General features: G+C 43.4%; 1 long non-coding RNA gene across 2 annotated transcripts; it reads left to right on the plus strand.

Moving 5' to 3' along the window:
• The first annotated feature begins 20,626 nt into the window (after positions 1–20,626).
• On the plus strand, positions 20,627–54,890 carry LOC119014102. Of its 2 annotated transcripts, XR_005072881.1 has the most exons (4): positions 20,627–21,169; positions 52,605–53,163; positions 54,296–54,367; positions 54,749–54,890. It is a non-coding gene; the product is annotated as an uncharacterized LOC119014102 (long non-coding RNA). The 2 variants fall into 2 exon arrangements; XR_005072880.1 differs by having other exon boundaries at positions 20,629–21,169; positions 54,296–54,777.
• The last annotated feature ends 17,199 nt before the right edge of the window (positions 54,891–72,089 follow it).

Genomic DNA, 72,089 nt, shown 5'->3' on the forward strand with positions numbered 1-72,089 from the left:
CCTCCATAGTTGCGTATACCCAAAAATGCAGCTCAGTGCATGGTATGCCAAAATACTGAAGTAAGAGTAGGCTGGGCCGTTGGTTCTCAAACTGCATGTCGTTGGGGCAAACCTGGGGCCAGATGCATAAACCCTGGTGTAGATTCACGGCTAAGACAGGAATACACATTCTTTTTGTCTGATTTATTAAGCAGCACATAGCCCTGATTCATTTCCTAACGTCATCGGGTCAGTTGTACCAGGTCCTGGGTCATGGGAGGTCCAAAAATGACCATCTAATGCTAGACATAATCTACAGTGGGACCCTCAGCTCCGGTTAGGATCTGTTGTGATGCTTTGCAAGAGCAAATGTGCGGGGTCCTCCTTGAAATTCTACCTGCCTGTAGTACAAGTTACCTGCACCTGAGATAGTTGGATGTGCGAATATCCCTACAAAACCATCACCAACACCTGCCATTTGCTTTTCCCTGGCTGACATTTGATTAATCGACAAAATGATTAGCTAGCAAATGTCATGTACCCCACAGACCGGGGTAAACAGAATGGAGGATATGTGGATTTGAAATGTGTGCATATGCGCACTCAGTGCTTTCCCCCATCCTATCAAATCCCAGATGATCGGTTATCTTATTCCTACACGTCCGGTGGGCTGATTGTACTCATGACGTCAATTTAAATATAAACTGTAGCACTCATCCACCAGCAGTTCGATGAAACTGCGGGCTGTGCGGGTAAACTAAATGGCAATCCAATCTGCACACATGTGACGAGCATTGAATTACGTGTAATATGTGAATCGACCACTGCTAATAGAGCCTGGACTGCCTGCAGCAGCACTTTTTGGATGTGTTCTTGGCCGATATTTCTTTAAGAAGAGTTTTAATTGCTGCCAAATCTGCCCATAAAAAGCATATTGCAGGTGTTTAGTAGAGCTACTTTTATCAGTCTTCTTTCATCGGTATTTTCTATTTCTACAACAACAAAGGGTGGCTAGTGTCACGCAGAAAGACTAGTGAAAGAAATACAGTACAACTGTGACTGTGAAACCTCCCTGCCCTTATTGGTGTATTGATATCACAAATACTACACCTGAGTAGGGAGAGCTTCAGAGCCTGGTGCTATAAGGGAGCAAAAGAAGATGATCATTTATATCGACTGGGTCGAAATGTGAGCGTGCTGGTCTGATGCCGCAGGGGAAATGGCGGGGCAGCTTGACTCTTCAAAGCAGAGTGGAGAGCACTTTGTAAGTAAATTACTCTAATGATTCAGCCAGTGGAGCTGTAATTGCCAGCAGGCAGGGAGGCATGGCAAGAGACAGTAACTTTTCTTTGTTACAGAAGAAAGATTTCGCTCAGGACATCCCGGCGACTCGGTGAGCGGTGCCGCATACAAGGTAATGATATTAGCGATGCGACGCCTTCAGTCCCATGGGACGTCTTTTTCACTCGCGTCCCACTGTGAGCAGGGCCAGAGGGCTGAGAAAGGGACGGAGCAGCAGGTTCAGAGCAGGTAGACTTTTCAGGCTATGTAACTGAAAGTGGTACATGTGACAAAAAGTACGTGGTATGTGTTTGTCTCAAGCTGTTTTAATTGTTTCAATTGTCAATGAAATCATACATTTTGAAGTAACTGGCACCAAATAAGCATAACATTTTTCTCAAATCTCGTCAATATAAAGCTACAACCAGCACCCAGCTAAGTTAGCCGAGCCTTTAGACTAGAAACAGGGTGACAGCTAGCCTTGCAAATTATTTCTTGACCAGGAGCAGCTGAATTGCAACCAGCATAAAAGTTAATGGTTCCCTGCCAAATGCAACTTTTTACACTAAGAGGTTCTCTAAGGATCTAAAACCCTTTTTCAAACTGGACAAAAACCCACTAAACTGACTACTTTCTTCGCTGCACGATCAAATGACTCTGCAGAAGTCATGGATATTTAAATGTTGTGGCTCCGATACGCAGTGATGGAAACATGACTTCTTGCTTAAAGTGCTAATTTATGCCCCCTTTTCCAGTGTGAAGCTATGACACACCTTGAAGTTCTGTTCCATTCGATATTTCTCCATCTGTCTCTGTTCAAGCAGCACACGAACATCGTTCAGTCAGCTTCACGTTTGGAAGAGAGACAAAGTCAAATCCGTAAGATCGTCACTGGCCTTCATGCTGCTTCTTACCATCTACCATTTTCTGGCATGTTTGTTGAAAGTGACCCACCAGGAAAAAAAAAAAACTGTAAGGAAAACTTGTGCACTGGCAAAGGAAAAGTAGTTAATTGCCTATTTTTAGTTTCATAGCGTTTAAAAAACCTGATTAGGCACTCCTGACTTAGCCGACTGCTGCTGTTAGCGTCTTGTGTTGCAAACGGACACATGACATGTGAGTGGTGTCAATCTTTTTGTCTACATCTTGGCAAATAAACATATTTCTTAAAATGTCAAACATTTCCCTTGATAATCAGTGAGACTGAAGGTTATGCACCTTTTTTGGCGGGAATCAAAAATTGCACCACAGGCTTTCAAGATCGGATGTTTTGTACCAGGCTTGAAAGACGTCCTCTGTAGTCACTGTGGCTCTCCGCAGCATTCCCCCATGTAGGAGCTATTATATGTAGATGGTCACATATTTCTTGCGCGTCCTGTATCACTGTCACTCATCACACATTGTGTTGTAAAACAACGACACCTGTCATGCCTACAATGGCTGAAGTTACAGGGGAGAATTCATCATGGTGGAACTGCAAAGCCCTTCATATAAACGCTGACGACAACTCTGACACGCTGTTTGCGCAGGAAGAATCACCCTGCCACCTCTGATGGATGAGGAGACTAATATGCCACTGTACAAGCTCCGTAACACCATCCTTTCTTTGTTACTAACCAACGCTAATGGAGACTCCGTGCCCTCAGGCTGCCTGGCGCAGGTCTTGTCTTCAGAAAGAAAGAAGTAGGGCAACGAGGGACGTGGGGGGAACGACAGCGGGGAAAATAGAAAAAGAAGAGAGAGATGAAGTCAACGCACGAAATTAAGGTGGAGGAAGAGGAGGAGGGAATGGGGGAAGAGGAAGCGGGTGCTCTCTCTGCTAAGGGAGAGCTGATCTAGTCTAAGACTAATGTGCCGAATTGATCTCTGTCTCTTCCCTCTCTGTTTCTTTCTTTCTTTCATGTCACTCCCCACTCTTTACCTCGCCACACAAGCACACACGCGCACACACTCCGCGCTGCAATTGCTATTGGCTCCCCAAATTGCCTCTCAATTTTCATTTGGCCCTTCGATTAGTCTGTGTGCCTGCTCCCCTTGTGCTCTCTCCCAAACCACTAGCAGTGTTGCTCGGAGGCAGATCAATGGCCCAGAGCCCCCCGGGAGTGGCGAGGGAGGGACCGACTGTGGGCATTTTGGCTCTGGAGTTTTCCTCCCTCTGCTGGTTTCCAACACTTCTTTATCAGGACAGATGCTGAACTTTCCATGAAATACTCTTTTTCCCTTCTGTCTCACCGTGTTCCCAGGACAGATACTGCTTGTGATGCCAACAAGTTTATGAACTGCAGTGGGTATATTCCTAATTCTACAAGTTAAATGTATTTTACAGAATTGATTAATGTCCTACAGTCCCTTACGCTGCCAACCCAACAGGTTTTGCTTATAATGCAATTTACTTATCCATGAGTTTCCGGGGGAAGGTCATTGGGGAAGTTATAGGGAATCGATTATGGGTTATTACTTCAAGTGTGGGGTGGAGCTGGCGTAACAAGGTAACACAATAATGTACACAACAGTGGAACTTTCAGGGTTTTAGAAGCATTATCCATCCATCCATCCATCCATCCATCCATCCATCCATCCATCCATCCATCACCCTAGCTGCATGTTGAAGTGTCCTTGGGCCAGCTACCGAACCCCAAACTGCACCCGACATGCTGGTCTTGCACAGCTGTAAATCGCTTTGGACAAAAAGCGTCTGCTAATTGCCCTAAAATGTGAATGTAAGCTAAACCAGATCTTCATGAATGGATGAGACTACATAGTAATCGTTCTAAATTGGTGGAATAGCCTCCTGTTAGCTCAGCTGTGATACGCCCTCCATCAGATGTGCCTCCATCATGTGCTCTAGTTCAAACTGCACGGTATCGTAACATATCTGTTATGTTTAACATGTAACAGAAAAAAAAAAAACATTAAATTGTGAGCTTGTTTGATCATTTGCTGAACTAGGGTGCAAATTTAACCCGCCTCTGAGCTACAAAGCATAAATTAAGCGTATCTACTGACTGCTGCTAATGAGCACGTTGCACTCTCTTGTGCTCCGTCTACAGCGTAGAGAACGGCAAATGGGTCTGAGCATTCATCCCACCATTTGTTCCTTCTCTCTATGCAAGTTTCTTTTGGAGATGGTACAGTATTCTCTCCCTTGAACACAAAACTGCATGTTTAGTATTCCCTTTATCTGTTTCTGTTCCCTCTGTTCCTATCTGCCCCCAGTTATCCCAATCTTCGTCTGCTCCCTCACAATTATTTCTTGTTTCCTTGACATCTTTACGTTCTTCACATTGCAAATGTTTAAAAAACCAAAAAAAAACAACTTGGTTTCAGTTTTAACAGCAGACACACCTGACAGTGTTGAGACGGCTGAGAGTGGCAGAATTTTTAGGGTTTTGATTTTCACTCTGCTGCACTGAAATGCTGGAATCTCTGTTTTGGCAGGATCCAGTGGGCTGCTTAATGATGTGACTAATCGCAGTCCATCATTCGGTGGACTTATTCACTGTGTTTACTCAGTGCCTCAATATGTGCGCCTCACTTACGGGAAGAAAGACGAAAAAAGAAATGTTGCTATGTGCGGGATGTCGTCTCTCAGGTTTGGCGGAATCTTTAGCAGTTTCAAGGCAACGTGATCAGCAAGGTGTTGTTTACTTTGACAACATCTACGGAAGCTCCGTGAGTTAATGAGAGGCAGCTCACAGGCACACAGGTGATTAGTAAAGGGAGGAAAAAAAAAAGCCTTGCAGGAGCTGGAGTTAGTTTACCTGCGCTCCTAATAATCCAACCGTAATGTGGCAGCAATTTGAGGGAGGTGGAGCCTCCTGTAAAGACTGCGCTCGTATGGTTAATAACTAAGTAAGACAGTGAATGTTTACAAGGAACAGAATCATTTTCGTCCGTCTTTAATTCTCTGCTCCATCTTGCTCTTTCAGACGCGATAAACAAACCCTAACCTTGTTGCTCTATCAAGATGTGCATAGCCTGGAGAAACTTGGGTAGCTCTGCTGAGTCCTATTCCTTTGCTACCCAACAGATGTGAGTCCAAAAAAAAATAACAAAAAACACTGAGCTGGAAGCTGCAGATGTGTTTTATTTCGGCAATTGATTCACAGTGGGGTCGGCACTAGCGACCCTCTTGTGAGCGCTAATTGGATTCAGGGTTAATTTCCGAAATATTGCATAATTGGGCTCCAACTGCCATCACCTACCTGCCCTCCACTCTCCCCTCCACCCCCGCTGTCTCTTTGGCAGAAGTCGGTCGCCGTGCAGCCAGTGGCATTTTTGAAAAAAGATCTAATCACTTCACACCTCGCTTTCCAGTTCACGTTTCTTTTTTTCCCATCCTGGGTCTCCAACCCACACCTTTTTACAAGGACACCATGCGTGTAGCCTGGGGACGCTGCTAGTTAATGTGAAGAAGTCAAGTTCAACCACACACAGTATTTGACATGAAGAGAAAGGAGTTTCTATCTGCCCTTGGAGGCCATATTCCTCTCCTCATGTAAGAGAAGGTTGTTTAGATGCTGTGCTTGGAAAAAAGAAAAGAAAAAAAAAGGCGCATATGATTTAAGACTATGGCGCACACGGGCGAAGTGACTCATTTATCACATCTGGGGCTGTACGGGGGGGAAAGCACAGAAAAAGAGTGACACAAAAGGAATATCAAGCAGAGAGAAAAGAGGTAATTTTCTTATGGTGGTTTAGACTCATCAACCTCTTTTCCCCCTCATCACCTGAGCCCCTCCAGAGGCTCCGTCCCAGCAGATGCAGCCAATTACACCGGGGCACGGATGTGTGTGTGTGTGTGTGTGTGTGTGTGTGTGTGTGTTCCCGTGTGTTTAGCTGAGAGTGTTTATATGTACGCATCTTTGGTTATTTTGAGTGTGTGTGTGTGAGTGTGTGTGTGTTTGTGGGTATAACACCTGAGAGGCACAAAAGATTGATGTACTGCCATGAACCAGCAGCCGGCGTTGAAAGAGACTGTGTGATCAAACTGCGTGTGTGAATGTGTGTGCCGGTTTGTGTCAATCCGAGTCGGTGACAGCTGTTTCGCCGGTGTGCTGTGCAATATCTCCATGGGCGAGCTATTTGAAAATGGTTGTGGGCTCAGTTTTGTGAATGTGTCCGTGTCAAAGTGCTTCCACAAGGTATGCAGCTCCGAGGTAATTTCAGACAGCTGAGCCAAATCAATGCAAGTTTAAGTACACGGAGCGCAATCAATGTCTTAATTTGTCTGTAAATAGAAGTGGGGGGGGGGTTTCTCTGCAGTGGGCAGCCACAGTCTTTCATGTATGCGTTTGGGAAAGCCTGCAGACATATCATAACCAAATCCTTTTTTTATTGATTGGTGGGACACGTATCCATGCAGTCTGACTTCCATTTTGACCCCGAGATACTGGCAGTTTTTTTCCCCTGACACACAGTTAAGTAGACATTTGTGACATAAACACAATGGCGATGACGTTTTCCAACAACAGCATCGCTACGATGACACAAGACATTTTACAAGAACAGACACTTAATATCTGCAGAGAGTATTTAGGAACCGCTAATCCAAATCGAAATACTTCCTGCTGCAGCAGCTTCGCATTAAAAGCATTCAACTGGTGAAACCTAAGTTGACTTGAAGAGGATTGGCTACAGGAAATGCAATGCGTTCTGTGACTTTATCACATCTGTCTCTATAGAAAAGCTGCAGGTGGGTGCAGGGGCGCACCTCCAATTTCTCAGTGAGGTAACCAACTCCATTTCCCTCAATAACATTACTGGGTTCCCTGTGAGCATTGGATTGAAATCTTAAATATTGCCAAAAATTTGCCTCTGCTTTTTGCTTTGACAACAAATCCTCTGCCATCACCGTGTCGGTCGACTCTCTTTCTCTCTCACAATGTGACACATGAAATGTGACTCCTGTGACTCTGCTGCTGCCAGTGCCACAGAACAAAGGCAGAGCTTGTCATTGTTACATCCGTCGTCAGACCAAGCATTGATTTTAAAAAAGCAACAAGACTGTGGAGGCAGGAAATACAATTTGTGTATGCGGAACGATGTGTAGCACTGGAAACACACACCCCTGCAAAAACTGCAAAAACTGCAGTAGATGAAGGAATTGAACCGTTCCTCTCGTAGCCCAACTCTGTTTTCCCCGCGGCTATTTCCTTTTTGTGTTTTATTCATGGTCGCTGAAGGCGCTCATTCTTGGTAACCAGTCTCTTATTTTGGCGGGGCTTTGAAGCAGCTCCCTCCTGGGATTCCCGTGGGCCCTTCTGCCATCAAGTTCCCACGACGATGATGGGTAATGCAGTCATTATGGCTGCTTTTAAATAGCTTTCTGTGTGCGCTCTCTGGAGCTTCGTGTGTATGTTTGTGTTAGTTTGGGTTCTACTACGTGTTTCCACTGAGAATTCAGCCATGTGTGTTCTTTGGGGGATTTTTTTTTTTGTTTGTTTGTCTGACGTGACCTCACAGCATGGGTGTGGACTTGTAGTGGTAGCTGCCTGCTGAACAACTCACCTCTGTCTGGATAACTGTTCTAAAATCTTCAAGCACTCTTTTTGTTGTTCAGAAACAACATGAATATCTTTGATTGTATGACACAATGCTTGTAAAAAAACATCTAATTATATGTGTAACAAATCGCCCAGGGGGACTGAAGACGCTCACGTGTTGATAAATTATTTCTTGTGGGCCATTGTCAAGCTTTTGTCATGCCCTAATGTTGACTATACTGATATCTTTTTCAAATGGGGATAAAAAAAGAACTTGAGCCAATGTAGCCAACAATACTTGCAGATTTTGCTGAGTTTATGGGATCGTAGGTGCTTCTATGCTCCGGTATGCTTGTGCACAAAAACCCGGAATCTCCCCCATCTCATGAACAAAGAAAGGGATGAAACCTGCGTCAACACAGCTGTTTCACAACCCGCCACGATGACAATATATTCTGCTCTTTTATAATTACAGCCCTGCTGTTTTGCAGTGTATTGCTCTGCTTCGTGACAGCTCAGATTACTAAATCTTTAGTATTTGAAGGGTTCTTACGTAACTAAGAAGTTGCATCAATTCAGACACTAATTTGCTCCGGGAAAGCGGCTCGGCATTGTGTTTGAAGAAACATAATGAGCACAATGCTGGATCGGCTGCTCTAACCTCTATGGATTTTCCCTGACAGTTGCTTTCATAATGCTTCCACTAGTCGAGGTGTTCTTAAGGGTGTCGAGAAGTTTAGTCAAACATTATTCTGTATTCATTTGCACCGTGTTGTGGAGCCTCTGTTGTACTTTTTTTAAAGACTGTTTACGTGGGCGGAAAATTAGTTATACATTTTTAAGGGAGGCATGAAAGTAGTGTTGGAAGTGTTGAATAAGTGCATTAAAAATCCAGGCTAAAATTTGAATCGGTTACACAGTTTGCCTTTCAACGACGCGTCAGTCATTAAATCGGGGTGTGTCTGGACACCAGTGCAAGCCTACCCTGCATTTGCACATAAGTGGTGCGTTTATGTGCTGCCAGAATAATTGGAAAGACATGTTTCCAACTTGGAAATTTTGCATGAACACCCATTTAAATTGGAGCAACAACTTAAGAGTATTTCATGGCTTACAAGATCCATTTCCTCTGCTCCGACTTGTTATTCAAAAACTGGAAACCACTGTGAAACAATGTGTTGTCCATGTTGTTCCCACATTCTGCCTTGATGCACATGAACACACTGAAGTCGGAAGAATGATTTCCAAACCTGGGAAGTGGGATCATGAATGCAGCGCAAGTCTGTATGCCTGTCTTGATATTGCACGTGCCTGTGCAGTTTAATGCTCCCTCTCGCTGTCAAGCATCTGTGGGCTTTTTTTTCTGTGAGGGGACAGGTTAATGTAGATGTCCCCTGTTCCCTCGAAAAGTCATTACGTTTACATGAAACTAGGTTATTGAGAGAAATCAGGTTAAGGCAGGAAACTGGACAGTGGGCTTGGATTGCATTGTGGCGATATGGTTCATGTAAAACGTCTGTTTTCATGCAGCTGGCCAAAAAAGTGATTTCCTGCTCTGCCCAAGTAAATGGCTATATTTATATCAATCACACTCACATAAAGCAAGGTGCTGGCCTGACCATCAGTAGCTGATCGAGGTTCAGTGTCTCGCCCAAGGACACTTCAACGTGTGGACACGAGGATCGAACTGTGATGAGTGGATGGCCTGTTGCCTCATGAGCCTCAGCCGGGCCCCCGTTTAAGTGTTTTTTTATGATTTCGGTCGAAGCGCTCGGGCTGGACGTGGGGGTGAGATGACAGGCTCCGTAGAGAGAGAGCACGGAGGCTAACTGTCGCCTTGAATGGAGGAGATGATTGCCAGGGCAGGTGAAATGGGCCTATTGAACGCACAATGTCCAAAGCACAAAAGAAGCACTCACACATCTGTCTCCGTGTTCATGTGGGGGTTGTTATTTTATAACTGTGAAATTTTTTGTCCCACCTTTTGAGGATGAAATGGTCCTCACCTTCAGTAACTTCTCACCGGTTGGCATTCAGTTGGCCGGCCTGTAAAAGTGCCTTTTCTGTGATCGAGCCTCACGTCAGGCTTTTTAACTTCTGTGAGTCACAGAGGCATCACGGGCCATCTGGCACCTTATATGTCAGCTTAATGTATGCGTCATGTCGCACACAGAATACCAATTAATAATTACTCTTATGAACAAGATCCCTGTAGTTATTAAAAATGCCAGGTTGACAGAAAAGATCTAAAGCAAAGCAATAATTCAGGCGTTACTGGTGATGAACGACACACACGTCATCTAAAAAATGACAAAAGACAGGAAACGTCTACGTTGCCCGCAAATACCGCAATCAATTTTTAGATTAACCATATATTTATCTGCTTCCTATCAGTGGGCGGTTACATAAATCTGAGCTAACGACTGAGGGGAACGGCGAGTGGGGCAGAATGGAACGCCACGCCGCACCACCCCCTTCGTCCTTGTGCAGCTTTTTAATAGAGTCATAAATACATGAAGATGTCGAGCGCTGCACGATGATGGCAGCAGCCGCGCACAGCTCCGGGGCTGTCATACATCCATGCGACATAGATACAAACGGACAGGTCAGGTAGACTGGAGCAGACGGCTATTAGGGAGCGTGCGAGTGGGAGAGGGACGCAGTTTCTCAGCGGGGACGGTGGACGTGAGGAATTGCGCAGACATGCGTGTACTCTCCGAACACATAGATATGAACCGCAACTTCATGTAGGGTGACGGATACTTACACCTGCAAACAGTCACTCGTGCTGCACGAGTCACACCAAGCAAACAGTGCAGTACACCCAGCCAAGCATGGACTCTCAAGTGACATGCTTTAAACTCGTATGGATGTTTTAGAATACAGATTAGACTCTTTCAAATTGGACAGTTCCTAAAAGAGACATCTTGTGCTTTTTGTTTTGTTTTTTTTTTCCTTCCTTCAGTGTTTTATATAGATGTGTGTACTTGTTAAAGATCCTGAAAGTTAAAAAGGGCAAAATCTGCACTTACAGAAGCTTACAGTGGGTATTGAGGAGGGAGGCGGGCCTTAAAGAGACAAGAGCTAGAACAAAGCCTGTCAGACAGAGGGGGGAACCCAAAAGCAGACAACACTGAATGGTCTGATGAATCTGTTTATCTAATGGATAATGTCAGCTGACCAATTTATCGGTCAAGGCCTAAATGAGCTAAAATCTGAGCCTGTAAGAACAGAACACACAAAAACCCACAACAAAAAATATTCAAGCGAAAAGGGCAGCAGCTTCATGTTTACCGTACAAACATGAGTGGTATCAAGCTCCTCATCTCACTTCCACGGCATCAGCCTACTCCTTTATGAGATCTGGAACATTAATATCACAGCAAACAGCTATTTCCTGTGTGTACATATAGTGGAGGTCAGACTCCCTCTCTGTGTGATCTGAGCTTCTCTGGTTATTGTTTTTTTTTGGTACCAGCACATGTATCACATGTATGTCGGTGCATTCAAGTCCCTCTCTGTCCTCCCTGTGTCCATTTCGACATGCTGTAGTGAAAATGTTCTTATTATGCATTCAAACAGTACACTACAATTTGCACCTGATGACAGCGCCAACACATATGTAGGCTATGCAGTAACAGAATCTCGATTCATATTTGATCAGACGTGCCTAGCTTTTGACGGTTTGATCTTTGTTTTCATGAGCAGCGTGTCTTCAGAGCCCTCTCTTTTCTCCTCGCTACTTTATTGAGTTAGCAACGCACGCATTTGGATTGTTCTGAAATGAAGTGTGTGGATCCCCCCCCCCCTGTTTTGACGTTGATTTTCCTAATATGGACCCTGCCTCGGTGCACCTCCGAGCTCTGCCGATTGCACACGGCTGTGTCACTGATCACCGGAGAACCTCTGTTCTTTCTCGCCCACAAACGGGGAACAAGGCAGAAGCAGCGGGAGCGAGAACACACCGGGTCCACCCACGCACAACAACTAACGAGACTGATCACTCATGCAAATTGCATTCAGCACAGCCATCTGAAATTAATGCCCTGACATCAAAGGAAATAGAGTATGAAAAGTGAAAATGACGGCATGGTAATTTTCAGGCATGAATGCACATTAAGTCAACGCTGCGACATTATACCAAACACACAATAACACCTTATTGGACGTGATTAAGCCGTCACCAAAACGCAGTTGGGGAGAAAGACTCAGCTAAAGGTTAGATAACGGCCTGTAAACGCCGCCGTGCTCGCAAATATAGCCATGAATTGCTTCTCCAATTAAACAAAAAGTTCATCAACTTGTGATAATTACTCGGTAGAGGAAAGGTTGCAGGACTGTGCATGTGTTGACCTTGCTTTTTTTTTTTTTTTTACTTTCAGAAACTCAAAAAATTAGGCAAACTGCATCTTTCTCCGGCACTACTCCTACACTCACACACACATTTCTTTAGAGCATTTTGGCTCCTTTAACCGTTCTCTCCATCGTCACATCTGCAGTACTGGCTGTTTTAGTATCATGGGTTATTCCATGTTATTCCATCACTGTGTGAACACTGAAAGGAGAAGTTTACCCAAAACTTATAATTCATTAATTTTACACTCACCCACAATCCAACAACTGATGTTGATGGGGACGTTAAAACAACTAACTAGATAAATGCAGGACTTTAACTTCAAACTTACACTTTTATTTATTTTTTTTAATAGCGGTACTTGTTCCCCCCTCTGGCTACTGTACAGCAGCGGTCAGGATCCGACTGCTGAGGTTGACAGATGGGCTCCGTCCCTCCATCTTTACTTCTCTTTGATCCCTGCGTCTGTGACTGTCAGCCTGAACTCCCTCCAGCTGTTGCAGGCAGGGTGAACGCCAGACGACGCAAGACAGTTGCAGAGCTGCCAGCTGCCAGGATGCCCTCAAACTGGCATTTTCAGAAGCTCCTGAGGGGCTGAGGTTGGGGTCTGTTCGACAGCGCTCTGTTTCAAGGAGATCACGGCGGCAGATTCAGTGTCTACTTTTTATGCTGCTTTTGAAAATGGGAGATACTCGTTTTTCGTTTGTCTGCTCTTCTGGGTTTATTTCGCTTATAAACTGTAAGAGTCAACGTAAACTCCTGTGTGTTCAGCCATGTAAATGAATAGTTGCCGTGCCGTCATGCATCAGTGTCTTTGAAATCCTCTCTGTCTTCAGTTCATGTTTTAAAAGTGTGAGGCAAATATTGTTTTTCAGGCATGGCACAACAACAGTGTGAATGGAGATGAGAAAAACACATTTTTCACAAGTTTACAGGTGTGTACATTCAAAGTTTAACTCTGATGAACTGGTCCGGAGACGTATATAAATATTCTTGTGTCTCAAAGAAATCTGCACATGTGACATTTCACAGGTCACTCATTCAGGGCTCCAATCCAAGTATTTTTACCTCCGAACAGCAAGCTGCACAGCTGTAGTGCACAGCTCAGTACTTCAGTATTTACTTTGTTTGTCGCATTAAACCACAGCTCACTTTTTAAGGTTTTAAGTTTCCTGAAGAGAAACTCCTGTCCAGCTGTGTGTTTAGCTCAGTTAGCTCTGTTAGCTGTGAGCTATTTGCTCCGTCAGCAGGACTCTGCTGCCCGCCAGCGGCTAAGCTAATTTAGCAGCCAACCTCTAATTTGCTCTCCGCCTGCTGGTTTCAACATCCTATTAGGGTAACCTTTATTTAACCAGGAAGTCACTTTTTGGAGCAAGACCTGTAAAAGATAGCACAATATGTACGGAAACTGTAGAATTGAGCAAGTCAGTTAACAGTTAAAAAATGGGAGGGAGCATACACAAGGGACAATATTACCAGTCCAGTTTAGGAATAGCTTTTTTATCAGAGTTTTGAACTCATTTAGGAAGACAAAAACATCAAGTTGAAGTTGTTCAACAAGTTGTTCTGAACGTTACTCCATGACCTGGGAGCAGAGTAGGACAAAGCTGCTTCACTCTCTGTTGTAGTGCAATATGTTGCATCCCCCGTCTACAGGGAGTTTTGTCGAATTTCAATGCGTCATATTTTTTCTAGGTATCCAGCCGGAGACGGTAACGATGGGCCATGCTTTGTTGTAGTCAGTGATGGTTAAACATAGTACATTCTGTACATACAAAATTCCCTTTTGTCCCAGAGGCGTATCTGCTCCGATAGGGCGCCGTTAATTTCAAGCCCTGCAATCATTCTGTCCATCAATCGACCTTTCTTTATACGATAATTGAATAAAGGCTAATTTTAGCATAAGTTAGCTGATTGCACAACGAGGCGCGCAGAAATCACACTGATAGAACACCGTGACAGTTTTTCCTAATGTGGCGTCACTAACTTGCTGGCAGGCACATTAAGAAAAAGGCACGGCAGTGTCAGTCTCACCATCTGAGGTTGGGTGATGTAAATGGGTCATGCTCTGCACTAATTTACACTATTTATGATGCGCGTTGTACAGCAGAAAGTACAGACACAGCGCTATAGGACGGAATATTTAAACTACAGCTGATCTGCTTCATTATGAAACACAATCTGTCCCTCCTGTCACTCTGCGCATGGACCACAAAAACCTCATCACTGTTGACCACCAAGAGCGAGTGAGAGGACAAGAAGGACGGGGCCATCTCGTCCTTTTGGCGAAGGAGAAAAGAGAGAGGGCCGTCGCTGCGATGAACAGAGGATGAAAAATAGAAGAGCTGACAAACAGACCCGGGCCCAGTGTGAGAGTCTGGTATTTCACAGACTCAAGGTTCCTGCCAGGTCTGGTGCCACGGCTGCTCCAGCCTCCCCCTCATCTCTCTGGGCGTCTGATCCCAGCTCAGACGCTCGCTCAGCGCCGCAATTTGTCTCCGGCGAGCATAAAAAAAAAAAAAAATCAACACATGGACTCCCAAATCTCAGTTACAAGCGAGCACGCCGGCTGTGTCTCTTTCATCCCGCTTGTTTGTTAGTTTGTTTCTCCCCCCAATCATGTTTGCTCTTTGTTTCAGTTCCCCTCTTTTTGTTTCTGTCTTTGTTTGTCTCTCTTCATTATCTCTGCTTCGCTCTCTCTTTTCTCCCTTCAACCTTTTTTTTCTTTTCTTTTCCCCTCTCTCTCATAATCCTCGTGTACCTTTGAGACTGTACTCCCCGCCTCGCTTCATTTCAGGCTTCAGGCTGTTTTAATGCACCAATTAGTCTGTTGTCTTGACTCGCGCAAAGTGAAAAGAGCAGAGGGGGGAAACTCGATTTCTTTGGTGCAAAACAAATTCATCATAACCTTTTATCGAGAAAACAAACGGCTGAGCGGATTGAGAGGTAACAAGCAGATACACAACAGCTAATGGGCCGTTTTGTGAGGGGTTTGTAACGAGTGGCTGTGTGGGTCCGGGGGCATCGGCGCTCGGACACACATACATAAACAGAACCTTTGACCAAGGTCTTGGCCAGGTGGAATTGATTCGATTGACCTTTGGCCCCACAGCAACGTCTCACCTGCCGGGGTCAGTGGAGCGCTGACCTCTGGCTCAACATGGAGGATCAGACAGTTTAGGCTCCCTCACAGAAACCTCTCGTGGGCTGCCATCGAACAAAATCCTCGGTGAGGTAAGTACGCCCGAAGCCGTGACCTGCCCCCTCCAACTTCCCAGCGGATACCTTATGCTGTCATGAATACGGTCATGAATATTCATCGTCGCTCTCTTCCTTTCCTGACGGAGTCTGGAGAGGGCGGGGGATGTTCCGCCGGCTGTTCTTCTCCACCGACTTAAAGAGGTGCCATATGCTTTGAAATGTCACCCCTCGATGGAAGAATCCTTTTGACAAACCTGCTTGCTGAACAAATTTCTGTTGGGTTAATTATTTAGAAAAAGCAGCGGGCCTCACACAGGAAACTGTTTTGTTTTTCTTACTTCTACCTCTCTGTCGCTTCATCGCGGATTCAACAAAGTCTGTGAACCGAAGCAATTCAGTGTTAGTTTCAGCCTGATGAATGCCAGGACGAGTATCGCTGGCGAGATTTAATCGTCGGCATGATCAAGGCCCCTGAAATCGCCGTAACTGTTTTCAGGGCAGTTTTGTTCACAGAGGAAGTTACCAAAGAGGGAACAAAGGACTTTCATACTGTTGCTCTTAGAGTCCTGCTGTGAGGAATCGTCTGACAAAAAAAGATAACAAGTTTGGTCAACTCAGTGGTCGTGTAAAGGACACGAAACTATTAGAAGATGTTAATAGTGCAGCTACCACTGACATTTCAGTAGCAATGTACTGGATCATGCAAAGTCGGAATGCTTAATTGCCTTGGCCAAGGAGGTTGGGTTCTCACCCGTGTCCACCTGTGTCCATCTTTTGGTTGGCTTGTCAGCAGGATTACACAAAAACACAAAAAACAGACTTCTGCAAGAAAAAACTTGGATGGACGACGAGTCTCAGCGCAGAACGGACCCCATTAACTTTTTTGTGCAGAAAGTGACAGATCGTCACTAGACATTGTCCAACCCTTGTCTCAAAACACCCTTAAATTAAATCCATTTATATCAAAGCATCATGATTCAAAAAAGTGTTTGTTTTTTTATGCTCTGAAGAAAGACTCTGGTTGAAATGTTATTCAATGATTCAAGCGCTGTTAATAAAGTTTAGCATTTCCCACCACTTTCCCTTCTTATCTCTTCCGGCCTGCTTTGATCAGGCAGGGCAGGTGTTTTCTGGAGCTCTGACTTCATTAGCTTTCATAGGTTGTGGCCGCCGAGATAACCTTCAGGTTCAAGGAGTCATGGCATGAAATTCTTCCCATTTCCTCTCCGGGCGTTGCATGTGAATTCGAAAAAACCACACAGGGGACATATCTTCCCCTCAAAGCCGAAGCGCACCGGACGCTCGGTTCCCCTAAAAAATGTATGTGAGGTGGGCGTAGCTCGAGCACTTATTAGATCTCGCAGACACGTGTGTTACCTATTCATTATACCATTTAGCATCTACCAGATATAATTGACGTACGGAAATATTTCTAAATAAATCAGGCGGCATTCCTTTTTTCTCCGTCGCTTGTCATCATGCAGTCATTCCTCTAACGGCCCCATTTCTTTTTATAACACTGAGTGATGACTCACAGCTCGGTCAGCCGCCGCCTGGATCTGCTGAGTCCAGAGTTATTCCCTCGTCACATTCGTCATGTTTGCCTTCACCTTCTGATCATTTAGTATTTAAAACAAGGCTCAGGAAGAACATTGAAAATTGGACGTAAAACCTACCCTGTTACTAGTGACTGTCTGGTTGCTTAGTTTCGAGATGTGGAAACGTCTTTTACCAAAAAATGTAAAAAGTTAGATTTTGAAACCTTTTACTCTGAAACCTCTTTATAATGATGTCTGTTTAGGTCTATGTAGCCCTTTATTTTATTTTTCTACATTTGATTTTATATTTGATTTTATATGTTATGTTTTCTACATATACTTCTTTATGTTGTATTCTCCTTGTTTAAGATTCACTATGTTCGCTTAAATCTGGTTTCTAACTTTTCTGTTCAACTGATTTCTTTGTAAACTATTCTCACTTTCAATAAAGTATATTTAAAAGAATCCTGAGCATTTTTTAAAAAGTGCATCACGTGCATGACACAACTTCATATTCGCCTTCCCTGTGAGTTGAAACATTTACAGTTACAGCGATTTCCAGGAGTGTAACCCTTCGCCTCTCTGCCAGAGAGACTCACTCTGAGGTTTACCCTTCCATCACCGCCACTGTTACTGGTTTTGTTGCTAGGAGACAGCTGCTACTGTTGGCATGTTGTGTTGAAGAGGGACTTGAAAGAAGAACATGTAATTGAGGAAAAAAAAAAGAAAATCAGGGGTTTATTTTGGCAGTTTTCAGCAGAGATTAGCACCAGAAATATCTGTTGGGCCGACTACTAGTCTCGCTGAAACAATTAAGATCTGATTCCTTTGTTCATTTATCTGATTTGTAATACAAGTTCATGAAAAACCATAATATGTTCTAAACTAAGTGCAGAATAATACACTGTCAGTTCTGCTTTAAGCGGCAAAATTGTGCTTAAAGAGTAAAACAAGCAGAAAGCAAATCTATGTACTGTCCAAATGTGTACCTCTCGGCCCTGTCACAGGGTGTGTGTGTGTGTGTGTGTGTGCTGTCGCGTGTGCTTTCATGTGTGACCATTATTCCTCCTCATCACAGTGCATTTTGACACGGGACAAGCTTGTAGTCTGTCACTCTCCAAACTCCTGCAGGCCGGGTCAAACATCAGCCGGCAGAGGTGCCGAGGAAGGTGATGAAAGAGGAGGAAAATGGAGGGAAAATAAACCGAAAGGAAAAGTGCTTGGAGACCCGTCAGACCCCCAGTGCGCGTTGATATATTGGCCTAACCTTCATGGCCAGATTTCACACACTCTGTCTCTCTGCTGTGCCCTCATTACGGAGCCCGGGCTGAGTTAGTTCTGGACAGTGACGCTGTTGGCTTTTAGAAAAAGAATGCCTCGGACACACTCACTGTCTTGTTTTTAATTGTTAGTCGTGGACAGACTGATACATCTTATAACTAAGATCTGTGTAAAAAAACATTGAAAAACAAACAGGTAATGAGTGTGTCCTCTCCTGCTGGCCGTCATTCTCGACAACCAACGAGGCAGACGGGCAGGCTGGTCGTCAGGTAACAAAAAACTCAAAGACAAAAGCAGAATCCTGGTCCTCGAGGCCCCCCGCCTACAGGATTCAGATGTTTCCCTGCTCCGACGCACCTGATTTTAGATGAATGGGTCGTCATCAAGCTCTGCTGGAGCCTGATAACTACCATTCATTTGAGTCGAGTGTGTTGGAGCAGGCAGGGGGCCTCAAGGACCAGGACTGAAGAACACTTCTAACAACACCAGCACTGTCAGGACGAAGATGTTGATTTTCATCCCAATGAAATTAGCATTTAGCGGTCCTCGACATTTGATTGTTGGTTGGTGTATTTACCATAATGAGTATATATTATACCTGCTTAACACCCACATGTTAGCATTGTCGTTAGTAGCATGTTAGCTAGCTGACACAAGGGGCTTTTCCACTGGTACAGATGAGCTGAGCTGCGCCGGGGATTGGACCTCTCTGGAGCAGGGCCAGGACTGACTTGTGACAGCACCAACCCGAGACGACCCTTCAAACAAGCCAGGGTCGAGAGACTCGGCTTATGTCTGTGCAGGAAACCTGAGAGAAACGTGTTTTTTAAGGTCTCTCTTGTAGCATCTAACTGAATCGCTGTGGTTGTGTTTTACTGTTACATCATGTTCGGTTTTCAGCCGTTTCAATAGACACTTCACTAAACCTCCACTAAAGACACACATCACTATATAAAAACACACCTTCAAGCGGTGGAAAAGGCTAGTTGTGATTCCTGGTTGTGTTAAACCGAGCCAAGCTGAGCCAGCACATGCGTGTGGGAAAGCCTCAGTAGGGATTTAGCCTCTCACAGAGCTGCTGGTGTGGCAGCAGACTGAGTGCTGTTTGGACATCCCTTTGATAGAGAGATGACCTGTTGAGGATTGCTTTTTTTTAATGCTTTCTGTCCAATTAATGCCAGGATAAGCCCATTCTGTCCAGGAAAAGGGAAGGAGCAGGTTTAAGACTGAATGTGAATCAATAATGCATACACGCGTGCACACACACACACACACACACACACACACACACACACACACACACACACACACACACACACACTCCTTTTTAAATAAGATATTAAGTGATTGCTATTGAGCGATTCCTTCAGGAAGTGTTTCACTCTTGAGGAGAAGAAGAAGTGGAAAATGTATTGCTTGGCTTTTAATTAACAAAAAGCTGATAAGGGGTGTTCTGGGTTGGCTGAAGGTGTGTGTGTGTGTGTGTGTGTGCGAGTGTACGCCTGCAGGTTCACGATGTCGAGGTTCAGCGTGTGCCGCGCACTAAAAGGGTTTGCTATGCAACCAGACACATAAATACGGAGTTTAATGAGCTCACATAAAACGCAGGTGCACCCGTGTGATACGAGCACGCAGGATGGTGCCCATGGGTGTATGGCATCGTCACGAAGGGAGTGTTTCTGCTCGCCGTGCAATAATGCAGTCTCACAAGAGCGGGGCTCTGAGGAGCACGGGCTCCATCATGCCCTCACAGGACCACACTTGTGAATGCTGAGCAGATATTCTCCCTTGTGACGACGCTTCTCGTGCACGCGCCTGGTTTAAGCACCAAACACATTTGACACCCACCAAGTATCACCTTTAGGGATCTCACCTCTGGTATTCACCGTCTTTAAGATTTAAACGCCAGTCTTGTTTTCTTCTTATGTATTCACACCCATTCACAAGTTATACATATGTATTTGTTTTAGTCTCATATATAATTATGTTTTGAATATCAAGCCAGTGCTCTACAGTGCTTTCAATAAGCAGCTGTTGCAGGCCAAACCTCTGCATGTAAACTACAGATCTGTGCCATCACGCATGATCTCATTTATTCAGGTCAGTTTGACGATTTGATGTTGCAAGAAGAGCAAAAACCCACATGCAAACTCAAAAACAATATACAGTGATATATACGGTGAACACACCTCATCCCTACTGATATTATGATATGATGATACGATACAGCACAGTGGTTATCATTAATTATATACTTTCAAATTCATGCAGCAAACAATTTCAAGTGGTGTTTTTCTATTCATGTTGAATTGTGTATTTTGTTCAGTGACGGACTGGTAATCTGAAATTTGGGCCAATCAAAAAGCAGCCCAAAGATAGTTTCTCTCGGACCACTTCAAAGCATCAATAAAGTTCTTGACCTAATTAATAAATGAAATTCGCATTTCTCTAACTCTTTTACATCAATTATTAGTGCAAGCTCATCAGAAATTGTATACCACACACGAGTCTCTATATCACAGTCATGGTTACCATATACAGTCACGAACTCTTATATCAGTCTGCATTGTTTTGTAGCGAAATTTCTTATCCAGATGTTCATAAACGTGCATGGTTTGAAATAAAACAAATCTACCTGCATTTTTTAAAAATTAGTTTGCAAAAAATAAAACGAAGCAATGCCTTCTGGGAATTTCGAGACTGACTCGAGTGGACCGTCTGCGGGGTTGTTGAAAGTTAGAAGTTGGAAGTTGGAAGTTGACTGAGATTAATCTAGCAAAAATTTGAATCAAGGCATCAAGTGACACAAGGAGGGGAGCGGAGAAAAGAGAGGGAAATCTCAGAGAGCACTGTTGGCTGACGTCGAAAAATGCTGCTAACTGACTGAGTGGTTTTTAAAATCAAGTGCAGCTTGAGCTAGCACTAGCGCTAATACTGCTAGCACTAATGTTAGCGACACAGCTGAGCCAGAACACCTGGGAGAGAGACAGGACAGTGAGGAATATGAGCCAGAGGAGGATGAAGAGGTGGACATGGAGAACTGCGTGAAGGTAAGACACGTTTTCATTATGGAGCGGCTGGCTCTGATGACTTATTAATTTGTTTTACGCATTGTTGTTGTGCCTTGCTCTGGTGCAGTTGTTTATAGCACGGGAGTTTACGTTCACTATCACTGGGGCAACCAGCAGTGCGTGTTCTTTACGTGCGTCAAAAGTTGCGCAGGCCGCTGGTGGGTGAAAATGCCAAGGCCGTATTATGTTCCCAGTCCATCACTGGTGTTGTTGAATAGTGGCTATCTTAGGTGTATTTTTACAATAAAGACAGCCAGACGTGGTTTGGAAAGATTCAGATGCAGAGTCAGAGACATAAAAACGGTACGCAAGTTTAAGGTTAGTGAAGTAAAATCATATTATTACAATAAATTAATGAATTATAATATTTTTCTTATATCAAACCAGAGTGCAGAGAAATACTTGGATTTGATTGATTAATTTTGTTGCCATCGGCTCTGATGTTTCAGTAAATATCAACACTATAGTTATAAAACCTGTGAGTACCACATGATAATCATACATCAATCTTTCTGTGTTTCTTGTCGGTGTGTAATTACGTTTTGTGCCTCTGAGGGGAAGTACAGCGTTTACAAATACACATTACAAATGTAATCATCAAGTAGTGCAACACATCTTGTATTCCCCTGCCACTGGTGACACACGTTTCCCTTCCTTAATAATGGCCGCTGAGTGAGTCATGTTACTCCCTACCTGTGTGTTTTTGTGACGCCTCCTCTGAAGAAATAATAATAGGGCAGCAGACATGTACATGTGCTGTACATGTGCGTGTTTGATGTGAATTGAAAATGCAGGAATACCACACCCAAATGCTGCAACATGGAGATCAGTGCGGCGGCGGTCCCTGTATCTGATCGTCCCTCATATTCCCCTGAGGAAACACAAGCGCACAGAAGGAAAAGGGGATCATCAAGCCGTAAGCCTTAAAATAATTGCAGGAGAAGCCCAGATTCTTCTTACACAAACCAACCCTTTAGTAGAGCAGATTATTTCCGTGTTTTTCTGTTTTTCTATCTACCCCGCGTCTCATTTTGGGATACAGGATTACGCTCCGCTTTGTGGTTGTTTGTAATAAAGGTTCTTTGCCCTGCGAAATGATTACAGAGAATCGAATTTTGGATCAGAGACTATTTATATCAAGTATAATCAGATCCGATGGGACTGGTAGAGAATACAACAAAAAAACCTGTACAGCTTCTGATGTGGGAGAAGACTTAATAAATTGAAGAATAGTACATTTTTGAAATTATAAACACATCTGGAAAAACTCAAAAATGTCTTGTTCATTAATGTCTATAGCTGCACATGTGAAAAGAAGTCACCTGTAGTGACTGCAGGGGGATAAAAATGACTCAAGTAATGTCACTTGCTGGTGGCTCAACCAAATTCTCAGACAAAAACTAATGGTGGTTGGGTTGCATTGTGGGTAATGTAGTAACTGAGCTGACTAGATCACAGCAGCTACAGTTAGCAGCAGTTAGTGGTTACTCTTACCCAGTTTGTTTTGAATATGAATTCAGCAGTCAGCCACTACTTATTGCTCCTTTCACCTCACACTGCTTACTGGAGCAGTGGCTGCAGGATCTCTGCAGGTTCAGGTTCCATGTAAGTGTCTATGGATTCAATAGCCGTACATTTCCAGAAGAGGATTGCTGCAGCACTCTGGTGCTGCGAGGTTTGTGGTTTCTCACAGTGTCATCCTATGAATATATTAAGAAGTGCACTGACTGAGAAACACTGATATATCCATTTCATGACAATATCTGAATGTCTAGAATATATGAAATCCAAGGTCACACCACCCACTTCCATCTGCCCATATGGCTGTGGGAGAACTTGAAGAGTTCTCACAGGAACTCTTTTTTTTACCTTTTGAAATGTGAAGGCTGGTTACTGTGAGGCACAAAAACATCTTTTCAAAGGGGTTCCTGTATGTACGGAGCATTGTCGGAAAGAAAAATATACCGCCGGAGATAATGAGGTAAATATTGCTCTGGTGGTCCCACAGTGCAGTTGTTTTCCTATAAAACATTTATTCCGCTCTGCACTTGATGTTTGGAGAAATTTAATGGGCATTTTAAGCTGTGTGGGGTTTTTTTTTAAGATGAGAAAATATTTTAGTGTTAACTTTAAGAGATGGGTAAAACCCGTGGTGGCAGTGACAGTACTCCTATAAATAATTGACTAAGTATATAATGGCTCACATTACATTTTTAGCCCAAATATTCCTTTAACTAAGAAACACATCAAGGATGGAGGGGGTTGTCTCAGAAGGAGGACGAGGATGCCCATGGGATGGAAGAAGTCTGTGCGAATTCTCGTGCCTGCATCTGGACGGGGCTTGGACGGGTCCCACATCTCCGACTGGGTGACAGGCTTGTCTCCGAGCCAACCTTGGCCAGCTGAGATGGGGGTTGTGGTGGCGGTGGCGGCGGCGGCGGCGGGGGGGCTGGCAGAGTGGGGATTAGGAAGGTGTCGCGCTTTGACAAGGGCGGACAGGACAGCCAAGTGTCAAAGAGTGAGCCTCTCTCTGCTCCTCTCCCTAATGCGCTCTCCTTTTTCTCACCTTGTCGCCTCCTGCCTCGACATTCTTCTTACAATTTATCGCCTAACGGGACCACAAAGACAGTGTCAGTCAAGCTCTCAGGTGCATAATGAGTGAATTCACGTGTTTTTTTGTTGTTGTGATGGGGTTTTTATTTTCTTCAGATGTTCATCCGAGCATTAACTAACTGCCCCGTAGCTCAACGCCGCTTTTGAGTTTTATTTACAACTTCGGCTGCGGTGATTCAAAGTGATTATCAAACTTTTTTTTTTTCCTGCTCCTGAAAGTGCCAAGTCATTATCGGCACGCTCGGAGGAGAAATCCAATGCTAAATAACGCTTCCAGCACAATAGCTCTGTCACACAGGCTGGCGCTGGAAATAAATGAGAGGAGAAACACTGATGTCATCAATCATATTGTTTAGCTTTCTCTTCTCGGCTTTCTCCCTTTTTTTTTTTTTGTCTACGCGTGTGTGCAGCTGAGAGGACGAGCCATGCTTCAGAGTGTGTGTGTGTGTGTGTGTGTGTGTGTGTGGGTGTTTCCACATGTGTGTATCAGCTATCTGTGTTTGTGTCTAATCTCTCTTCTTACTGAGACTCACAAAGGCAGGGGCTCCCCGTAAAGCCCAATAAAAGTGATTAAAAAAGACAGGGGTGGTACAGAGGCACCGCGGAGCAACTGCAAACCTCCCAAAAAGCTGTAATTACTTTTCCCTTCATCTTTCCCCTCTCTCACCGTCTCCAACCGCCTGATTACTTACCTAGGAGAAAATCTAATTGACACAGCAAATTGGCAAACACACTCTGAGAACTTCAGCGCCGAGCCAGTCGATCCCGACTAGATAATTGAGAGAAATATAGCTTCGCACCTTTCCCGGGTCTTTGTGGGAGGGCTTAAAAAGGGGATGTAGTATCTGTCTTTTCAGACTGCTGATTGGAATCAAATAGAGTCAGTAATTACAGATTGGAACACCAGTGGGAAGGCTAAAGACCAAGAAAGAAACAGGGTGAAGAGTTATTTGCGAAGAATTTCCCCACTTTGCTCGTGTTGGAGCCACTTTATAAAGTAGTTTTCGTTGGCCCTGTGTGCCTGTGTATTCTTTGTGTCCCTGTTTGTTTCTCACCTGGTGGCAGAAGCAGTGACGAGTGGAAACTTTCCCTTTCGACTGCCAGACTTGTTTTATCAGTTTAACTTCTAGAGTTTATCCAGGTGAAAAAGTTGTTAAATTAGTAGCTGCGTGTTCGTTTTTCATACTAGTTTAGTTTCGGAAGAACTTGCTTAAGCATTTTGCTGCTGTAAACTGTTTTGGCCATTGAACTTTGATGAAGGCTATAAAATAAAGGTGCAATATGTAAGGATGTGAAGCAATTTACGTTTATTAATCACTTCAATCAATGAATTTTAACAAATCTTCCATCCTAGAATTTCTCGGTTGCCTAGCACGACCTGTGAACTGATTTCTGTGTTAAGAACTTGCCTTTGTTTCGCTAACTAGCTCCTATACAGCTATCACACTAGCTAACGTTAGCACTGAAATAGAGTCTCAGTGTCTAAAGTCAAAGCTGACTTTACTACAAAGTATGTGAGATAAGTTTTGACACTGCAATTTTAGCTGGCTAATATTAGCTAATATTAGCTTGCTTGTTAAGGTGGACAAATTGCTAGCTAGCTATAATAGCAAAATACTGTCTTGAGTGCTAATTCATACAGGCTCCTGGAGTATACAGTATCTGGAGGGTACAATTGGCTGGCTTGCTGTTTGCAAATGACTTTAAGTTAATGTGACAAAGTGCAGCCCATGCAGCATAGCCTAGTTACAGATGGCTGGCTAAGCTTTGCTTACTTGTTGACTGAAGATTTTGCTGGCAAAAATCTGTGTTAGTTGGCCGAAGACTGCTAGCCAAGTGCAATGTGAGGCAGGGAAGCTAACTAGCTAATTTTAATCTAGGGCCAAGCCAAGGTTTGTCCAGCTAGCTGTACATTCTCTGAAAATGACACATAGTGCCTTTAAGACAAAGTACATTGTGACAGAAGTTGTGTTAGCAGACCGCGGATTCATGCTATTCATGTTCAACTGCTGTGAAATCCTCATGTAATTTCACTCATTGTTCAAGTCAAGCCAACACACACAGCTGTTGCTATTTCAAGTGTCTGACTCTTTGTTTTTCTCTTCATAAAAAGGTACTAGATTCTCTCGGCTGACGGGCTAACGTCCTCTGCCCTAGAACAGATGATGTGGCATAAGAAGTGGTTTCCAAGTGGACTGGAGGGCTCTCACCTCAAACATAAAGCGCACTCCATGTGACGCAGCCACTGTGTATGATACCAAGAGAATAGGCTGGAAGCAAACATTGTAGATATGAGTATCATCGGCACAGTAATGTTGAGGACGTAAGGTAACAAAGGTAATTCTCTTCACCTGCATGACTATGATTGAGTTCCTCCTCTAGTCAGCTGTAGCCAAGTAGCTAATAACTGATGGTGGAGGGTGAACGAAGCTGCTGTTGCTAATGAGGTGATGCAATAATGGACTTTTGTTTCTTTTTATTTGGTTACTGTTTTAGTAAGTGGCTTAATTGCATTTTGGGTAATGTAGGATCTACAGTATGTTTTTAAAAAAGAAAGAAGAATGTGTGAAATAAATCTGATTAAGACATCTCTGGTTCTGCTGTATCAGTTTTTTCGTATCATTTGTTTTTAAGCTTTCCATTATGAGTCTGACCGGCTCCTACATTACCCACAATGCAATTTTAGCAACATTTAGTGACATCACTGGAGCCAATTTATCAGGTTACATGCAGGTCCCTCGGGACCCACGAAAGGATTCATATTACTTTTTCCACATATGCATCAGTGCCCCCCCCATGACCTGTAAACACACTTTAATGTTCAGGATCGCTATCTGTCTTTAATGTTTCCCTCTCAAGCCTTCGAGCAGGTCTTCAACATCAACACTTGGCATGAGATGTTGATACCGCATTTGGAAAAACGTACTGGCTTCGATACAGACAGTGCTGCCTCCGCGGAGACAGGATAAACTGTACAATGCTCATGAAAAATAGAAAAATCTGTATGTCAACAAAAATAAACAACCCTATTCTTAAAAAAAAAACAAACGTTGACTTGGATAAACGCAGGGCCGTTTTTCGCCCACTCTCACGTCTTTGTTTTTCTGCGAGAGTCGTCCGCTGTGTTTGTTCAGTTGACTTAGTGGGCTGGCAAAAATGTGACCCTGCTGAAAAACACCGAACCCCTGATCAGCACAAAACAAAGATGAGAACAAAATCGATGCTCCTACTACATGGCTGTCACCCTGCATCACGGCCTCCTGGAGCGTTTGACCTCTGGTCGCTCCCTCTGTCCCTCGGACTGCAGTGTGGAGCCTCGGGGGGGTTCGGCCTGGTTGGTGCAGAGGTCTTGCGCCTGCCTTTTTCTCGGCCTCGCTGCATGTAAGAGCCATGGCAGGCGGGCTCCTCAGGGCGGTCTGCCCAGCGCAGTGACCCCACTGACAGAGAGAGAGAGAGAGGGAGGGAGATAGCAGATGTAACACGGAGTGGGAGAGAGGAAGTAAGTAACTAAGTGAAGGAATATATGTGAGAGGAGAGAGGCGAGAGAGTGCGGGGAAGATAATGAATGAAGAGGGTCTACTGGGAAGGGGGGACGGGAAGTGAAAATGAGACAGAGATGGAAGATGAGCACAGGAAGAAAGTGACAGAAAGAGAAAGGTGTGACAACCAGAGAGTAAATCTTGAGAGACAAAAGGACAGGAAAGAAGAGAGGGAGAGTGCGGCGGGGCCGAGACGGACAGTGGCTGTGACTGCTGCTGAGCAGAAGAGCCCTACAGGCCATTACGGACCAGTCCTCCAAATGTCAGCCAAGTCAGGACCACCCCGGGAAGCCAGCAGGACCCCCTGGGACCTCCAGGAAAGCAGATAATAACTGACATCGGCGAGCGCTACGCACACACACACGAGCACAGCGCTGCCTCCTCTTGCGCTTTATGTTCCAGGAGCGACCACGTCTGGGCGAGCAGCGTTGCCAGGCCTGAATTTGCTCACTCATCTACATGGGGTCACAGACGTCACTACAGCAGCCAACGTGGGCACTACTTTTCCTTCAAAAATCGAAAAAAAACTTTTCGTTTTCTCGCCGGACAAGCTACGACATGGATGATAGAGGGTGATCGCAAAATGGCCTTGTTCTTTCAGTCGGGTATTAACGCACGAGATGTAGAACAGAATGAAAAGCGTCTGTCAGAGAGCGTGTGAAGGAAAGAGAGGGTGGAAGGAGATGGCGAGGGAAAGACGAAGATACATGTAGAGGAGCAGAAAAACAAAAAAGGGTGAGAACAAAGCGCCGTCTCCCTGCTCAGGGGTGTGGAGACAAAGGGAGAAATTAGAGCCAAGGGGAGAGAGGGAGGGAAAAAAAAGAAAGAAAGAAAAAACAAAAGGGAGGCGAGCGGGAAAGAGCAGTCTGATTAATTGAGACAGAGTCAACTGACCGCAAGTCATTAAGCTGCCACTGGGCTGAGCGCCAGTCACTATTCATTCTCCTCACTACCACTCTCTGCTCCTGCGCTTTGAGCCCTGTATCATCCCTGCGTCACCTCCCTGCTTCTTTCACACACTCGCTAACACATGGGCGTAATTCCTTCCAGACAGGAGGCCGTTCTCTCCCCCCCCACCCCCCAAAAAAGAAGAGCTTTTGTCTTCATTAGGCACCCGCTTGGAGGGACGTCATTTGGGGATGGCTGCTCTTGAGTGTGGGATGACGAATGGTGATTGTTCCGCTGCACCGAGACCAAAAAAAAAAACCCAATGCGTTTCTCAAGACATACAGGGGAGGGTGGATGACATAACGTAAGCGCTCGGAAACTAGAACACTGCCGGGTGGTTGAGGTGTTATGTGTTTTTGTGGGATCTGCTCTCATGTTTCCTCCATGTTGACTCGTTCGTGAGCTGAGTTGTGTGAGAACTCAAGGTGATTTACGCTTACAATGAAAGGCCTTGCTGACCTATTTCTGTTTGTTTTATCACTTTCTCGCTCAATAAATGTTATTTTTATCAACTCCTGTCAGAACAGGCTCGTAAAATGTTGAAAATCCACATACTTACCGAGAAAATGCTCTCAGACCTCCACCAAGGAAGGTCAGCGCTCAATGCCAAACCCACAGTACCAATGAATGGGTCCTTAGCTCGACGAAATAAATTCCCTCCGGGATCCCGGGCAGTGAAAAATTCGCCAATGAAAACAAGTCCGAGGCTAATAGACAAGCTTAGTGACTTTCCTCCAGCTCTGGAGAAACCTGCTGTGCTCGGCCAGTGCTGCTGTCAGCTCCAGGGTTCGGCCGGCCTGGCAGACAGAGTGGTTTGATGTTGGGGTCCGTGGAGTAGAGAGGATGGAGCTGGAGCGATCTGTTTCTACTTCAACTATGAATTACAGACTGTTTGGTCAGCAAGCTAATGGATGATCTGTGTCGGGACACACTGGGCCCCTTCCACTGCCGAGTAAACGCACCCATTTTCTGAATGTGTTAATATTCTGTGGGCTGGACTTTGACAATTGCTGCCACAGAAGAAGAGCTCCAAGTTCCCAAACCGATGGCCTGAATGATGAATTTCAACTTATTTAGGTAGATTTTCCCCTTTGATCCATTGTCCCATGGAAGGCCGTGGCTGAGGATGTAGAGTGTGTCATCCAGTGATTGTAAGGGTGTTGTTTCAATTCCCAGGCTGCACGCACCTTGGTCACAAGATTCACTTTCTTAGGCATCGCAATGTTTTTTGTTTTTTTTGTTGTTTTTTTTTTGTCTCAACAGGTTCCATTTGGTGGAGTTTGACCCGAGAAATTGTTTGCTGACCTTAAAGGGAACAGAGAGCCATTAAGTCCAAAATGGGGGAAAGATTTACCGCTGTCTAGTTTTATTTTATTTTATTTATGCCGGAGCATCAACTGCTCCACAAAGGAGACGCGGTTGGCCGACAGTAATGAGACAGAAGCTCTTGGCACAAACGTCGCCGATCTCCTGAGTTAGCTTCCCGTTTTGTTGGTGACAGAACTAGGTTAACTTGCTTTTTGTGAGTTTTGCTTTCTCAGAGAGCTTCAGTCACGCTTTGTTGAGTTAAATGATGTACAAACACTGAGAACGAAAGCCTACATCGCACAAAGACTGTCAAAAGATGCTCTGAGAGCTGCCGTGACTGACGAGTTCCAGCTTGTTCTCCCTTGCAAGGGTGATTCAGTAGGTCTGTAGTGTACTTGTTCACTTTCTAAAAAGACGCCACGTTTAATTCTTCCTTGTCACCCTCCTTATGGCCAAATCAATAACTTTCTGAAAGAATACTGAAAATAAAACGTCTCTGCTCATCTTTTTTTCCGCTCTGGTGCCCCCTCCACAAGTCATGACTTTCCAAATAACACGGTTATCATAAATCAGAAATTGATTATCCAGGATGTGGTGACAGGATCTCTGCGCTCCATCTGGACTGTTATTTTTCTTATTTTACCTTTGCATGCATAAACAGGTCAATATATGAGTATGAGGCTGTGTCACACACCGGCGAGGGGCATCTTCGAGAGCGGCGCCGTGAACGTCGGGAGCGCGGACAACGTCCCGTCGGGTCAACTGATCTGTAGCCAGGGCAGTGACCAGTGTCCTCCTCCTGCGAAAGGCTCACTTAACAGTCCAGTTTGGTTAACTTCTCGCTGCGGGGTCGAGGCCTGAATGTGAAATCAGTGAGACAGGATGGTGCGCAGACAGCGTCCACTGCCAGGGTGCTGGGTCATGCACTCTCAATTTAGTCCATTCAGATAGCCTTCAATCAGCGACTCCTGACAGGGGGAAGAGCGGTGCAGCGGAGAGCTTGATGGGGAGCCGAGATGTGCAGATATCACCGAATGTTTGGCTCGATTAAAGCCGAGTGCATTCTCAGGGTGAGGCTGAGGCCATGTGGCGAATTCATATAGCTTTCAGCTGTTGGGGGGGATTAAAATCGAACGCTCATGTCCGTCTCCAGCTAGCTTACCGCTCACGTCTGCGCAGCAAGTACACTGACAGTCTCGGGCGAACAAGTGCCAACTTCAGCAGTCAAATTAGCACACGAGACCATGGGGGGCGTTCTGCTTTTCTTTCTGTCTAAACCACCAATACATCAGAAATATTCCAGTCTGCCTCACACTCAAACATTCATGTCACCCTCTTCTTTCCCCCTCACTCACAAACACTCGCAGCCCAAGATGATACCACTTCACCCGCCGACTCAACACCGGGCACATTTGCAGGACGTGCCCCATCTCTCAATCACTTCTGCGCACCTCCCGACACTTCCTGCACGCACGCCCATGCAACGAGGGATAGAGGGCGCGCCGGGGGAGGGGGGGGGGAGAACCACTCAAGCTTACGGAAACACCAAATGGTATGGAAACATTGCCCCAAAGCTCAGTCACTCAAAGGGCTCATACCGACTGACTGTCTTTTTCTATTTCCTGCCTCGTGTGAGAGCCGGCTCCATTATCATCTCCATCACCTGCTGTGACAGGGCTGGTTCAATAGATCAACTCCAGCACTGGGGATGTCATCTTGCTCGATATTCTTCAGCCCTGTGAACTGTGCTGTCATTTCTCGGCTCGCCTGGCCTTTTGAGAGACAGTCTAGGAGGCTTACGTGCAGGAAGGGCCACGGTTGCTGCGGTGCATGTGCAGCCAGCAGATCACCGGCTTGGCTCCTTAATATGTCTTTGATGGTGGCCCTGCACCGCGGCTCCGTGCAGCGACAGGTTGGCATTTTATTCGTCTCATGAAACAATGGAGGTGAGAGTGGGGCCCCAAGATTGTGGTTAGAAAATGAACGGTGATTCGCGTTTTGACAGTGGAGTTATTTTATAAGGTGACAGGGATTTATTTAGGTGACAGGCATTACATTTTGTGCAGACAATAAAGATCTCTTGATGTTGAATCCCGAAGACTTTACCACCTTATCACGAGGTTCACATTTGTGGCTCTAGGTGAAATGTCTCCACAACCTTTGGATGGATGACCATGAAATTCAGTACACACACTCGTGTTCCCCTCAGGATGAATGGTTAGAGTTTTGGCAGGTCAAGCTTCCATTATGTCCAAGACATCAGCTTATAATTAAATGATAATGACATTTTTGTCACCCTCAGCATTTTGTTGAGTGCTAATAAGCAAATGTTAGCATGCTGTATGCTAAAGTGGGATGGTGAGCCTGGTAAAAAAAAATATACCCAGCTAAAGTTAGCATGTTAGCTTTGCATTTAGCTCAATAGGACACAGTTCAAACAAGTAGGCAGGCAGCCAACAAATGACCTTCCGCAGGTAAACAGGTTAGCTTATAACAAGTGATAGTGAATGTGATTGGGTACGATCAAGCATGACCATAACCTTAACCCCTACGATTGTCGGCATGGTGCACGATGGCACCGCTCCTTATCCAATAAAAACCCAGAGCAGATTTCATCCCTCGTGCAAAGTGCAAAGCCCTGAAACTGAAATGTCAGAGAAATACTTGTCCAGGTGAGCTGTGAGACTGAACCGCAGCACAAGAGATTACTGGATTTTGAATGGATTCTTCCCCCTGCATGACATTTAAGATGCTCTGTTCTGAATATATTGAACTGCAGCGCTGTGAACAAATATTCTCTGCGTGAACACATGAGTGAGTATGTTTGTTACTTTCTCCGTTCCAGTGAAACTCTGTGAAGTCGCCCCTCGCTGTGTTGATTCCCGCCTCTGTGTGTGTGTGTGTGTGTGTGTGTGTGTGTGTGTGTGTGTGTACTCCTGTGCTGCAGATGTGTTTTCTGGCCTGTCTCTCCGTGTGTCAGTTCTGGGTGGAGGTGTCTCATTACGCTGTAGTAGCTTGTTCTTCCCATCTCACTTCCAGCACCTCAGGAGTGTATCTAGTTTCTGGCTAATGGCCGTCACCCTCTCCACTGGGGACAACCTGACCCAGCTCTGCAGAGCTGTCTGTGAGTCACGCCAGCCGCCCCGGTCCTACCGAGGGCGTATGGATAGCACAGCGTGAGGCGTGGGCCGTAGTTACTTTCATTTTTTAGCTTGCTCATGGAGCTGGGTCCAAAACTCTGAGCCCGCTATACTTAAATTTAACATTTGTTTTCAAATTCGATACTGTTTTTCTAATCTATTTTTAAAATGTTTCAAATGTCCATGAATTTCAGGATATCTTTCCACCCTTTTTTTTTTACTTTAATGACAGTGTGCACTCAAGCTCCACAAGTTTGTGCAAGACCTGATGACTCATGTTATCCCAGCATGACATGACAGTTCTCCTCTGAAGTGCCCCCCATAGATGTCAGTGGGAGGAAAGTCGAGGCTTTGAGGTTTGTTTGGGCTTATTTTCCTGCTGCAGTATGAATCCTCCTCTCACAAAGATCAAACCGGAGGGTGGAGCATGTCTGTAAGGAATGGAGCGGTGCTTCTGCTTGGTCAGGGTGGAGTCAGTTCTGTGCAGGTGTCCAGTTCCAGAGGTGTGCCTACACCCTTCTATGACCAAACTTGGATTCATTAGCATGTAGGACCTTTTTTCAGTCATTCACCACAAAGTCCATAGACCACCTTAGTCGTCGTTTCGCTACATGCTCTCAGAGACGCGCCAAAACAGCGTTCTTTGAACAGCACTTATTGTGACTTGTGGGTTCTTTATTAAGCAAATTCTATATCTGTGATGAAGTTGTGTCTCTCTCTCGGGGAACTGAGCCTGATGCATTGATCCTCTGCTGCTGTGCTCACTTTGGATGGGCCTGGTCGTTCTTTTGACACAACTGATCCAGTTTCTGTAGAGAAATTTCATGCACCGACTCTTAGAACATTTAGTCCAGCCATGATATAACACCAAGAAAGCTCCTCGTGACTTCTGACACTTTGGATTAGTTAGTTATTTTATTTATTTATTTTTTTTATCAATTAGTTAATTAGTTCTGATGCCATATTTCTATGGAGGGTTATAAAGGCTTAAATTGTATGATTAAATGCCTAACTAATGAATTAATACATGTTATGACAAAATGCTTGAATAAAATAGTAGATATGTAATTATGTAATAGAATGCTTACATTGCATTTCCAGTCTGTAAGAATGTTGATTTTTGAGTGTCTTTCCCAACCCCAAAAAAAAAGACCAAATTAAAGGCTTAATTTTCTCCATAAATATATATATATAAAGAAATCACACATTTAATCACATTTTAATCAAATAAATAAATAAACAAATAAATCTTTTCTTTTATGTAGTATTTCCTCTTTATTCTTTCCTTTAATGTCACAACAGAATGTTTGAGAATGTTTCTGAATCCTCAGCTTTTCCGGATGCCGTAAAAATACTGCAGATTGTCAGTGCAGTCTCAGACTTGAACCCTGCTGTATGCTTTTCCTTATCAAGTGCAGGCAGCGTATTTGTTTGTTTGCGCTCGCGTGGCTTCACGGTTTGCGTGTAAGTGTGTGTTTACGTGAGGCCCGCCTATGCCTGCTGTTTGCCCCAGATCAGTCACCAAAAACAGACAAAGGCTGGATGCTGTTTTGTTGTGAATACTTTACACTCCGTCTTGTATCGCGTTTCCCCTCCCACTGGTTTAGCCCTCATACGCCGACACCCGGGGAGACACTGATGCAAGCGTTTTTTTTTCGACAACAGAGGCCTCAGCAGTTTAAACGTATCAGTCATCAGGAGCTGTCTGTCAGACGCGCTATCCCCCCCACCCTGTCTGTGACACTGCTGCTTTTATTGCTGTTCGGTGTGTTTACATGGCTTTCATCACACACTGACAAAGCCGAGGAGCAGTGATACTGATGAGTATCTTTATAATCCCGACAACAACATATTATTAAAAACTGTAAGAAAAAATAAAAACCTGTGGAAAATCACTCTCTCTTGTAATTAAGACAGAGCGAGTAAAAGCATCCGGGCTGTGATGAATCATTTGTTCCGGACAAAAAGCATTACTGAAATGGACCACGACGACCGAGAGAGGAATTAAATAAGTTTCAGAAAACAACAACTTGATTAAGCGCTCCTGCCGCTGACCCCTTTAAAATCAGTCGCACTTAAGAACACTTAAGCGAAATGCCAGGGAGCACCTTCGGGTTTCGGCTGTTTAACTGCTCGGGAGAGCGTTTTGCATAAGAGGAAAGCACTGAAACTCAATAACGCCTCATTGTAATAACCCTTTCGTTGTGTAATACGCGATTTGCAGTGCAAAAATCCGCGGAAGGAGAACACAGTTTCCCTCCGCAACATTCATCGGCGGCTCTCCTGATGCTCTTTTATAAAAGGTTTAGATCTCCATTTGCCAATCACTCACAATCAGCGCACCATTGTGCTTTGAGAGCACCCGACCTCTCGCCAGCGACAGAACTCACCAGCCACAGCCACAGCACCCACTCAGTGACGTTTTCAGTCATCGCAGGCAGTACGTTTTGACATCACATTCAGTGACAGTGATCTGTTGATTTCCAAGCTGTAATATAATGTCCTTGTGTGTGGGTGTTTATAGAAATAAGAAATGTGCATATGTTTTCATTAATCACAGCGTCTGACATTGTGCTTACATCAGATCCGGCGTCATCTGCGCTCATCAAGTCAATCAACTGCAGATTGCTCGGAAAACAGGAGCCTTCGTGTTTTCGTGCACAGCGGTCATAAGCTGCAATCAATCAAGTTTTTTTTTGTTTTTCCGTTTGCACAGATTTTCATTATTTCAATGCCTACACAGGTGACGTCTCAGAGGAGATGATTGGAATGCGCGAGCGCTCTTACACATCCTTTTCTCCAGCTCCCTCATTAAAACAGCTCAATGACTTCTCTCGGCGGCTCATTCCATTATCTGCCCTGCGCTGACGCACATCCACGGCGAAGCCCGAAAGGGATAACCAAGCACGGGCTTCTTTATTTTCTTTGAATCCCTGGATCAAGTGGTAAGACTTTTGTGTTTAATGCTCCGACGAGTAGTCCGGGCTCCTGGATACGACTCCTAACCAGCTGTCTTCTCACAGTAAAGCTCTTTGAAATGAAACTGAATTCCCCCCCCCCCCACCCACTTTAACAGCCTGAGTAAGTAGCTAACTAATAAGGACTGAGGAGGACGGAGCAGAGCGGAGATGTGTCAGGATAATAAGTCAGCGGCAGAATTAAGCTGGCCTTTAAACAGCGCAGGATGTAGTTTCTTTCTGTTTCCCCCCCCGTCTGTCTGTCATTGTCTCTCTCTCCTTCACATTCTCTATCTTTCCCTTGCTTATTCTGATTTCTTTTGTGTTGCCCACATACAGTGTTTTGGAGTAACCAAATAGTAAATTGGAGTAGATTTTATCAGTATAGCAGGTACCACCGGCAACCAGGGCCGTGTGCCAGGTAGGCATTTTCTCACAGGAATGTTGGGGATAATCAGCTACTGGAAACTCTGACTCACTGATCTCCTCTGAGTGTGTGTGTGTGTGTGTGTGTGTGTGTGTGTGTGTGTGTGTATGCACGTGCTTTGGCCGTCTAATTCAGACAGTACATGATATTTGTTCAACCTTTATTACAGCTGGTGGATGCACCGAGATCAGAATTCAGAAAAAGTGTGTAGCTCACCACAAAAAGCTCTCGATGAGGTGAATGCGGTGCCGTCTGCAGTACGTCCTGCCTTTGTTTTGTTTTCCTGGCTCTCTGACCCTGTCTGAGGACTACAGTAATATCATCTGATGGCTCCATAGGTCGCTGTCTGATTCAGCTGCTACCTGACATGATGGACTGAGAGATTGGTCTGGCCTGGTCTGGTCGGCTCCTGTTGTATTGATGTTTTCGCTCAAAATGTCTCTATTTTTGTTTTTCTATTGAAGTAAATATCTGACATTATGGGACATACTCATCTTTACTCTCTGGCACACCATTAGGAAACACTCAGTTACAGCTAGTAGCCTGCTAGCTAAACAGGGGTTTAATCCATTGAGAAGTTTCTAAATCAAACATGTAATATATTAGTTTTAGAGCTTAACATATGCTGGGAGGAGGATTTTGTCATCTTTTGACTGAGTCCAGTTAGCTGGTTAGCCACCTGTGTTTCTGTTAACACACCTGGACATTATGTGTGAAGACAATTATTTGGTGCACCTAACAAGCATCCTACATCAAGCTCACTGGAGCTTTAACAGAAAAGTGGTATCATTCTTCTAGCTAAAGCAAGCGAGCAAAAACGTTTACTATTCCCTAAGGTGCTGACGGGCCTTCATGGCAACAATCCACATATTTCATTCATCTAATTTCCTGTATTTTTTGTGTATCGCTCAGTCCCCTGTTTTCCTCTCACTGTCTCTCTTTCCTCCCTCATCACCTTGTAAAAGTATTTTCAGGATGATTTGGACGAAGTTTTCGCCCATCGGTGTAAATCAGGCCCACGTTAACGACTCTCTTTAACGGCGGTAGTGATTTGAAGGTCATAGGTGGCTTGTTGAGCAATGAATAGCTTTTAATTAAAGGCGTAAATTTTCACCGGGCGGGCCATTAGGGCCGGGTGCCACAAAGACAACAGATTAATTATTGAGATAATAAAGCATCTTTATAACCAGGATGCCCCCGGCCTTGATTTGATTAATCTGCAGGGCTGCAGCTAAACAGTGGACGAGCCGCTAATGAAGACTTCCGCGTGAAGGAGGCTGAATGTATTCAGTGATGAGAGCGCACGCTGTAGAGTCACTGCCAAGATCACATGGTGACAGCAGTTTGATTTCCACGCGCACAAACTCTCCCTTCTTCGCACCTCTCTTGATTCTTGCGTGTGGGGAATCGATCGGTTCGTCGGAAGCCATGCATTTTTTTTTTTACCTTTTTGTTTACCTGCTCTGCTCCCAGCCTCCTTCACATTTATTCCAACAAAGTTTCCCATGCAGGCGAGAAGCATAAGTTGACATTTTAGCACGAAAGATAATTGGAGGAAACAGCTGCGGGCCACAAAATTGAGCCAATTTTCACGCCGAAGCAGCTTCACTTCACTTCACAAGGTCGTTCTGCAGTGTGTATGACAGTTGCGGCATTAATGCAGTCTGGTGAGGGCCGTTTTGTTTGAGGACACACAGCAGTCTTTAGCACACGCGCGCTCTGAAAACTGCTATGTTCTTGTCGTTTCTTTTCTTGGGGGAAGGGAGTTTGGCTCGAAGCCCTATTAAATTCTGGGATCTCAATTCTCAGGGTTTCAACCTACAGTAGAAGTTTTATATATACTGTATGTCAAAAAAAAAAAAGTATCCAGGACACTTGAAAAACCCCAAAAGGAATTCTGTTCTTTTAGTAATAGTAAGGAGTGTACTCTTAGCCTTCGAAGAACTGTATCGCAAAGCTTTCAAGCACCATCTGCCCCCTCACTCTTGAGCCATGCTTGGCGTCCGACACAGCGTGCCCGCATGATCTGATACCATCGTGTCGGTGTTATTCTGGGAATGTCATTATAATTTAATGTCCCATGACCATTCCTAAAAACCTAAAAGAATGTTTTTGTAATGTTGTAATGTTCAGTGACTCTGCCGACGCCCAACAGTCTCCTTTAATTCAGTAAAGCCTAATTCTAATATCAAATAAAACATATTTGAAGCCATCAGATCTAGATTATTATTTGGATCCTCACCAAATTGGATTAAATTTAAATAAATTCCAGCTACCTAAATATATCCCCGATTTCAAGCACAAATGGCTAAGAAATGAACAAAAATGTCAGAAAACACCCTTCACTGTGAAGTTTAAAAGTTAACTTTACTTTAAAAGAAGTCAGTAAACCAATCACCTCAGAATTACCAAGTAAAGTAGACTATTACATTTAATGGACGGACAAAGCAGTGTTAAAGAAATTGAGAAAACATCCCTGGATCTGTCCCTTTATCCAGATCTCCACCAAAAGTTACTGGGGTCTAGTCTTTGTTGAGGCCCATCCTCCATCCAAGTTTTGTTGAAATCTGGTCAGTAGTTTTTGTGTAATCGTGGTTATAAACCAACCAACCAACCAGGCCAAAACATAATTCTTCTGTGTTGGTTATGAAAGTCCTGGTCAGATCAATTATGCTGTGCTAGGAACATCACCAAAGCGGTGATATCAGATACAGAACAGCCAGAGCGCCTGCTCTCCTGGATTGTCAGGTATCGACACGTCGCCGCGATAAAACAACATCTTTCAGACGTGTAATCCATGTCAAGGCTGCGGGAGAACATTATCCCTTTTTCTAATTGATGGAACGGGGCCCTACTGTGTATGGCCCCGTGAAGGTCTGTCTGTCCACGTATGCGAGGAAGACATAACCCTAAACCTCAAAGAAGACAAAACCAGCCGAGAAGAATAAAAGATCCTCAATCCACTGTCGCGTTCTTGGAGGAGGCTGATACCCGCGTCTCGCGTTAAGCCAGCAGTAAGTGGCAGAAAATACGACCCGAGCTGTCAAGATACCCTGCGTTTATGAAGACACAGATATGCATTCTTCTCGTCTCACGTAATCTGCTGCTAACCATTTCCGTGCAATGAATTCGTAAGACCTTTGCTGGGTTGAATATATGAAAAAAAAAAAAGAAGAAGAAGAATCCTCATTATAATCCCCCTGGCAGAGGCATTCATGAACGGTGGCATTTGTATTCAAAGTCAAAGTGCATTCACCATCAAAGAGGAGTGTGGAGGAAATCCAGCCGTCTCTACTTCATTTAGGTAATAGAAAGATAGGGAGGAGAGGAGATTAAGGGAGGGGAGAGAGGGAGAGAGAGAGAGAGAGAGAGGAAGAAATGCAAGATAAAAAGTCACCTCTGGGGATTAGTGCTTTTATATGGTATGCCTGCAATAAGTTAACCGTTCATATATTACTTTCCCTGCTAATATAATATTAACGGTCTTCTGTGTGAGCGCAGCAGAGGCCTTTTAACATGCGCACCTATTAGCATTTTGGGAAAAAAAAACAAAAAAAAACAAGTGCCGATGAAGTTACGGCTGCCAACTTTTTTCTGCACCGTAATGGAGTTTGACTTAAGCACACACAGGAGTTAAACTTGGAGGATGAGCCCTTTTTTTTTTTCCGTGGCCGAGCTCCCGGGATGCTTTGAGAACTGAGAGGGACAATTAATCGATCGCGCAGCCAAAGGTCGCCGCCGAACACCCAACTCTTGATTTAAAAAAAAAAAAGACGTCAAGCGAAAAGGGAGCTTTAGCGGGCTGATACTCACTCCTGAACACGAGCGCCGCACAGAAGCTGTTTTTACATGAAACAAAATGTGTGGTTCTTTTGATTCCACTAACAAATACTCCAAGTAGTCCCCCCCCCCCACTGCTTGTCTTTGAGGCCCCGTGATGTTGACTTCCACTCTTATCGAAGACTTCAGCAGTTTTTACCGAAACTAAATGAAAGAGGGGCTGTTCTACAGAAGCTCTGCTCTCCTGCTCATTGAAGGGGAGAATATAAAGGCAGCATTCTTTCGCTTCTCTTTTTTTTAAAGAAAACTTTTGTGGACTGCTCCCGAGTAAGATAAAAAATGGAAAGAGAAAGAGAGAGAGAGAGAGAGACCGAGGTGAATATAATAGCGAGAAAACAAACAGCGGAGCCATCCGAAACACAATGAAAGTCCCACACAATGTACAGTTTGTTAAACGTGGTCTGCACATTTAATCTTTTCTCGCGTGCCTCCTCGCTCTCGCTCTTTCTAGTCGTTCTATTTATGCTTGTATTTTAGTGTTTTGTGCAAGTGTTTTTCAAACTCTGGCAGAATAATTTAAAGGAAGCACTTTTTTTTGTATCATTCTCGAATGGAAATGTTTGGACAGAGAGCGTGGGAGGATTAGAAGACAACGGCTGTTTGACGAGATGTCGGCTGTCAGTGCAGGTGTAGGCTCAGACTCATCAGAGGCAGGGGACCGCAAGCAGTCAGTGATTCATGAAACACTTATTAAGCAACTGGAAATAGTTTAGAAGCATCGGCTGCAACTTTACAATAGAGAGTTGTTTAATAAATGGCGACTAGAACGATTACGGGAGCTGTCGATGTCTTTATTGTTAAACCATTGCAGATCAAAATCTATCTGATGTTACTTTGCCGGATATGTCTGTGATCAGGGTGTTCCCGAGGAGAAAAAAAAAAAATATAATAAATAAAACTTAAAAGAAATAAACAACTGTGGTAATGTAAGTACACATTTCAGTAAAATATAGAACCCAGGTTCTCGAACTGTTCAGTTTTACTAAGCTTATTTCTTTTAAAGACACAGACACACGGCTCTCTAACGATCCCTTCCAATCTGCATGAATCGAGTCTGTCGCTTCGCCACCGTCGCTCATCATTTCACAGCGGCCATGTTTCAAGCTCTGCCCCAGAAGTGCCTTCTCAATGTTAAAGGCCAACATGACAAATTCCCTTTGTGATTGGCTTACGAAAAAAGAAAAAAGAAAATTCCCCTCTTATTGTCCCCTGTGCTCCATTTCCACTGTGAGGTTATATTGATGCTTTGCTCGACCTGAGATCAATAGCTTGTCACGCCTCATTAGGCCAAGTAGAAACGCTGTTTGCTGCGCGCCTCGTCGCGGGCTCGTGTACAGTCTGCGGCCGCCGAGCGTCCCCGTGATGCATGCTAACAGTGCAGGTCTCATGGGTGCTCTGTAGCTGGCTCAAGGTCGGGGAGGGGGATATCACCCGGGTGCTGGATTAACTGCCCCCCGGAGGTTTTTCATCTTCGTGAAACAGAGACTATATACTCGGCTGCTTGACCTTGGGGAGGAGGTTGTATTCTGTCCCTCAGGATCCGACAACATGATTTCAGAGCTGTGGTCAGTGGCTCCGTGTCCAAGGTGAATGTTCAGGAAATGACCCGGCAAAGTGAGATGAATTCACATACATTTCGTTTCCATTTCAAACTTTTCGAGGAGACGTCCCCGAGAGACGGCGCAGAGCTTGTATGCGTCTCACATCTGAACAACTTACACGCACTCTCATGTGAATCTATTGATTGCTTTGCTTTAAAAATATGAGCTGGGAATTGCGGCGCCCCGCTCTTTGTTCTGAGCCGGGGAGTGTAATATGACGAAGGCAAATACAGTGACTCGCCAGACGTTCCGTAGTAGATCAGTTGCTCTTAAAGGATCAAGTGTTTGTCGAACATGAAAGTTGAGGGGTACAGTTTCACTCTAACTTTTCGTGTCTTGTGTTTCTTTTGTGGTTTTCCGACGTCCTTTTCATCTGTTTTAAATAATAAAGAACCGACGCGCTGTTAGAGTTAATATATCTGAGGCTTCTCACCAGAGGAGATTTCGTTATTGATATCTTACAGCCGCATTTTTTCTTTGATCAACTTAAAAGAAAATCTCAGCACACCGCGAGCTGATACGCTCGCAGACACGACACAACCCACTTAATTATTTGTTTTTATTTTGTCCTAGAAATCAGTGGGAACTTCTTCTCCTCCTATCTTTTCATCCTCCTTTATTTAATTATTATTATTATTATTATTTTTTTTTTAACATTCTACCAAACAGTCTTAATCACTGATTTAATAAATACTTCCTTTAAAGCGCCAGCAGCCACTGGGCTGATTAGCACAGAAGTCCCCACGAAAAAACAAAAAAAGAAACAAACAAAAACCTCCTCCATAAATCCATTACAGGCCTATTCAAGTCACGCTGGATGAGGTTTCAGTAAAAGAGCCTTTGCCAGATGGTTTTCTGGGAAAGGATTTTCAGTTAATACTACACGATAATGTGTCTCCTCCCTTCGCTCTGTGTTTCCCCCCATTGTTCCGCTCACTCCACAGCCTCTGTGCTCCCCTTCTGTACGTGTCTAATAACCATGACGCGTGATAAGGCCGTCTGCATACTTTTATTTTTTATTACACTGAACTTGATAGCATCACTGTGCATTGTGCGGAGCTGGACATTGCCCTCTCTGTCTCTATAGAGGACTGATAAATGTTCAGCTGTGTGATTCACGTCTGTGCCTCTGCATAGTGATACAATACCCACCCTCTGCTAGATGACTGCACACCACACACACATACACACACACACACTAACACACAGTGTGACTCTCATTCCACAATTGGGCAGCCAGTGGGCTTGTTAACTGTTAACCGGGCCACCTCCAGCTGTATTTGTGGTGACCACGAGGGGTATTTTAAGCCAAAATGTGATGCTTTCCTCACCCTTACCGAGTGACATTTTGCACCATAACTAGGGATGTCCGGATCGGGACCGGAGCTGATACGGGCATTTTTCTGCTCATCGGAATCAGCAATTTTGAACGTGGACCCAAGGCCATTTTTGTTTTTTGTTTTTTTTTAATGTCAGACTACAATTTATGGCAGAACGCAGACATGCGCCTGGCGTTACGCTGGCCAACCTGTGGATAAAATGTCTGCAGTGTGGAATTAACTTTAATCAGAAAGTCCAGTCCAGCGGCGATATGTAACATCTGCAATATGACCGTTTCGCGGTTGAGCTGCATTTAATTTAGTTACTACTCAGTTGACACGACGTATACAAAACAAACACTCTGGATAACCAGCTCGTCTCCGTGGTAGAGGATCAGGGTTTTCTTCGTCATCTGGAGCTTTTGAATCCCCGGTGTGCCCTACCATCTCGGCATTACATTACATTCACTCCACTTTTAAGTTACAACATGCTGGTACGTGCGCTAGTTTCGTGGGTCACATACAGCAGAGCACGTAAAACAGGCTATCAAGGAGATGCTCCATGTCATTTTACATGACAACGTAAGGAATATGAAAAAAGCAGTGGGTGATATGGAGGTACCAGGCGTGGGCTGCGTCTCACACACTTCATATGGCTGTACATGAGGGTCTGCTGACACAGTGCAGCGTCATAGACTCACCTGCTAATGCAAGGAAGGTGGGCGGCCAATGTTGCAATACCATATGCAGAATAAAAAAAAGAGACATTTGAAAGTATATACTTTGTTGAAACGTACATTTTTAACATAAACCAGCATTTATTCTGGTGATTGGGTTGCAAAAAACAACAAAATAAAAAGTAAATCATCATTTTTACAAGCTCTGCTTGATATCTTCAAGGCTGAATCTTGATTTCCTAATTTGATCCATCAGAAAGCTCTCTGCAGTGTAAAAACGGTTCATGTGTGCTTTCAGTCTTTTCGAAGTAGTGCAGAAATACACAGCCAGATCATTTACTGAGTTATTTCTGCTTAGAGCTGCAACTAATGATTGTTTCCATTAGATAATTGTTCAGTCTATAAAATGACAAAAAACTGTGAGTGTGAGTGAGTTTCTTTGTATATTCTTTGCACTTGTACTGCTCATGTGACCTTGTCAAATGACGTTCTGATTAACTTTATTCAGAGCACCAGTTTTCATTGCATTTTTAATGCCCTGACTAAGACTCTTGGCTCCCCCATTAGTTTAAAAAAGTCGATGGCTGGAACCGCAACAAACGTTTGACGCTCTTGCCTGAAAAATTACCGACACAATTAATCAGTTATCTAAATAGTTGGCCGTTTTTGTTTTTTTTTTTTCTTTTAATCGACGAATCAGAAAAGCCACTAATTGTTACAGCTCTCTCTCTGGTGAACCAAATATGCAAATGTTCTCAGCTCTTTGTACTCACAACACAAAATGTGTTTGCAACAAGTCATGTGTGCAGATGATTTACTCCTCTATGTTTTGCCTCCGAGCATCTGTATGAAAATGAAGAACATTTACCCTCAGTGGTAAACCAAATTTAAATTCCCATTTTGTGTTTTTTTTTTCCCCCCCCATTTTATCTTCATTCCAGCCATGATGAATTCTCCGAGTTTGCCAAAGAATTCACACGGGCATAGAGGCAGGAGAGCCAGGTGGCCGCGCTCGCCACGCCTGCGTCTTCAGGATTACCTCTCCAAGGTCGGAGTAGTTATCTTTCCCAGCTTCCTGTCCTTCTTATCCTCCACCTTTCCCGTTCTTTTACCCCCCCGGAGCTACGGAAAGGACAGTCCCAGCTGGAAGGAAACAGAAAAAGATGAGATGGTTATTCAATATGGTTTCGGATTGATCTCTGTGGCATGATAAGAATCAGGTGCTTTATCTTCTTGTAAAGATGACACATTAGTTATAATTGGATACAGGAAGACACTCCATTTGTTATTGACATTGTCAAGGCGATGGAATGGGCAGCCCCCCCAAAGTATTTTGTTATCTGGGTGATATATGAGGCCACAAATGAAGGTCCCCAGGTAGTTTTGCTGAGATGTAGAGACGGGATATGCCACCAGCATGTGTGTGTGTGGGTGTGTGTGTGGGTGTGTGTGTGTGTGTACACTACATGCTGTGCGTGAGTCAGTGAAATTGGTTATTGGAGGCTGGTATCAGATTCTATATATCGCAGATTGGTTGTGATGAGTGTCAGCCTAATGCTCGGTCTCTGCTGAGTGGCAGACTGATGCATTCTGAAACAGCAGACAGCAGCATATGTCTGATTTGCCCCTGACTGTCATGCGTTATCACAGATTGCATGATGGGAAGAAATGATGGGAAAGCAGTCTGGTTAAACATAAGGGAGGTATCACCATTGATTCATCCTCTCTCTGAAACGCACTTCTCTTTTTTTTTTCCCCTCTCTTTTTACCACTGTCCTAAACTCTCATACGCTGTCATTTGAAGAGGAATACTTGAGAACAGGGTGAAGTCAGCCTTGACAAACTGCACTCTGATAGAGAACAACAACAATGGTTGCGTTGGATACATTGTACTGAGGGTTTTATTATCTATGTTCAGGAGACAGAGATGGAAAATCAATGGAACAGAAGTCAAAAGTCAAGAAACTTTGTTTTGCCTGCTGTTGCTTGGATGTTTGACCTTCACTGTGCAGAATGGTGCGCGTGCAGCTTGACTCTGGACGACTGTTTTTCAACGTTTATCTGCTCAAAGAGGAAAGTTTCTCTCGGCTCACCTTTAAATCTTAGTTTGAAAGGTCAATGAGTAGTTTTTGGAGGAAAGAATTCAAACTCAGAATTGTAATATTTAAAATACTAACAAGGCTATAATACAAAATCAGAAATATGTGCCTTTTCCATTACTGAATAACCAAGTTGTAGTATGTAGTGAGAGAACCCGGTGACGCTGATGAGTTCCATAGACTAGATAAAATATTCCTGCAAAACTTTAAACTTTCAAACGCTGTCAGAAATGACTGCTGTCTTGATTTGATTAACAATAGAGGTTAAGTTGAGTTTGAGTACTGGCACTTTTACAGTTTACAGTGAACCTTCTGGAATTCTGGGACTTTTCGGCACCGCCCGCTTCCTATTGGTGCAATCTGTTCACTTTTCTCAGTGTGTTGCTGGTAAATCTGGCCATAAAGCACAATGATGATCCATTACAGCTGCTGTGAGTGATATATCTTTATTAGAATAAGTGTTAAATAGATTTTTATAGAGACTAAATTCATCTCTCCAAATCTCCAGTGCACATCTTATGTCCAGCAGAAAGATTTTGCGGTTAAAAAAATAAATAGATTTTTAAAAGAAATTGCATACTAATGTATTCTGGGTTTTTCTTCAATACAGGAGACAAAGTAGATGTTAAATTGGTACATTTTAACATTTTTGACGTGGTAATTAAATGAGCCTGTGGATAAAACATATCAAATACAAATTACTATGTAAAGTAGAGCACTGTGATGGCCTTGATACAGGACTGGAGGGGATGTTTCTCCTTGCCCAGTAAAAGCATAAAATGAATATTGATGCAGGGCGCATTACAGACCCTAACCCTAGCCCTAAGTACAGTACAGTGAAGGTTTAGATATATTATCTCCATTAAAGTGGTTTAAGCAAAACATGGTGGATATATATGGCGCATTATGGTGGATGTGCCAGAGGTTCAGCTGCCTGAGTGAACGACAAGAATCAACAATAAAATATAATCTATGACAAATTCGGTCCCTGCTCCTGCCACTCACGGAGGACTTTTTTTTTTTTTTTACATTACATTAAAAATGTGTCTTTCTTCTTTCCCGTTTTCTGCTACTTAGTTTACGTTGGGGCATACTGCTCAGCGCCGGCATTGAGAAGTGCTATAGGAGGCGTACCAAACACCTACAGTATCTTCCTTCCTGCATGAATAAATTGAACAATGGGGGGGGGGGGGGGGCTGTCAATCAAAAACAGGAAGGTAGCACTCTGCGACGCAAATAAGCAACAGGGATGTCTCCCCATGTTCCCCTCAGCAGAAGCACTGTTGTGAATTAACTGTGCAGTGCGATTTAGAGCACATTTATGTCACGTTCGCTAACCAACAGCCAGACCTGCACTACTTAATACCCCATTTCTATAGGCAGCGAGTCGCTCCTAATAGAGGAGTACCATCAAAGCCTCTCTCCCTGCAGCTTCAGAGCAAAGCCTCCTGGGCACCGGCTGCTCCCATGGGTACTGGCAGGTTGACAGCCCAGTGATTCCAGCAGGCTTCTTCCCAAGGCCAAGGCATTTAACTAGACTTCCCATCTCAGCCATTATAGCCTGCATCTGTCTCTCTCTCGCTAACACAAGTTTACACGGTGTCAGTTTATGCACCAACACGCGGCCTCACGTGTGCAAATCTGTCGAGGCAAAAAAAAAAAAAAACTTTCTACAATATCGGACTGGAAGTGAGATCATAAAACAGGTTGTGCAGGTTCATCCCTCTATATGTCTTATGCACAGAGGAATACTTTGCAGTCTGGTCCACACAAATCCAGACTCCCCAGTTCTGCTTGTGCACATGTTGTTCACTCCCCGAGTCCCCAGGCTCCGAGCTGATTATAATATGCCCTGCTTTGGAGAGGAGAGACTTTGCGTATCACACAGACACACACACTTTTCCTTTTATGTTTCATTCAAACCCTGTTTCCTCCCCTCTCTTAATATCACACATGGCCTCTCGCAATTTGTTGCCATGAGACTCGTCCATAGTGTCGGTAAATGAACTTATAGGAGCGGGCAGTCTTATCCTTTTATTCCTGAACGTGACCGCTGAGTGAGGAGCGAGTCCAGCAGTGACCTGTGTCATGTCTTAATCTTTTGCCGTGTCAAAAATCCAAAATACAGTGATCTGAAAATATCATCCAAATGGATGATTTCCCATGTGAGCAGCAACCAGGATTATAGTGTTAACTTCTATTTGGGAAGTGGGTTCAATTTTAAATCTAACATGTCTTTTCAACCTAGGGTTAGGATTAGAGAGATGATGTCTTACTCTGTCCCTATAAAAAGAGTTTATTCATTTGGAGGTGATTTTAAGGAGAGATCTCTCCACACTGCTGCAGTGAAATGTTACCAGATGTGTACCTGTGATAGAGTAAGGCACCATGAAGATAAAGAATGATGAGCTAACCTGTGAAGGAAATGATTTGACATAAGGTCAAAGGTTAGAATAATATAAATGGATTTTGACACTTAGTCAGATTTCACCTCTGATCCATCCCATTCACTTTGCACCCGTCTTATTCAATAGCTTCTAGGTCATTTGAACCACTGACTCAAAATCAGATTTCAGTGGAATCATTTTTTGTCATGAATAATTTTTTGAAAAGTCACCATTTTCAAGGTGCAAAAAATCTTTTCCCATTTCATTTTATTTTGTGCTTACAAATATAGCGAGGTAATCCGTGGAGCCGAGTCAGTGAAGGGACAAAAAAATTTAAGGTCATGTTTGATGACACCCTATCATGAGAAGGCTCTGTTTGCTCCAGCTGAGTTCAGGCTGGTTTGGGCAGTCATGTTTGACAACCAATCATCTAATCCACGCTTGTTACAAACACTGTAGTAGCCTTTTTATGTATGTATGTAGGGTCTTTTTTTTACTTTTGGGCCAGGGAAGACAACAAACAGCCTTTTAGTTATCACTGACTCAGATAATAATAACTACTAATAGCATGATCTTTTTTTCTGATTGCACAACATGCTGGCATCTCTTACTCACACAGGGGAGAGACTCACTTCCCACACACAGCACCTTCCTTAAAGGGGACGCTCAGCTGGTAACACAAGTGAGAGCCGGACAAGGTGCACGTAAGACGCCATAAGCTTAGATATTGTCGCCAACGTGCTACTGTAACAGATGCTACCCCTTTAAGTCAGGGGACAACAAGTCTTGTGTCAACTTCATTCATTGCTGTGTAGAGCTGTAAGAAACTTTGCCGCTGATTTATCCAGCAGGTGGGAGAGTTTGCACGGTGCGATCTAAAGGCTACAGGTCCACCGGCGTTCCAAGGTTGTGTAGGTGGCTAAATGCTGATTCACAGCAAATCATCGCCGCTTTCATCCGATGTGAAGCAGTGCCAGGGCTTAGGGTGTAAGATGGGCTATCTAACAGCATTGATCAACACTTTGTGCTGAACACGCTAAAAGTTCTTTTTTTTCGCAGGGATTAACTAATTTGATCTCCCCTCTTTCTTGCGAGGAGGAGGTGAGAGAACAGATTGCGCGAGTCTGCTGTTATCCATCACAAATATGTGTAACACTGCGGGGGTCCAGTTAGTCAGTGTTTTTACCGTCTTTGTTGAAGGCGTCAGCATAATGCGATGACAGACGCTCCTCGGGCTTCGTTTTCCTCGCGTCTCATAAATGTTGCACAGGCAGGATTCTTTTGAGGGATGGCAAACCTGGGCTGCAGTCAGGTACTTCAAACACAGCAGCAATATGTTAAACAAACTATATCAGCTGCCCACCTCAACGCTCTGCAGCCAGCGTGTCATTATGTATGTATGAGTGTGTCCGTCGCCTGCTTTTCTGTAAATTTGTCTGTGTGTGTCTTATATCCTCGTGCACACAGTACACACACTACATTTCCTGTTCCCCGAACAAACGTATTAGATCGCAAATATCACACTGTGAGAAGCAAACTGCCCGTAGCTTGCCGCAGGATATTGTGAATTAGCCTCGGCCATGGCACATAATGGCGTGTGTGCTTTGGCATGACTCTCTGAAACAATGAAACGTGTCTGTGCTCTGAAACACTGACACCGTATTATGTAAATGGTAGGCTATGATACTGATAATATGGAGCGACGCGCCCAGCTGAGAGCCAAGAAAAAGCAATTAAGCAACTGTGAAGATTCTGGGTTTATGGGGTTACCGACACCATATGGTGCATATTTATGTGACTAATGTGGGTGCGATTGTGTCGACGGTAAAGTGATGATGAGGGAATAAGACAATTAGATGGTGCATTCGTTTTCAGTCATGCTAGCGGCGTGGCTCTTGCGATGCTTCTCAGTTGGACCAGCGCTCGGGCTGGATTGACACAAACGTTCATGGTCCCCAAACAAGATCCCCTGACTTCTCCTTCAGCGGCATCATCGGATTTCAATTCCAGTCAATCTATGTTTTGCTAGCAAGCAGCACAGAGGGTGTGTGTGTGCCTTTGTTTACGTTGAGCTCAGCCTCTGACTCAGCTCAGCACACACCAAAGACTTTCAATCCAGCGGCTTCTTTTTCCTCGCCTCGTCTCCGGACATTAAGAAAAGTAGGCACTAACATAAGCGTGTTAGCATTATCATTGCAAGCAAGACAGCATTAGCTCAAAGCCCTGCTGTGCAAGTGACAGCTTCACAGAGCCACCAGCAGAGAATCTTAGTGTCTTGGGTTATTTCCGTATTCGTGGAATACTGAATGGTATCACTTATTTCAAAGTTTTAAAATGACATGATATGATTAAAAAAAACTTTCATATTATACCAAACACATTTTTTTTCCCTCCATCATTCTCAAAAGAAAAGGGTTGCCATGGAGTTTTCATATGGAGGGGAGAGAGAGGTGTGAACGCCTACGATCTCCAAGAAATATTCTCAAAAGTGGAGTCATAACCAGGCTGAGCATTTGAGATAAAACGATATTCAGTCACAAACGCCCACATTTTTCATCCACTTGCATTCAGCTCCATGTTACTCTAATTTCCATCTAGAATCCAAAGTTGTTATCTAATTACTGTCTTTAGGAGATCTCACTTTGCCTTCTCTTTTTTGTTGTTGTTGTTGTTGTTGTTTTTTTGTGTCTTTCTATCGGGTGATCATTTGTACATGGCGCAAATTTAAGCAACTTTAACTGTAAAGTACCCCAGGGGGGTTGTAGAACAGAGAATTGGTAGGGTTTGTTGCACAGCTCAGTACAAAATGAAGTATTCAACAACTGTATCCTCACTGCAGCTGTTTGCTGGATGTTATATGATCCTCTTTAATACTATTCTGACTTTCTATTTATTTATCTATTAGTCTGATGAGTTGTAGGTTTTGTTGAATAGTAATCCCTTCATAGCCGATGAGTGCAGCTGTGCATGCAGATGTGTCTTCATTTGACTAAAAGGCTGATTAAGGGTGATTCATCATTTTGACATTGTAAATGTGATGGACATGATAATTAGCCCATATGGAAATGTAATGTATGACATATATGCCCATATATTAACAGTGATGCTGCCATATATGTTACCTGTAAGGCAATATAGGATTTTTCATTCAATTGTGCTTGATTGTATGGAGGAATAGGTTGAGAACACATTATGGAATAATATGCTGTGGCCATCCATGTTAACAATATACATGTAATTCTGTAAACACATCAGTTTTAACAGAAATTAAGTGCCCACAGTAATAATGCATATATACATATATATTTAAATACTAATATGATGAATTGTTCATATATATGTACTTATTATTTGATGCATATATGTATAGTTTGTATATAGGACATTTATACAACTACATATACAATAGAATTTGCATATGTACATGACAAATAACACAACACATTTTTAACATGTATGTAATATTCAAACATATATGTATATTTTCATATTAGACTTTATACAAACACATAGTTAAGATGTGCATGTGCAATCAAATTATATATTTTTCATATTTATGTGCATACTATTATATGCATATTATGTATAGTTTGTATACTGGATATTTATACCTACACATATATAGTAGATTTTGCATGTGTTCCTATATCAAAATATATATAAGATCAAGTTTTAATTTACAGTTTATGTACTTAAGAAATTATACATTCATGCTAATTCATAGTTTGTATTATATACATACATGTTTTTTGTAATTAATGATATACTGTATTTGTGACGGTATGGGCAGGACATACAGTATATTTTAGTTTATTACACTATTCTTATTACATATATGTACATATATCACGGTTGCCTATGGGAGATCACAGATGCATTACTGAGCTGAAGCTATAACATCATATACATGCAAAACTGAGCTCCACCTTGAACTCCTGGAGCAGCCTCGTTGAGAACGAGGGTGTCAGATGGTCTGTCACCTCAGCGTCGTACCCCCGACGCACCTCTTCACCAACACTTCTAATCCGTCACTGTTCGACCAGACCCAGCTGAGTGTCGCGGCGAAGAGTGGTGACTGGATTCTAAGTTCATCAACAGGTAGTAAAAAGCCCGGAATAACATGATAAATCCTTCATGATCCCAGCACGGGGTTACCATTAAGTCACGACGAGTGAATAATAGTGGTGTCTATGATCTCCCACTGGGCCAAGGAAGAAATTAATATCCTCCGGTGTGAACTAATTGGCTCGGAGCCTGAGGGTTGAGAGATGAGCCTGATGAGGAGCAGGGCGTGTGTGTGTGTGTGTGTGTGTGTGTGTGTGTGTGTGTGTGTGTGTGTGTGTGTGTGTGTGTGTGTTAGGTGTCCGTGTGTGAGGTCACATGTTTGAGCGTCTCTGTTAAATATGAGCGCCTATTTGTGTGAAGCGTGCCAAAATGGTTCATGTGAATGCATTCCTCACAGCATACATCTCTGCCTTACAAATATCCAGGACACAGCAAAACAACATTTGTCTCGTACAAACTAAAACTCGATTTTCATTTTTCTTCTGAATTTGCAGCTGCGAAATTGCTCATCCTTTTAAAAAGAAATCCATCAGTGCCTTGGAGAGAGGGAACGTGAATCGTATGCGGGAAAGAGGGAGCAGGCGCATCTCAGATTTTCATCCACGACATCAGTGATCCTCTCTGAATTCCTCAACATGGCATAATCCCCAGCCAGCGGGGAAATGTGAGAAACTTTGCAAAGTAATTTACACTCTAATGTCTATTTTCCCCAAGAACAGCAATGGGACGCAATTTAAGGATAGCACTCACATATTCCTTATTTTTCTAAGATAATACCAAGAGGCTTATGTTGAGTTCAATCAACTTATTGTTTTTTTTCCCTTGAACAGTCATGCTCAGAATAGACAAGTAACATCAGGCTGAATGAATGGTTTCCTACTTTCGAAGTTGTTCTGCGTGCAATCAAAAGTTTGAAACGCACTCTGAGAAGTATCAGGCAATCAGTTTCTGATAAATATAGATATTTACAGATGCCGGCTGTTTTTCATGTAATTTGTCGCAGGAAGTCTGTGTGATTGCCTCTCATGAGGGAAGGATCACGCTGTCTGTCAGGTACAGAATCTATCAGCATCCTTACATTGTAACAATAGGTGACGAGATGACACTGAAAGAAACAGATTTATCATAAAAGAAATGGAAACACGTGGCTTGATCACTGACACATGTTAAACTTTCCTACACACACATTTTCATTTCAAGCCATTTGAAACACAAGCGGTCAGATTACTGGCTGTTGGATCTTTAGGTGAGGATTGTGAGATACAGAAGCTCTTAATGGTCATGGCTCAAACACATCATTATTACATACAGTATATGTTTTATTATGTACACTGATGTGTATATTATCCACAACTGCAACTTTTAGCTTTTGTCAGGCCTTAACTTAAAATGAAAGTGATTCGATGATCAATATACTTGTGTTCATCTGACATTACTACACATAACACGATGGATCCAGCGGTCTTTTGTGTCTTAAATAGCCTCGGCTACTAATTCTCATCATCTTGGGAACATGAATAAAACTGAACTTGAAGTTATCACAGGAAAATAGAGGAAATAATATGTTTGACCCATATAATGTGTAGGCCTTACATAGTAGCAATTTCAATTTTGCTGCATGAAATAAACATATAATCTTAATCCCTCAATCAGCGACAGTTCCTTGACATTACATGACTAACACTGATTACTGTCAAAAATATGGATTTTCTTGATTTCTTATTGTAAATTTCACATCTCCAATAAGTTGCCAATACACCGTTTTTCCTTGGCATTCCTTCTTTACCCCTTATCCTCTCTTCTTTTGCCTTTCCCTTGTCAAGTATCCCCCGTCATCATTTGTCTCTTCTTCTTTCTCATGGGGCGCTCTTCCACCCTCTTATCTTTCTCCTCTCCTCAGGCAATCCCTCCCTCCCCTTATCCTCCTCTCAGCCTGTGTGGCTCTCCGTGCTCCATTGCCCTTTATGACCTGTAATCCATGCTTATTAAACAAGGTGCCTGTGCCATTAAGAGTGGAAAATGAGCCCTAATGGCAACGCCGCTGGCGGTGCCCGCTGCCTCAATGCCATTTCGCACTTATGGGCAACGCTACATTAGCACCCTAATTCGAGTGGCCTTGCATCGCTGCCTCTGAAAATATTTTCATAATTTCCCTCTCTCTCCACCAACCTTCCACTGTCTTCAGATTGGTGGGGATGGCCGGGTTGGATTGTCAGAAGCCTGCGGCCTGAGCCAAAAAGAAAATGGCTAAACCAAGGTAAAGCTACTTTGTCAAGATAAGTCTATCAAGGGGACACAATACACCTCTTTTGTTTGTAACCTCTCATGCCCCACAGTGGAAGGGCCTCAATAAATCATGTGGCAAAGTGATAGTGGTAGGAGTCTGATGGAGGGAGTTGAAGGGGCACAGAGAGTTGAAGGTTCCACATGATGGCAGATTGATTTATCTTGTAGTCACTTATGTTTTGGAGGACAAAGCAGTGAGGACGATAGAACAACTCTAGGTGCGTGGACTGGATCATTATAGGAGTCTTCCTGCGCCTCATGAGAGCAATGATCTTAATCTCTGAGGCACTAGAGGATACACTTAAGGGGCGTGCCCTTGGCTCATTGAAGTCTCAATTTGAATCTCAAACAGCTCTCCAGCAGGAATGACACGTCTTACGCTTCCGCAACGGTGACAGCCGTGGCCAGACACACTGTGTTGGGATGTTTGCGGGCGGTCCATCCATCCGTTCCATTCTCGTCATCAGGGTATCTCAGACACACCTTGAGGGGAGAAAGAAATGATCAGATTTTGGTGGTCAAAGGTCAAGTTCATAACTCAAGCATTGATATGCTAATAATGACAACATTTCACACAAATGTTTCCTATGACAAAATGTGGAAGTGGTATTTCTATATCCAAAAGGTCAAAGGTCAACCCTGCTGTGACATCACAATATTCTGCAGTATCACTTCTCTGTGCATTAGTTAGGATTTCAGAGAAGCAAATAGAAAACACAACAACAAATTTGAAATAATATGAACAAAATAGAAAACACAGCATCCAATTGGAATTCACAACGGCAGTGTCGTGATGGTGGACTTATGTGTGTTGTATTCTTTGGTGCTTCGTGTTTCGGTTCTGTTCATGTGTTCTGCAGAGGCTGTCCGTGGCTTTCCTGATGGTTGAAGCTCCCGCCTCTCATCTGATGCCACCAGCCACCAGCCACCAGCCTCAGAGCAACCAAAATAAATTCTTTTCATCCTTTTCCTTGTCTTGGTGTTCGCCTTTGGGTCCAACGAACAACCACCCGCAAATCGGAACAGGCAGATAAGTCGACATCAAGTTGACAACAACTCACAAAACAGAGCATTGGTACTGGTAAGCAAATTAATACTTGAGAAACCACAACAAGAAGTTGGAAATCACGACACACCACAACAAAACAGGAAGACAAAACAAACACAACAACTCACAACACAGAACATCAAAATTGGTAATCATAATAACAGAAGAGAAACCACAACAAATCAAGATCACAATAGCAAAACAAAGTGCATTTGCATTTTTGTCATGAATAAAATCAAGTCTCAGCAGTCTTTGTCATTTTAATTAACCATCCTGAGACATTCTATTTATAGGCTATAGCTGCCACGGTGAGTAGAACCAGTAAGAAAACATGTCTTCACAGTTTTCTGTCACGCTTTAGCTAACTCGTGTACTTAAGGTTCATAGAAAGATGTTTTGGGTTAAAATAGACCCTTTCACAACATAAGACATGGATAACTTCTACCATTTGCATATGTCTCCAGTCCCTCCCCCCCCACAGGTCGCTAAGCTATGACATTACAAGACTGTGACTGGTCAGTTTCAGTGACGGTCCTGGAACAACATTAATTATGACGCTCTGGGAGCAACACCAACACAGCCATATCAGATCGTGCACAATATGCTGGTAGCTGACTAACTGATATGTACGTGGGATTGCTCACTAAAAGTGGCTGTGATGTTTGCTCGGCTGCTGCGTACAGGTAGCCCGACCAGGCTATTTAACAGAAACTTTGTACCCTTGTCGTTTGGTACACTCCATGTAGTTAGATCCCAATTCACTGCAGTCACACAGAGCATGAGGAGGCTGTCGGCTCGTGGTGAACAGCCCCTACAGCGTGATTGAAGCGTGTTGCTTAATTGTGTTTACAACGTATTAGATGAGTATATCACTGCTAGCAGGTAAAGTACTGTGGCACATTAATTAAAGTTAATAGGCAGCTAAGGGAGAGGAACGTGGAGGCTCCTGTCAGGCAAACATGGCACTGAGGCTGTGCGAGAAGCGCTGGGAGCGAGCTGCGTTTCTTTCGCCTTTCTGCCTCACATGCGCGCAGACTCACACTGAGACACTGGCCCAGAGTCACAGAGCAGGGGGCTGAAAGTGGGCAGAAGTTGAGAGATGAGTCACGTCGTGCCAGAGGCTCTCTGTGCATGTGTGTGAGCGTGTTCCGAATGTGTGAGAATTTCGCATCGGTGAGCGTGGGAGTGTCAGCTTGAGGAGCTGTTTTAGAAAATTAGCGTCTGTTAAAATATGTGAATGCTAATGTTAATGTTTTGTTGTCTGCCTTTCGCTCTCATCTTCTCTGTACGCGAGTGGAAGCTCGGCGGGCTGTTGTGTAATTTTTTCCCCACACGAGACGCAGCAAACTCCCGAGGACCGATAGCAATGATGAGCAGAGGTTGTGCACTTGCAAGCGCTGCAGCGTGGTTGTCAGTGGGGCACTCTCTCTCTCTCCTGTCCTCTTCATGCTGTTGTACCCCAAATTACAGATTCTTGAAAAGTATACAGATAATAGTAACATCTATACATCACAGTGATGTGTGCATGACTGCCAAGCACGGTGTTCGACAATCAGACTCATGGAATACAAACAGTAAGCAGACAGAATGGCAGTGATCCTGTAAATTTTGCTTCTTGTTTGTCACTTAATTCAAGTCTATGGAAGATTGAGGTTTGATTGGGTGGGGTTATTTTCATGATTTCTGATGCAGAACGCGACTTACAGTGGATACACCACACTAGATGAATAAGCAAACATCATCAGATTATTGGAAGGTAGGAAAAACAAATCAAAAATGTGTTTTTCTTAATGATTGTTATTGCCTTTTGATTTCTGGAAGCAGATTTGTCCTCAGTATGTGGCACTGCACGCTATATGCATCTAAAATGTGCATTTTCAGTCTATAGCACTGCGGCCACAGGTGCGGTTTGACCCCGAGGTCAGTGTTTTAAAAATGCTCATGTTCTCAGCTATATATACAACGCATCATGCAGCCAGGGAATTGTATTTACACATTCCCCTTTTTTCCTCTCCTCCTCCGCATCTCTGATAAACAACTCGCTACGCGGATGGCTCACTGTCCTCCAGTGTGACCCCCAGTGCCCTTTGGTGCTCCGCAACAACCAGCCACTATTTCGTATGCCGTGAAATATTCATAGGACCGTGCATTTCAGCTGCTAATGGTTCCATTGCTGTTCCTCAGGGTGCTCAACTCTTTTTCTGTATTATCATTTCTATAAAAAAAAGAAGTCTTCATATAGGCACTTACTGGCCAAGATGCACGGGGATACCGATTTTGCTGTTTTGTTTTCATTTCATGTGTCATGTTTTTTTGTGCAATCCAGGGAATAATTAGTTTTGAATAAATTGTGTAGGTTTTTCTTTTTTTTTTCAAATTTTAATCAGTTTAGTAATTTTAAGAGTAGCTTTTGTTCGTTTTCACATCTAAACTTGATGTTTTTCATTTATATTGCGTTCAGGTATTTTGAATTCCTGCATACATGTGCTGGGGCACACGCATGGGGAGATCGCTGGCATGCAGCTGATGTGTTTTCCCTCTTGACTGCCTCAATCAATTCTTTATTATCCTCGGCAATTAGGGTACCTCACCATGATCAATGATTCCAATGAGCCTCTCTGTGGGTTTAGTGAGAAGGTTGGTCTACTTTATATCCCAGCTTCTCTCTATTCACACGGAGAAAGAATTGCATTTGGTTTGCGTGACCTCAAATAGCACCTCACAGCAAAACACAGCATTGGATATTGTTAAATTTGCAATATGTAAGAATTGTAATTGAAAACAATTTAAAAAGTAACTCAAATTAGAATTAATGTGTGAAGATATAACAGTTTATAGTACATGCATCTGTGTACAGCTGCAGAGATATCTGCTGAGGTTAGCATGCTAACCAGCTAGCCCAGGCCTTAGCTTTGATGCTAACAGCATAAACACCAACACTAGCCTGGTGCTCTGAGCTCCCAGTCCGTAGCGCTAGATGCACAGCTAACCAAGCTAACTACCTGACAGCAGCCACTGTGACTCTGGTTATATGCTGCCCCCTGTTCAACAACGATGGCCAGTTCTTACATATTGTACATTCAACCCATCGCCTCTGTAGTTTTTATCATGTTGGCAGTCGAAGAGTTGATGTCGGTTTGGCGCTCCTTCCATTGTCTCATTTGAGTGTAAACAACAGTCATCTGGTTGCTAAAAACCTGATTAAATAAGACTATGACTTATTTGCCACTACTAGTTGTTATGCAGCGAAATGCAGCCCAGTTGTCCCGAGGAGAGATGGTGTACTGCCAGCTGTCTGTCAGTAGCATCAGACTATAGTGTGGCTTCATGTTACTGTGAATCCCCAGACTATTTTCTCATTCGCATGACCGTTTGTGACACCTGCAAAAAATGTCAGTCTCAGTTTGAAAGGAAAAAGAGAGGGGGCTTTTTTTGTGGAGAGCAAACACTTTTCCCTCTCCCTGCAAGGGCTTTTTATCCAGGTTATGAATCAATGCAAACACCACAAACCCACTCAAAAATGATTACTCTCACATTTAAATGAATGCATCGATATTAATCGATCGAAATCAGAAAATACCAGCGATGTCGAGTAAATGTCGGCCCTCTCTCAGTGGATTGCTTAACATCTCTGAGAAACATATTTCCCCTCAGGGAGTCGTGAAACCGTTCAAGGGGGAAGGAAAGTGGAAGGAAGGATGGTTCTCATGCGGATGTCGCAATCACACACTTTCTGGCAGCATTTCGGGAATTTCATGTGGGAAATCTTGCATTTCCATTATTGCAAAAAAAAAAAAAATTGCATGTGGAGACATCTGCTACCAATACTGTGTCATTTATTCTACTTTTGCAAGCTTCAAATCAGGTCCAGCTTCATCAAAATACTCTAAGTGTAGGAGCTAACAATGTACTACAAACAAGTTAGAATCTATAAGTGTGTGGGCTGTGGGTGTTTGTGTGAGGCTGAAAAACACTGAGGTGACCTTTTGACCTCTGTTGATTTTCCTCTGTATGAAGACTATCGAGTGAAGGATGCTCATGTCCAGCGGCTGTAGGTCCACCGCAGCCAGTCAGCGTCATTATGCGGTTCAGTGTGCTTGAGATCAAAGACCTGAATGACAAAGCCTCACATTTTATGCCTAATTGTCAGTGAAGGGTCGTCTTTCACTGCTTCTCTGACTCGAAATAATGTAATATTATACATTTTCGGCCTAAAGAATGTTAGGAGGTCTAAAATGCCTGCGGCATCGTTCAAATGTCTTGTTTTGTCCAATCAGCGTCCAAAAACCTGAGAATATTCACTTTGCAAAGTAGGAATGAGCACATTTGGGCATTTTTGCTTGAAAAAAAACTTGACTGATCATGAAAATAATTATTGGTTGGAGGTTTTCTCACGATTAATCTATGCTGCTCTTTGCACCAGGAGCGCCAAACAAGCAAACTTTCATCTGCAGGTGGGACTTACATGTCAGGGCCACAGTCAAAAAAAGGGATAAACACCAGCAATCCACCACCGTGAATTAATAATCCCTCCCTACTGTTTTCGCTTTATTCCACTGCTCGAGGGCAGTGGAAGTTAGGCTGCGGTGTTTCTATTCTACCCAGCCATCTCCCGCCCGCTCTTTGAAGACTCCATTGTTCCCCCCAACATCAAGACGCCTCTGATCCTTCCAAGCGATGCCTCCTTGATTACACAGGATAAATACTTGGCAAGTGTTTTTCTCCTGCTTCCCCCCGAGGCAGGTAGACAAAACTTTGGTCATTACCATAATAAGGTAAATCAGACTGTAAAGTGTTGCATTGCCTCAACAGGAGCCCCGAAGAAAAAAAGTGCTGACGGACGTGGAACTCGTTGGCAGATCTTCAGGGGGAGAAAGCTTGTTTGTAATTGCCTCAGCTACAACACAGTCCCCCTTTGAAATATAGGCTCCACTTGACTCCTCTAAGTAGAGTCGATCCATGCAGTTTGCTGCTTTGAACAGAAAGTGGTTGGTAAATGGGGTGTGTGTGCGCTTCTTTTGTAGAGGACTCAAATGTGATGGTTGCGCAGAAACAAGGGGGGGAAGGGAGATACAGAATTTTGGGTCAGTGGTAACAGAAGAATCATGACCTGAAATGTGAATGTAGCAGCTATAATAATCATACTGTACCTTCAAACCTGGACACATTTCTCTGTCTATGGATAAAACAGAAATAGGTAGAATTTATAAAACAGTGTTAGGATGATAAATTCTCCTAAAAGAGATGCCAATGTAGTACTGCCTTCAGCCTACATGCTCTCTAATATCATCTGACTTCCTCCTTTGCGCCCGTCATAATTACCATAGCCACTAGAGGACTTTGCCACTCAAATATAAACATTTTGCGTATTTGGGCCACTTACTGAAACAACTGTTGCTATCAGTCTTCTTTGGTGGACAGTAATCACCTCTAAATACAATTACTGCACAGCAACTACAGCCCCCACTGATGACAGTAGGATTCATTGCAGGACTTGTGAGATTTCATTCATCTATGTTTGTTGGGCCTAATATATTGTTAACTGAGCATGTCTACTATAAATATATCTGCATTTGCATTAAATGGATCGTCCCCCGTTCTTCGTGTTACCCATTCATTAACTACTAAACCAAAATCACCTTTAAAATGACAAAAAAATGCTGTTTTCTGTGTTACTCACTATTAATACTTGTGTTCCTTGCTTTCACATTTGCTGCCTTGCCAAGATGATGTGAGGACGTAAAAGGCTTGAAACTCACTCTATTACAGTCAAGAACTGCATTAGAGCAAACAGTGCATCATGGTAATTATATTTCCTTGACATAATGACAACTGAAATTGCTGATCCATTACTGTCAACAGCAAAGTTTTCAGGTACAGCGAGTTCATGCCGGCCTGGTTCTCATTCAAACCCAACCAGACAAATCCAGATAGTGATAACCTCCAGAGAAAATGACAAATTTTACCCCATACCACGCACTGTTAAACTGCACTGCTACCCCCTCTTTCACATGGCACTTTGCAGACCACTCAGGGCTCTGACTCTTAACATCCTGCTGATGGAGGGAAAGTGATCCAGGTCTGACTGCGGGCAGCTCGGCCACTGAGCCGAGGCTGATGACTTACATCTCTTCCTGAGCCTCCCAGAAGCGGTTCAGTACCTGTACTTCCTCAACATTTCAGGGCCAAAGTCAACCCCCCGTGGCCCTATTTGGCAGCGTAGAGGAACGGGTGTATATGATGTTTGATATGGCTGCAAACGGTGATGACAAATTGATGCGATGCTCAAAAGTCTGACAGCATGAGGTCTATGAGAGGGAAGGAAGTTTCACAGAAAGCCTGCATGACGCTCTGCCAACTCCTCGGTCTCCTATTTTCTGGGTAACATATTCTCTGCACGGCATGTTGATTGTGATTGGTCACATTAACAATGCATCTCTCAACTACGCAATTTGATAATACACAATATTATAGATTAAATTACAGTGAGGAAACATAATTAACTATAATCTATCTGAGTGAAGGAGGATAAATGGGGAACAAATTGTAAACACTGTCTTTATGTGAAGGAGCAAGTAATGACATGGTGCAGTAAAAAGACTTTTCCACAATAAAATGATACAAATGTCTGACCTCTATTTGTGAACTGCTTGCAGGAGTTTAAAAAATAAATAAATAAATAAAATAAAAAAAACTCAGAAGCTGAATGCTGCTTTTTTATTATTATGTATTTATTTCTTTCCCTTTGCAGTTCAGTCATGTTGCATTCACTCCAGCGAGGAAATCGTCAGCCCACGTTATCATATATGTAAATGTGTCTCTAAATGAATGTTATTATTACCAAGTGTGCTGTTTAAAGGGTGAGTGGTGAACAAGTACTTCACAGCTGACCGAAGTGAAATACATGTTTGTCCATTGTTCTCACAGCGCCTCTCCAGCCTTCATTTAAATTCATTTATACTGCATTTTTGACCCTTCCAAATTATTCCTCCATAAAACAATCATTTCCAATGCTGATTGTTGTAATTTTCCAAAATGTTCATTTTTAAGCCTGCGCTGCTGGACCTCTTCCGGTCGCTGTTGACATTTTGGTGATTCTGCAGCATTCACGCGGTCTGCAAAAAACATGACAATTATCGGATTTTAAAATAACTGGGGGCAGCTCGAACTGTGGCGCTTTTTTCCAGCATATGAAGGCTGACATGTCAAAATCATTAGCAAACAGCCTATTTACTCATACAGCTGACGCACAACAACATTAGCATTCATTTGTGGGTGTTTGGAGAATTCATACTCAATATTCAGTTTTAGCTTTGTTTTTGGCTCTTTGCCAACTCGTGCTTTTTACCTGTGTCTGCCATTTAGCTGTGTCAGTGTTTAATGTCAGCTTTTTTTTTTTATTAAAACATTAAAGGTACCTGTTTCTGTCCTAATTGAGATATTATATTTATATACTACAACACGAGCAAAACATCTGTAAGCATACAAACATAATATGGTAGCATAGTTATAATATGGTTAATTATGATAGTATCAGTTATGAAGCATGAGGTGAAAAGTAGCAACACATAACCTGGGTGGTCTGAGTGATGTTATAGTGTGTGGATTCAGCTGCTGTTTTACATCTGGAGGGGATGATTACTTGTGGTCTGATTATCAAATTCAGTGCCCCATACCATTATTTTAACAAAAAATAGCCTCTATCTTTCAAAACAATTCAAAAATTTGATAAACCAACAAAATGTGAAGAAATACTAGTTTTGTCATAAATACACAGCTAAGATGCCACTTACAGTTAACAGCAGTCAGCGGTTACTCCAGTGATAGGATGCCCCATGTGTGTTTTGAGTATGAATTCTGCAGGTGGCCAATTCTCTCATACTTCACCTTTAATATGATAATGTTACAGCTTTAATTCAAATGGGACTGCATGCCTTAATGCCTTCAGAGTTGTTTTGGATCAGTTGTTTTTAGCGGAGCATTGATCATGTTTTTAAATATTAATTTAGGCCCTAAAGTATATTTCAAGCTTCTGTGCATTTTGAAAAATAATACACAGAATACTCTGGGTTGCAAATGCAGGTATTGGTTTTCCTCCCACTGACAATAGACTGAATGATTCTCCAAAATAGTCTATGGATTAGCATTAAGCTGGAGTTCATATAATTATAGCAAAACAGGCCTACACTCCCTTAGCCCCCACTTCAGTGCAGTTAGAGAGGAAGAGAGAGAAACTAATCAGATTTATCGCAGGGTAGCTTTATAATTATTTACTCCATTAGCCATTAGTGGTCGACACAAAGTGCACTGGCTCGCAAAATTAGAATCCTTATCTGAATGTTCCAGAACCTTCACTGTATTCTCGAAGAATGTGTAAATGCAGCGGGATGTGCCCCAACCAGGAGGCTCCGGGTACACAAGGACACATCGAGGACACGTCAGTGTGTGGCACTAAAATGTTTTTGCAGTGCAGCGGGAGACTCCAGAGAGACTGTGATGATTTCCTCAGGGGATCAAAGCTCTCTGTTGCATTGAAGCCTCTGAACATAAATGTGCCTTTGCCGGATGCTGTTGAGGATCCGGTTAAGTTGCTTCGGTGTCCGAACATCATCAGGTTGGTTCTGCAGTACAGGCAAAAAAACAGGAGGACCATTTCAACACCACGTCACAAGAATTCATTGTAAACATATCAGTCTTCTTTCCCTAGTGTACCATGATCATATCCAGGTTTTCCCAGATTCACAATCCTCAAAAGTGAATGCACTGGAAAAGGTTTATTGTCAGTTTAATGACGTTTTCCATTGTGACGGGCCATATGCTGCTTTATAACTGGTTCCACATCTTGAAAGCTTTCCTTTCACTTCACACCGAACAATAATTAACAATCAATTCAAGATTCATCACTCTCTTCCTCATCTTCATTGCTGAGCACTGTCACTGTCCATTTTAATATCATCACCCAAGAGATGACGAGTGCTAGGCAGGAAAGGGCATCAACATTTGTATCCAGAGGCACAAGGTCAGGGGCGCACAAATATCTGGAGTCACGGCTAAAACAAAATGACGCATGCTCCCCGACCTCCTGTTGACGTGGAGGACTTTCAATGAACCCCTCTAGGACCTGGATGGGATTTTGACCTTTCCACTTCAGTGGGAGGATAATCGAGGTAGATTTTACAAAGCACAGCCTCCAGTTTAATGAACAGTGTGTGCAGGGTACAGGATCCCAGTGGCGGATTCGGAAAGCTTTAGGGGTAGGGGCGAAAAAAAAAAAAGATTAAAAGGGCATCAGCTGTATGCGGTGGGGCACAAGCATGCAGACAGAGTACTGGAAGGGCACCCTTGAGGACCCTTCACCACATTTTGTTTCATGGAAGGGGAAAATATAAAGACAAACACAACATTGACCCTTTACCACCATCTTCTACACTAATTCAATTTCAGGCTCTCTTTAAAACTCAATCAAGTTTGACTGTTGTCTGAGCACCTGCTGAGTAGAAGCTGACAAACACTGTTGACCGTACTGCAGATTCATTTGGGAATTAACGCCGATTGCACCCTTTAACACTGAAGCCAAAAGCCAGATGGGGTTTTCTTGGTATTGGAGATTCTTCTAGTTTGACTAAAATTCAACATTAACAGGGATTCAAGAGTAATTGCAGAGAGCAAAACTGCCAACTGTTACAAGGCAAGGAGGGGTTTAAGAGAAGAGGCGAAGTTATTTATGTTTTTGTCAGAGAACAAACAAAGTCCCACGGTCTTCCTGTTGGCACCAGTGTAGAAAATGGCAGAAAAGGGCAAAGAACTCTCTGGAGGGGCAACGGAGACATAAGGACTTCTGTTTCTGAGTGAGACACCAACACACTGATAGAACTTCCACTCCATCTGTGTGTCTTCCTTTCTCTCTCTTCGCCAGCCCCGGAAAAAAACTTCAAGTACCTCATTGGCTCAAAGTCTCAAGTGCAGTCGTAGCAGGATAGTGCAATCTCCTGCAACTTCTGAGTCATATTGCAGTTTACAGCCAGTCTCTGCCGCGGCTGCCTTTACACTTAGAATAACTGAGCAGATGGGATTTCGAAAGTTCATTTCAAAGGTTGAAATCTTTGATGGTTGTTATAATGAGAGGATTTGTGGTTACACAGGGATTCGTATGACACTTTTAAAAGCTTTAACTTTCAAATGTGGGAGATCTAGGCTCGCCGGGCGAAAAATAGATTTCACCGTAGCTTGTAGATCACACCACCGCTTACCATGGGGTCGCTGATGTGTTGGTGCAGAAGGTATGAAAGATATTAAATTCATCCAGCAAACTGTACCTTTCCCATTTTCCAAAGTGAGCTCGCTCACAGCAGTCAAATGCATAAATGCTAATACTGATGAGAGTTGCCTCAACCAAACACCACAAGATGCCTACTGCATTAGAAGCACTGAAATCCCCCAACAGAACTTCTCTTAAATATTTATATCAAAAGCTGCGAAGGAGCATTAGACACCGCCAAAACCGGCAAGTCTTATCAAGGCAGATAAAACATTCCATCTCACCATCTCACTATTTGAGGACCATTTCAGGGAGGGAAAGTGTTATGGCTATGAATATACAAGGTATGCGTTTCTTTAAACGATCACCAAAAAGTCTCCAAAATGTTTGACTTGCATGTTGACTGTAGTAACTTGGGAAATGTGCTTGAAAGCAATCAAACCCAAAGTTAAATGAGAAGATACCAACTCGACTAAATGCATGCAAAACAGAGGGAGGTTCAAAACACTGTATTTTTTATTCTCATACATAATAAAACTAATAAGATAATGTTTTTCATAATTACAAAAGAAGTTACAAAACAGTGTAACTCATCTGCAAGGTTTGCTTGTGTGCTGAATATGTAGGCGATGTTTTTATTTGTATCTTTATTTATGCAGATGACACCCTAAAATGTCTGGCCAGTGATTCTGCCGATGACTAATGCAGTCATTCTTAAGAGTTCAGTCCTGGTTGACAGGCGACACCTTCGTATACCTGATAATGTGCAATATTGTTTGAATGGCTGCTTAAGTAGAGAGACAACCAAACAACAACTGGTGTATCCATTTACAGGGCATACAAACAATCTCACCTTGTTTCAGTAAAGAAGGCAGTTCAAAGACTAATTGCAACAATGAACCGCCTTCATGCCTTAAAGTAGCTACAAGTCAGCAGGGCGCGGCAGTAACAGCTCACCGCGGCTCCCCGCTAAACTGGAGTACTGTCAAAAATGCCACAAATTACTCTGTCGTGTTTTGCAAAATACACTTTAATGACTAATCTATGTCAGCAGTAACCTCTGTGACAAATACACACTGTGTTTCCTGCTACTGCTCCACATGGAAATCCACTTCCACAGAGGCATTAGGAAATGTTGAGTTTGTGTTAGCGGTAACTAAATACAGCTCTGACACGTTATAGAGAGAGTACAAAGTGAAAAAAAGAAAAAAAAATGGACAAGAAGACGGACGCAAGCGCCCTGCAGTCCAGGATTACGCATAGAAACTATGTCTGAATGTGATTCATTATATTTTAATGGTTCCCTGTCTTCACCGTTTCACTTCCACCTCTGACTGGCACAGGATCTCGTTCCTTTCATTGTGTTCCCACTTAAACCGAAATGAGACTGTTCCCCACGTTCCCATTCTTTGTGAGAATGGGACCGTGTTGACCTTAACACAGCGACCACAAAAGAGCGTAAACACTCCGGCTAAACGAAGGCCCCATCAGATAGGCTCTAAATGGGAACACGGTAAGCCCTTCTCCATCTCAGCATCCCCGTGGGCCTCGCCGCATTACGTGCTCTCCTCAGTTACTGCTCTGTACCCGCACACAGCCTCGCTGGTGCCTGTGCGACATACTGCAGACAGACAGACAGACACACACACACACACACACACATATGCACGCGGCACATGCTGCTATCGCTCTTTCACACATTAGCAAACATGACAGCCACCTCGACTTTTATTTTCATTCTTGCTCTAATATCTTTTGTGGCGTTTATCAGCGGGGACACGCTCAAACAGTTTGACGGACGGCGGTTCAATTTCATCTGCGAGCCGGCCGTAAGAGAGACGCATATGTTAGACTGTGTATGCATGGTTTTCCCGAAGCAATCGGACTGACATAGAGACAGGACCTAATATGCAGCAATGTTCCCTTTCGTTCTCAGTGCACGTATGATTTTACAGTCGACATACTCATCCATATACAGTGGACTGTATGTCTCTGCTGTGATGAACAGCCTTTGTGTGCTCTGCTTTAGTCTTTTGTTCAGAGTTTTATACGGAGATGGTTGATAAAGGGCTGTGAAGTCAAACCTCTACAATATAATTGTGTTTCTTTCAGCAGTTTAGTTTGTGTGTGTGTGTGTGTGTGTGTGTGGAGGTAAATGTAATGTACTGTTTCGGTAACTCTTCGGTCTGACACAGTCTCTGATCTCGCAACCTTGAGGCTTTGACCCCTAAAGCACTCTGCTCTCCTGCCGTTAGATCTCCTGGGTGACCACTTAACCTATATCCCGTCCTCTGGGACCACATGACATTTCAGAGACGGCGCAGACACCCAGCCAGACTCGGTCTGCAGCAACCAGTCATTCCCACGAACTCTCTCTGACCTACTTAGCCTCGCAGCCTAAATCAAAATTTAGTTTTAACAGCGACAGCAGATACACAAAATCGCTTCAACTGTTGAAAAGACGATCAAATGGAATACAGAGTCGTACAGTACGCACAGCTTTTCTTTCAAAGTGAAGCTGGTAAACAGACACTTTGCCGAGTTAGCAAATGTTTACTTTTCCTGTTAACTGTAGCAGTCGTCTGCGATGTGGTTTACGTCCATACAGCAGTTTCCTCACAACACTTCTCTTAACAGGCTTTTGTCCCCCTCCCCACCTTCAAAACTCATGGCTGCTGCCGACTTCTGTCGGAAAGTTTCTCTTCAGACGTGCTGTCTCTGCACCGTGTCGCTCTCTCAGAGGCACACTTTTCATTCAGGATTCATCATTACTCAACACCCTGTTCTTTAAAGTTGCTCCCCCTCGCTTGTCTTCACAAATTTCTGCAGAGATTTATTATTTAGAAAGCAAAATGCTTCAGGACTTAATATCAGGATATCAACTTCCTCTCATTCGCAAAAAAAAGTTTGAACGCTCGCCTGAGGTGGTTTGTGTCTTATGTGAATTTGAGTCAATGCGCAAAATGTTTTATGGAAACAGATTCGGCGAATAGACTCGACGTAGCGAACGCTCAATTCACATGACTCATCCGCTGTTTGCGAGAAACATGTCAGTCTTTCATGCAGGAACAATTACAACTTGCCTTATCAAAAGTAGTTCCTGAAGACCACTCTGCATTTAGCCTCCTGGTTTGTTGACCTCCAGCCTCTGTTTACTTCGACATCCACTTGTGACGTAGCCATGAAGCCTTTACAGCGCCATCCTCTGACGACATTGTGCTCAACACAGCCTGGTTCATCCACTCAGAGCAGTTTGGGGAAATGCACTGCATTTTGAATTGATGTTCTTTTTGCAAACTTCCAAAAGTTTGCTTAAGATTTGCTTGATCATTTATGGAAACATGGCGAATGGTAGTTTGGAGGCAGGAATAAGCCGACAGCTGATCATTTAGGACCCAACCCATTATTTTGAAATTATTCATTCACAGTCATAGAAATGTTTTGAAGGAAAGGAGGTATTTTTATTCTGCACCTTTGTACAAGCACTTTTTTTTTCAACATAAAGATGTTATCAGTGTGACCTTTTAATATAAATCACCTCAGGCACACCATGACATTACCTCGGCTTCTTGCACGGAGCCTCCACGTAAAACACTGATATACGTCCCTACAGTGATGGGTGGGTGGCTGTGTAACCAAGTACACATATTACAAATGATGGTTCATTGGGAAAAAAAATATGCAAAGAAGCAGTGTCACCGAAGTCTACTGCAAGCCGAAAAAGAAAAAAGAGTAAAGAAAAGAAAAGAAAAAGCACACATACCATACGTCAAATACACTTTCACACAAGGGAAATCAAGTTTGCCCGACTAATTTTGCGATCAAACATTTAAATGTCAGGACTGTACTCCATGTAATCACCTCAGTGCCAAAGACGAAGACAGTGACGACGCCCGTGCGCCACTGTTTATTTATTCATCCTATACATAAAAATGAAAAGAATGAGAATTCCCTCTGGCCTTCGCTCAATCAAATATCTGGCATTCAATACTTTCATTTCATCCCTCCCCGAAGCCCACACATCCACATAATACCTTCATCTCGCGCAACACTGTCTCATTATTTATACAGTACCTGTCCTGGAAAGAATATTGAAGATCGGAGTAAATAAGCCATGCGGTGTGTGAGCGTGTGTGTGTCTAGAGGCGGGCGGCACACGAGCGTTTATTTTAAAATGCCTCCGTGGAGGACAGCTGCCAGGAAGTGAAAGTGAATCAGTAATGGCCCCCGTAACAGGAAACCCATCCTTGATACCTGCCATTTACACTGCAGAGGACAGATCCGTCACCCTCTCTCTGTTTCCCCTCTCAAGCCGCACAGATGTGTTTTGTCTTCCCGCCGTGCAGCCATCGGGGCTAAACTGCCCTTTTAACGCCAGGGACCTCACGGCATGCCTGGGAAAATTCAGTTCAGCGTTTGTCAGGTTAACCCTTAACATTTACATGACTGGCCCTTTTTCTATGAATCACGCTCAGTATTCAGTCCACTATGGAAGAGCATTTTGAAGAGCAAACATCCTCTGTCTGCAGGGGCTTCGACAGATTCTTTGAAAGTTAATGAAAAAAAAAAAAGGTTGGCGGACCTTCATGGCCACGTCTTTTTCAGTTTTCAGCCTGTCGTTTCAATCTCAGTTTACGTTTCCCCTCCCACCTGTTGCAATCCCAGAGCATGGATTTATTTTTTCTCTTTTGTTGCAGTATAAATATAACATGCAGTACTGGGGTACAAAGAATGTCAGTGGACCAGACTGGAGTTAAGGCACAGCAAGAAAAAACATTATCAGCAAAGTGAAATTAAATGTGCTGAACATGTTCTAGATATATTCAAACTACTGCCACCATTTCTACACCAGGATACTGCAAATAAATGAAACACAGAGCGACCTCCCTCAAAAAGCTTACATTTCACCAGAATTTCACCTTGACTAACATGCACTTGTGCTAAAAGCCATATTATGTAAAACGAACGTATTGTGCGATTCAGCGCCCCCCACAGTTTCTGAGTGCAACCTTACTGCATTGAGGTAAAGCAGTCACATAACGCTGCACGACTTAATTTACACAACAAACAAACATTTTTAACCCCAAACCCTGATCTTTTCCTCAACCTAACCACGTAGATTTGTTACCTGAACTTAACAAACTGCAACACAGTGTTAACCCTCTTTTCAAATCAGATTATTTGAATGTTGAATAAAAACAAGCGCGACCTGAAAACTAGCATAATATGTCTGATTTAAACATGTATTGAGTTTACATCATGATGGTGATCAATAAGAAAGTCTTCAAAATACTGCATATAGTCTTCACCACAGAAACCACTGAATGCAACTCGGTCGGACAGGTTTTTCCTCTGGTCTCCGAGGCGGGGGGGGGGTGCTGCTGCCAGATCCACTTTTCATGCAGAAAGAAACCGCTTCAGCATGTGTCGTCCCTGTTGACTGTTAGAAGGCTTTGATTTCAATTGTTCCTCATTAGTGCTTCTATTCGGCAGGAAAACTGTGTTGACCATGAAATATTCAACAGCGCCAACACGAGTTGAAGCTGCCTCCTCTGGATCAACAGCAAGCAGTTTTTTCTTTGGACCTAAACAAGTTTTTGAGGGGAACATTTCACTGTTTACTTTGGAGCATTCACAGTCTTTTTTTTTTTTGGGGGGGGGGGGGGGGGGGGCGATATCGTGAAGCAATCTGCTCTCTAAGGGCGTCAATCAGCCAAAGCTGAACGCAAACATCAATTTGTAAAGGCTTTAATACAATGGGAGCACCAGGATCCTGTTGCAGCATACTCATTGATGAAATCTGAGCCAAAGATTTACACAAAAAATGGCACATTAACACATTTACTTAAACTGATAGTGAGTGTTGCAGTAGTAGTAGAAAGTGCACTGTATGTGATCTGAGGAAAGAAAAAGACACGTTAAGTTCTTCTGCACAGGAACACATTGAGATTCAAACCACATCACTGATGATTTATTTGCACGGTATAAAAAACCCTTAGAATGGAAAGATCCGACATGCAACCAATACACGCCAAACATAATACAGCCACTGAGAGGAAGAAGATAAGTGTGTTACAGTGTATTTTATTATTAAAATAGGGCATTAAACGCCGTCTAAAAGGGGCCCGGAGAATTCATCCAAATGACATTTTCCTTGATTTGAATTCCAAAGGCGGCTCTTTGTAAGCAGAACAATCTCGTATTGGCTAATATTAATGTTTTATCGGCCGCCCGAGCTTTGTTCTGACTGTGAATGGACATTATCGTGTCATTGCCAAGCCTGCAATGAAGTTAGCGCCATCGGTATTCAGCTTGTTAAGCTCGTGTTTCCCTTTCAAATCACCCCGCCACATTCCCAGTTTCCTTATTCTGGAAAGTCATTTTCAT

This window comes from Acanthopagrus latus, chromosome 23 (genome assembly GCF_904848185.1).
Source record: "Acanthopagrus latus isolate v.2019 chromosome 23, fAcaLat1.1, whole genome shotgun sequence".
Classification (NCBI taxonomy): domain Eukaryota; kingdom Metazoa; phylum Chordata; class Actinopteri; order Spariformes; family Sparidae; genus Acanthopagrus; species Acanthopagrus latus.